At 31.5% G+C, this 72,089-nt stretch overlaps 4 protein-coding genes and 1 pseudogene across 4 annotated transcripts in view; 1 reads left to right on the top strand and 4 right to left on the bottom strand.

The window, feature by feature from the left end:
- Positions 1 to 10,406, bottom strand: part of LOC110639786 (nuclear pore complex protein NUP85) — a 14,780-nt gene extending 4,374 nt beyond the window's left edge. The window contains exons 1-11 of the mRNA XM_021790863.2: positions 9,870 to 10,406; positions 9,604 to 9,706; positions 9,401 to 9,511; positions 9,216 to 9,299; positions 8,522 to 8,593; positions 8,334 to 8,390; positions 7,926 to 8,045; positions 7,607 to 7,807; positions 7,343 to 7,453; positions 7,205 to 7,242; positions 6,854 to 7,010 (exon numbers count right to left, since the gene is read on the bottom strand). Coding sequence (XP_021646555.2) covers positions 6,854 to 7,010; positions 7,205 to 7,242; positions 7,343 to 7,453; positions 7,607 to 7,807; positions 7,926 to 8,045; positions 8,334 to 8,390; positions 8,522 to 8,593; positions 9,216 to 9,299; positions 9,401 to 9,511; positions 9,604 to 9,706; positions 9,870 to 10,273 — 1,458 coding nt within the window. The 5' untranslated portion in view covers positions 10,274 to 10,406. The remainder of the gene's footprint in view (positions 1 to 6,853; positions 7,011 to 7,204; positions 7,243 to 7,342; positions 7,454 to 7,606; positions 7,808 to 7,925; positions 8,046 to 8,333; positions 8,391 to 8,521; positions 8,594 to 9,215; positions 9,300 to 9,400; positions 9,512 to 9,603; positions 9,707 to 9,869) is intronic.
- Positions 10,407 to 14,029: 3,623 nt separating this feature from the next.
- Positions 14,030 to 17,173, bottom strand: LOC110639787 (ultraviolet-B receptor UVR8). Its single transcript, XM_058142339.1, has 5 exons — positions 16,908 to 17,173; positions 16,644 to 16,820; positions 16,139 to 16,174; positions 15,855 to 15,979; positions 14,030 to 15,778 (listed from the first exon to the last, which is right to left on the bottom strand). The coding sequence occupies exons 1-5, from the start codon at positions 16,993 to 16,995 to the stop codon at positions 14,492 to 14,494; spliced, it is 1,713 nt and encodes a 570-aa protein (XP_057998322.1). The 5' UTR covers positions 16,996 to 17,173; the 3' UTR covers positions 14,030 to 14,491.
- Positions 17,174 to 30,315: 13,142 nt separating this feature from the next.
- Positions 30,316 to 33,595, bottom strand: LOC131177377 (probable glutathione S-transferase). Its single transcript, XM_058142340.1, has 2 exons — positions 33,217 to 33,595; positions 30,316 to 30,681 (listed from the first exon to the last, which is right to left on the bottom strand). The coding sequence occupies exons 1-2, from the start codon at positions 33,529 to 33,531 to the stop codon at positions 30,316 to 30,318; spliced, it is 681 nt and encodes a 226-aa protein (XP_057998323.1). The 5' UTR covers positions 33,532 to 33,595.
- Positions 33,596 to 51,344: 17,749 nt separating this feature from the next.
- Positions 51,345 to 52,169, bottom strand: LOC110646434 (iridoid oxidase-like). The gene is made up of 2 exons (XM_058142342.1): positions 51,726 to 52,169; positions 51,345 to 51,644 (listed from the first exon to the last, which is right to left on the bottom strand). Exons 1-2 carry the CDS (start codon positions 52,092 to 52,094, stop codon positions 51,345 to 51,347), a joined length of 669 nt encoding a protein of 222 aa, XP_057998325.1. The 5' UTR covers positions 52,095 to 52,169.
- A 4,578-nt stretch (positions 52,170 to 56,747) lies between these two features.
- LOC131177376 (E3 ubiquitin-protein ligase UPL5-like) lies at positions 56,748 to 59,636 on the top strand (annotated as a pseudogene).
- Positions 59,637 to 72,089: the final 12,453 nt, after the last annotated feature.

The following is a 72,089-nucleotide window of genomic DNA, read 5'->3' as shown; positions in this document are numbered from 1 at the left end:
ACCAAACCAAGTAGCTCTAGCATGGGCACAGAATAAAAGACAGTGTTCCACAGTCTCCACTTGGCTACTGCAGACTGGGCACAATGGGGAATCTGAACATTTTCTACTATACAAGTTGGCCTTTAAAGCATTATTGCAAGGCCTCCACAAGAACAGTTTCACCTTCTAGGGAATGAATAGAGACCATAATTTTTGCCAAAACTGAGGAAGGTGATCTCAGGAGGAAGAAGGATGGGCTGTTGAAATGCGATCTTGCTGATTAAATTTAAGTCTGTTATAAACGGCTTCGATAAAAGGGATGCCCATACAAGAATGATGCCAAATCATAACAGGATCTCTATGACAGCCTCCAAGGGGGATTTTAAGAATTTCCCGACATTCAGCAAGTGAAAAAGAAGGCCTAAGAATGTTAATATCCCACTAATTCCTTACTGTAATTAAATCAGCTATGTAAACAATAGGGTTATCCCGTGGTCGAGGACTTGCAATTTTAAAACCAGGGAGAGATGGAATCCAAGGCTCCTCCCACACAATAAGAAATGAGGAGATGAAACATGCCATCTCAGAAACCATCTCTGGCAGCTTCTCTTCCTTGGATAAGACTGGACCAACCCCACAATGGATGAGATCCTAGATTGGCACTCATAAAGTCCGTGAAGGGATAATAGATCCCTTTAATTACCTTAACTCAGAGCATCAGGATTTTTTAACATCCTCCAAGCTTGCTTGGCTAATAAAGCATCATTAAATAGCATCAAATCTCAAAAACCAATTCCACCATCCTTTTTTCTTCTGGATAACTTATGCCAGCCTAATCAGTGGATGTTGGATTTATCTAGAGAATGTTGCCACCAAAATTTAGAAGCCAACTGATGGAGGTCACGAATAACCACTGGGAAGCTTGAAAACTGACATGATGTAGGCTCGAATGGCATGTATTACAGCCTTAATGAGAATTTCTCGCCCTGCCATGGTTAGAAACTTAGCCTTCCAACAAAACAGCTTAGCTCTAACTCAATCCTTGAGAAAATTCAATGCTTGAGATTTTGACCGACCCCAGGAAAGAGGAATACCCAAATATTTGGAAAGCATACACGAATTAGGTATATGGAGAACAGATTCCACAGCTTGCTTCACTGAATCAGGCGTGTTACCACTGAAAGTAAAATCTGATTTTTAAAGATTAATACGCTACCCTGAACATTGACTATAATCATCCAAAATCCTCTTAAGATGTTAAGCTTCCGACCGAGAGGCACATCCAAAAAGGATCGTATCATCTACAAACAGCAAATGGGTCAAAGTTGGACATCTTCTATTGATCTTAAACCCTGAAATAACATTCCCATTAACTGCATGATCCAACATTCGAGATAACACATCCGAAACTAGAAGACAACGGTATGGTGATATACGATCACCTTGATGGATACCTCTGCCCAGATGGGAAAAACTAGAAATGTCTCCGTTGATCCGAATAGCATGCTCCACCGAAGATATACAATGATGAATACAAGAGACACTGTCGTACGCCTTATGGATGTCAACTTTGATAGCCATAGCACACTGGTTCCCTTTCTGATGCCTTCTCAACGCAACAAAAGCTTCGTGGGCCACCAAGATATTATCTTGAATGCTCCGATTAGGCACAAATGCAGACTGCAGAGGAGAAATAATGTCATTTAGCCAGGGCCTCAAACGATTAGCAAGGATTTTGGAAACCGCTTTGTAAGAAATTACACAGGCTTGTTGGTTGAAAATCAGCAAAAGATTGAGGATTCAAAGTTTTCGAAATTGACGTTATAATAATGGAGTTCAACCGTGGAGGAAAAAAATCATAATGGAAAAAATCCCTCAACATAGACACCACCTCATTTTTAACTATTCTCCAGTATTTTTGATAGAATACACCCTGATAACCGTCCAAACTTGAGGCTTTGTAAGCCCCTAAAAGAAAAAACTGCTTCTTTAACTTCATCCTCAGACACCAGTTTACATAATTCTTTATTCATATGCTTCGATAACAGAGAGGGAATAATATATAGGAATTTAGTTGAGAGAGATACCTGATCTGCTGAGAATAGAGAGGAAAAATACGAGCGAGCTTCTGCTTTAATCTCATCATCCCGATGCAACCAGACCCCATTAGCATTTTTAATTTTAATGATTTGATTTCTTTGCCTTCGACTAGAAACATGGGCATGATAGAAACGGGTGTTTTTATCACCAAACAACAACCAATCAACCCAAGCTTTTTGATACCATAAAATCTGTTCCAACTGACATTGCTGCTTCAACTAGGATTTTACAAAATCTCATCTTGAGATATTGACCCATTCACTGATGACTGAAGAGCATCAAGATGATTAGATAACTCATAAATTCTTTGTCTAGAATTCCCAAATTCTTGTTTGCTCCAATCCACTAACACCTATCAACATTGACTCAATTTTGCTTGTAAAGAACTTCCAGAAATAAAATCTGACTAGGCTCGACTGATAACATCTTCACAATTACTTGATGTCGGCCATCTTAAGTCAAAGACAAATTGCCTTGGAGGTTTCCTTGGGCTATCATGAAAAGTCAGGATTAAAGGCCTGTGATTAGAGGCAATTAATTTTTCATGGAACAACTGAGAGAAGAGAAACAGAGACCTCCATTCTGGACTAACCACTGCCTTGTCAATGCTCTCCATAATACAATTGTGACCATGCTGCTTATTGTACCAGGTAAATCTATTTCCATGAAAATCAAGTTCACCAAGGGCCTCTTTAAATAGAAGATCATGGAAAGCTTCTGCACTTGGATGGTGAATACTGTGCCATCCCCATTTATCTATAGAATTACTGCAGATATTAAAATCTCCTAGAATAAGCCATGGTTCTCCCCTATTTCTTCCCATACACTTCAACTCATTTATGAAGGCTACACGATCATTCACTTCAGGAGGACCACAAACAAAAGTTGCCAACCACATTGGGTTCTTATTAAAAGCAATATGAATCCAATTCTTCGTTGCATTTACAATTTGAAGAGGAACATTCCCATGCCACCACAAAGCCAGACCCCCTAATAGCCCAAACAGATCCACATAAAAGGAATGACTAAAACCATACCTGCTTCTCCACCTTTCCAAAAAGAGCTTCCTTTTTTTTTTGTTTCCATTAAGAAAACTACTTTGGGATTATTCTTGGAGATTAAATCTCTCAATGTTCTCATTGTCAAGGGTTGCCCGGCTCCCTGACAATTCCAGCTTAATAGAGTCATGGCTTCTCTGGTGGCTGAAGGCCAGCCACCGACGCCTTAGAAATTGAAAACCCACTATTGTTGTCACCATCTCCACTATTGTCTTCCATTGTTTTAAAATTGAGAGCATCCTATACTACTTCCTGCTGCATGCTCATACTTTTTCTGCGAGCTAAGTATTTCAATTTAGGTATGAACATTTTCTTAGTCTTCATGCAAGAAGAACTACTAGGATTCTAATGAGAAGATACTTTTGGAACCGGTAAACTCTCTGATTCACTCTGGCCCACTATACAAGGACTTAAGAGGATTATGGCTTAACACTGGGTTGCTTTCAGACAGCTTTATGGGCTTGCCAATTATTTCAACCCAAGATAAGCTAGATAATGTTGGAATATAGGGTCATGGATTGGGTTTGTTAACTGCAATTTGACCCTCCTTTCCTTTTTTTGATGGGGATATAATTGATAGAGGATTTTTTTCAAAGATGCCGTTGAACCCTCTGCTATAGACCCAATCGAAGGTTGAGAAAAGATAAACTTACTAGTTGTCTCAGTTCTTTCCAGAGTAAGAATGCTTGGAGAGAACTTTTATGTTGGGTTTGGTGAATCATAACCTGATGTGAGACGGTCTCCTTGTGCAGCGAAATTGATAGGATTTGTATAATTGGCGGTTATGTTCATGGGCTCGATGTGGGGAATAGAACATGTGATAAGACTTGATTGACTAACTGATTGTGCTTGTCCATCCTTCGAAAAAGAGAGAGATGTTGGGGAGTGATCAACACGCACTTCCTGATTTGAAACTTCACCAGGTCTCCCTGCCCCCTCATCCCACTTGGAAGCGTATCCCCATCGGCTTTGGCGACGATGATCGAAATGCCATATCTCCGCCCTCATCCATAGGCCATATTCTTGACGCTTTCCTCTATTTCCGACCAGGCCACTTTTGCCACATTAGGACAAAATTGAATCTGATGCCTCAATAATTACACATATAACAAACATCAGGAGGTCTCTCGTACCGAAAGCGAACTCTCTCCAATAAACCATTACTCTTCTTGGCAATAAAACTTCCCACAAGAGGTTTATTCACATCAAGCTCTACTCGAATACGCAAATGGACACTTCTTGATCCACTGCAAAGTCCACTTCTGACAGCTTATTAAAAATCTTCCCAATCTGAAAAACATTCTATTGTGTCATTTGGTTAAGAGACAAACCATGGATTTGTACCCAAAAAGGGAATGTTGAGAAATCTAGTTCCTCAATCTTCTACTCTGGAGACCATTGTTGCAAAATAAGAAGTTAATGCTCATAGACCATAGAACCCCTTTCAAAACCCTAATTTTATCTCTCTTATGAGCAAAAGTAAATAAGAAAGTGTTACGAGATGCGAGAATGGGTTTTACTTTGAAATCAAATGTCAAGTTCCATACTTTATTCAAGACATTTTTTATATGGGTAACTTGAACTGATTTTTTTGATAAGAGTTTCCCTACTAATTTTATACTAGCTACAACACTAGCTATTGGTCATCATCATTTAACTCTAGAGTGACATCCTCCCAGGACATACGATTAGTTTTATTACACAACTCATTAATGCAATTTGATAGCTGTTCCATCAGAGCACACTGAAAAGAAAAACACTAACCGTAAAGGCTCTTCTACCAACCTCGCCCTTATAACTTAAGAACTCTAAAATCGAAATGGAGAGAAGCAAAAGATTCAGACTCAAGGACTTCACTAAGAAAAAACCTCCAACCATCACCTGTAAAACATGATACTCAGGATACTTGATGAGAGACTAAGAAAAACTTTAGGTAGACAGAGAAAACACGCTACCACTTTTGGGGCAACATAAACCATATCATCTTCAATGCTTCATATCTAAGAAAATAACACCTTTTCAATGTGCAAGAAAGAATTTCAGAAATCCTATCACAGGCAATAGACGGTAGACTCTGAAATGGAGCATTTCCTAGTACAAAGGACATTATGAAAAGAAGAGCATTTGACTTTCTTTGTTATTTAAAAAGTCAATTCTTATTTTGTATAAAATCAATAAACTGCCATGGTGTTCTATCATGATTGATGGCTCCCAAAACATCAGTATCTATTTGCAATCCAGCCTCTTCTACAATAACCTAATTCACTAAAATAAATAACTAAAAATTACCATTTGAAATGTCAAAACAATCACTACTTATTTTTTCTCTACTTGAAGTTCAAACCTAAATAGTATTAATCTTGTTTAATAAGGCTTCTCTTTTAAATAAGACTAAGACTAATATGTCAAACATACAATATATTATTTTTGTCAATACAAATGTCAAGTTGTGTTATGGAAAGTCGATCACTATATTATTTCTCTGTATATTCTATATTCTGTATTCCTATTTAGAATTTCTTATTTAGAATTTCTTCCTAATTAGTAGAACACAATTATAGGAATCAATTGTATATATATACCCATGTACAGACTAATTGAAATCAAGGAGAATCATCTTTTTCTACATGGTATTGAAGTTATGAGAAGTAAGAAGGATATTTTCTTATCTCAAAGAAAATATGTCCTCGATTTATTGACAGAGATAGGGAAATTAGGTGTTAAACCTTGCAGTGCACCAATGACTCCAAATTTACAACTGTTAGCAGGGGATAGTGAGTTGTTTGAAGATCCAAAGATATACAGGAGATTGGTAGGAAAATTGAACTACCTTACAGTCACTCGTCCTGATATTGCTTATGTCGTTAGTGTGGTAAGTCAGTTTATGTCTTTCCCAACTATTGCTTATTGGGAAGCCTTGGAACAAATCTTGTGTTATCTGAAGAGCGCTCCAGGAAGAGGTTTGTTACCTGATAATCATAGGCATTTGAATGTTTTTCAGATACTGACTGAGCTGAATCTAAGGTTGACAGGAGATCAACTACTAGATATTGCATTTTTGTTGGAGGAAATTTGGTATCTTAGAGAAGCAAGAAACAAAGTATAGTTTCTCGATCTAGTGCTGAATCGGAATATAGAGCCATGGCACAATCAGTATGTGAGGCAATGTGGATACTTCAATTACTAAATGAGATAGGTTTTAAGAACTCCCTACCTGTGAAATTGTGGTGTGATAATCAAGCTGCTCTCCATATTACTTCTAATCCTGTGTTTCATGAGCGGACCAAACATATTGAGATTGATTGTCACTTTATTCGTGAAAAGATTCAACAATAGATCATTTCAACAGGACAAATCAAAACTGGAGAGCAGTTAAGAGATATTTTCACAAAAGCTCTGAATATATTATTTCTCTGTATATTCTGTATTCTGTATTCCTATTTAGGATTTCTTCCTAATTAGTAGAATACAATTATAGAAATCAATTGTATATATATATACTCATGTACAGATTAATTGAAATCAAGGAGAATCATCTCTTTCTACAAGTTGAATAACCAACATAAGCTAAAATATGAAAAAAAAAAATTATATATATACATACACACACACACGCACACACAATAAACCTGATAATAATTCCAACTCTAAAATGATCTACCATCTTTGAAATGAAGTTACTATTATAAATCTTTATTCAAGGAATTTGGACTTACTTGCCAAGTCAAGATATGAGAAGATAGAACTTGAGCATAAATAAGTCGATGGAGTTCCTCTATGTTGATTCCCCCCAAGTTATCACGCTCCTCATGTAAAAGAACTTCCGCTTGATCACTCCCAGCAGTCAAAAACTCTATGGCATGAGCTGCCATCCTGCAAAGTCATAAAAAGTTACACTCCATACACACACAGCCCAAAAAAAAAGGCATTTCCTAGCTTTACTCGGCCTACCAATTTCTTATTTTCTAGATTTAAAAGAGTTCTCTAGTGGGATTTTTTAAATAAAAAGATCAAGAACCTGAATTCAATTTAAAATGAGGTTAGAACAAGATAATAAAACAGCTTACCAAGTGCCAAAATCTCTTGAGCATTCTGCTAATATAACCTGCAGCATTTGAAAAATCCCAATGAGTTATATTGAGGGAAAAATTAAAGAGTAAAATAATAGGGAATTTGCACTGCAGTGTCTGAGCCACATAGCACACCTCTGTATTTTCCCCAAGAATTCCTACAATAAGCCGCATCAACTTATGTGGAATGGTCATTGGTTTCAACTGAATGCATTTCTGAGCTAGGCTGTACATGCTTTCTAAACCCTGAACCCAGAAAAGCCATTAAATGGGAATTTCAGTTTCACTAACACATTTTTTTTATAACATAAAACTGCAAAACCAAGAACTCAATGTTACAAAAATTACTAATCTCAAGTAAATCTGAAAATCCATCAAGGAGACTAGTTAGGCACTTACAACAGTGAATGGCCTTATGTATAGAATGTGAGATATATACAGCTCCATCCAATTACAGGTTGCAGTTGAGAGAATGCTAGCATTTCCCAACATGATCTGAAGCATATTTTTCAAGCCCTCTCGAGTCTGAAGGTGATCACACTGAAGCCAGAATGCACTGGACTCCAACTTAGTTACTTGTGCTCGCCATCTCTCCCATGCCTAGGTTATTGAAAGAATGGTGCACAAAAGTATAAAAGCAGAAAGTTCAAGGAAAAACACAAAGACAAAATGATTATAGGAATTCTATGACCACTTTTTATCCAAAGATTCAAAGTACCTTCATAAAATCGGGCTTGGTTTTGAAGCATTCACCCAATTTTCCAGCTCCTAATTCTGGACGCAAGCGTGGCATCTTTGAAATAAGAACTGCAACAGCCTCTACAAGGCCATTCTCTGTCTGTTCAAGAACACAGAAAACAAACAAGATGTAAGATTCAATGCAGCAAACATGGCCACATAATGTCGAGTAAATGCATGCCAAGTAAATTTAATCAAGAAGAGAGGTTTCTATCAAGTTGCCAACTTGCACAATTATACAAGCCAAACATAGGTTTAGTACTACAACATCCATTACAATGTGATAGTCTAAAAAGCATACAAATAAGTTGCACACTAACAAGTAAAAGAATTTTTTTCTTAACTGTATCACATATATTCAATTTTTTGTTATTTAATTCCTACTAACCTCTCTACTGCCAAGCTGATCCAATTGATAAGATCCATGCAATCGCAACATTTTCACCTACAAGTGAAAATTATTGAGTTCAATTTAATTGTATGCATTCCAAAATAAGCATTTCTCAATTTTTCATCATTGAAAATGTAATGTAACACTCAATATCTACAGCAAAGTCCAGACCGAAAACTACTTACAGCAATCTCTAGCCAACCAACTGCTAAGGCTGAAGATATCACCTCCCAGTATCTAGAATCATCCTCAATGACCTTCATTTAACAAATTAAAAGTTCCACAATCATAAAGAACTCCAAACAATATTTATGGATAAGGATAATAACTTAATGACCAGAAACATTAATAAACAGGAAAATGGTCATTAATGCCATAAAATGACAAAAAAAAATCTCTATTAACCCATAAATAGCACATTAATCGCAAAAAACACAAATTTAGGAAACGATGGGATTTTATCATTCTGGCCAAATTTCAACAAGACCAACTTTTTAATGCAGAAACTCAAACATGCACCCGAAAAGCCAACATTTCCAGATAACTGACAGAAACCAACTAAATATTAGATAATCAAAACAGCAAAGACAAGGAAAAGTTCATTCAATCCAGATTCCAGAGTCCAGAAAAAAAAAAATTACACTTAGAAATATACAATTCATCACCTTACTCATAATATGACATAAAAATCAATTATAAAGCATAAAGAAAACAGGAATTTAACTGTTATAGTAGCAGCTTTATCATAAACTTCAGCAGGCAAGTCAAAAAAGTCAGGCCATCTAGCTGAAAGATGGTTAAACTTTCGTTTTCTCTTTTGTTTCTAATAAAAAGGTGCATATAGACACCAGAATTTAAAAAAGCAGGACATAGTCAAACCAGTAATGTGACCAGTCGTCCTTGAAACTCCATGAGTTTCAAATAGACAGTTGCCTGTGTATCTGATAGGAGGCTATCATAATCCTGCAGTTAAGAAAAACCATAAGAATAACAGAAGTATTAGGAGGGGTCCCAGAAAATATAATTGCCAGAATTGAGCAAATAAAAGATATGAAAATCATTACAGCCAACCAATCGACGAGACGCTCAGGCAGCCATGCTTGGGACAGCTTGTCTGCATAAAACATCTCCATCAGATCCCATGCAGCCTTTAAACAAGTTGGTTCCTCAACTTTCTACATAAAATAATTTACATAGTTATACAGGAACTGATTTTAAACTAGAAAAAGAACCTTGCTTCAGGAAAACATTTGAATCATATATTAACCTTTAAAACTTCCTTTGGATCTTCAATCACTGGACCGGCAGAAGACTTTGGATTACCAAGAAGCGAACTTACGTCCTTGCTGTACTCACTTACGTACTCCCACCTGATTTTCCACATTTTAACCGATAGAAAAAAAATAAAATACAAAACTCAATTGTTACATAATTAGTATCATGATCTCATGCGAGTTTTGCTTAAGCAACAAAAGTAATTCTACAGTGCAAAGCGAAATTTTTAAATTATAAAAAAAATTACAAATCAATTACCACTCAAGATGATATGGGGATGGACTTAATCCCATTTTGGACACGCTCAAAGCCGAGTTCCTGCGACTCTGCAGAAGCGCGAAAGGAGAGACGGAACCGTAAGCGACCCTCCGCCATTGCGCGTCACTGAGCTGTCCATCTACGTTGCCGCCTGGCCTCACCTCCATCACTTTTCCCCCAACATCTTCATCGGAGTCGGATTCTGCGGGCGATGACCGAAAAACTGAGACTCGTAAGGTGTTACCTCGAGCCCAAGAGATAGATACACGGGAAATTGGGGGCTTTAGGCCGTGAAGAAGCGGGTAAACTACAGCATCCTGAGAGTCCGGCAAAAAGGGGACCAACGCACCGGTGATTGAATCTGACGCGCCACCTCCGCCAGAGCCGGACGCGACACGGGGCATTGCGAGGGGAAGGGTTAGAGTGCCGGTTACTGATTTTGAGAAGCTTGTGTTAGGGTTTTGGAGGGGTTTTTGAAGAAATTAGGAGAAACTGAGTTCGACCACTGGGTAAGGAGATAGGCTAATTTACGCGCAAAACGCACCGTTTCTGCTCTTCCCGCTATAAATTTGATTGTGGGCAAAGCAAACGCGAGAAATTATTGGCATTTTTAGGGGCAACCGTCAAAAAGTGCCAAATGCTCTCTTAATTTACGTTTGTATTTATAATCCCTAATTTTGAACGAGCAAAGGGAATTGTATTCGAAAAGTTAATGGTAAATTATAATATAATATTTAAAATTTTATTAAATTTATAAATAAAAATTTTAAATATAATTATAATTTAATATAAATATTTAATATTTTTAAATTATTAATTAAATTTTTTATTTAAAAATAAATTTTATTTTATATTTATTTTTAATTAAAATTTTATATAAGAATTTTATTAATTTTAATTAATAAAATTATTTTTTGAATTAAATTAAATAAATTTATGTATATGAATATAAAATATAAAAATAAATTTATATATTTTTATAAAAAAATTTTTAAAAAAATATATTATACATGAATTATAGCGTTTATTAATATGCATTTTATATTTAGTTATATTTTATTTGATGTATACTATATTTTATGATAAATTAAGCTTAAATTTTATGAAAAATTCATATATTTTATTTATTTATTTTCACAACATTTATAATATAAAAATTTACTTAAATTATATAAAATTTATGTTTCAATATTATATATTATATTTTTTTATCTACATGATAAATCTAGTCTATATTTTTTTTTTCAATTATTATTATATATATTATTAAAACAAACATTTTACTATTCCTACGAAACAGTAAAAGTACAAATTTATCCCTTTTTGTGTAACTAAATTAGCTGACAATTTTGTCATTCTTACCATTTTGCTCTTCCTTTGCTTCGATTGAATGATCCAGTGATGACATCTGCTAGACACTGCAGTCAGAGGGACATGCAATTTTCTTTTCTTATTCAACTCCTTTAAATAGTTTTCAAGCATATAATGACAGGTTTACCCTTCTCAATCTATGGAATATGGCCCATCAAGGAGGATAATCTCGACCTTTTATGTATTATGTATTATTATTATATTATTATTAAAAGAGCAATTAAAAAAAAATAAAATTATCTTTTTTTCCTTTAACCTAAAATAAACTTCCTCTCTTATTGTATGTTCATACACAAAAAAAAATCTTCCATTTATTAGCTTAAAAAATAAAATATAATTTTTAAAAATATATAATCTATTTGTTTAATACATTTATTATATTTTTATCAATTATTTATGAAAAAATAAAGCTTTTTTATTGACCTTACTTTAATTTATTTAAATGTATAATTTTTATTTTACTAATTTAATAAAAAAATTATTTTATATTATTTATAAATTATAATTTTTTATTTTATAAGACATGTATGTTATCGCACACTAATAAAAAGTGTTAATTCATTTCAAAATGACTTTATTTTATGATAAAATGAATTATATTCTATATTAACATTAAATTAATGAAAAATCAAAGTTTCATCTCGTTATAAGAAAAGTATAATAATAAATTATTAATCTATTTTAATAATATTTCTTGATTTTTTTATTTTACTTTTATTATAAATACTATTTTATAATAGAGCGATTTTGATCATCATTATTGTTATCTAAAAATATTAAAAATAATATCTATTGATTTCTTATAATATATATTTATAGATTAATTTATTAAAGTGTACAAGCAACAAATAATTAAGTTAGTTATACCCTTATTAGTTATACCTTAAATTTTGATGTAATTAAAATATATTTAATTTATTTTTTAATGATTAAAAAATATTTTAAAGCCATGCGCATATACATTAATTTTATATATTAAATCTATTATTATGAGAAAAATATTAATTTTTTTAGATGCGTTGATGAATTTTTTTTTTATTATTATTTTATAATTAGACTCTAAAATTAAATTTTTTATTATTAAATTATATTTCAATGTATTATAAATTTATAATAAGTAAATAATGAATATTATATTGTTTTAAAAAAATATTATACTATTAGCATTAGTTGATTTTAAACAAAATTATATATATGTAACTAATATGCAATATAATTTTGTTAGTAGATAATAATTTTATTTATAAAATGTAGATATAATACTTCATATTATTATAAAATAAAATTAAAAATAATTTTTAATTTATTAATTATATTCTCATAATACATATATAAAAAGATAAAATTAGCGATGTTATGCAGCATTTAAGCTTGTTACTTATTAAAACTCCGTTTATTTTGTAAAAAATAACTTATATATAAAAAACATTTTGTATGATAAATGTTTTCAAAAAAATATATTCCATAAAAATATTTATTGTTATTTGATTATAGTGTAAAATTAATAATATGTATTTATATAATATATGTATAAGCGTTTTTGCAATTCAATAAGATTATCAAAATTTAGAATATAGAAAATGACTTTCCCTTCCTTAACAGTAACTTAGTTTTTCATTCAATCAGAAAAATATTTTTTGTTAACTCATTTTCTGCAAAAACAAATAGAGTCTAATTCTTTAAAAAACTCACCAATGAATTTGAATTTTAATTTAAAAGAAAAAAAAAACTTAATGTAATAATATTCATGATTTTATACTTCTCTTCACAAGGAAAAACAATAAGTGCACAAAATTTATATTTCAAACTTATTTATCATAAATTATAGCATCCATTATATAAAATACACATGCTAATTAAAGTAAATTATATATAAAATACGCATTTTATTTAATGGATACTACAATTTGTATTTTCAATTATATATTCTTTTCAAAATTGTTTGTAAAAATTTAAGAACTTATTTTTATATTTTATATTCGAATACATGGGTTTATCTTACTTGATTCAAAAGACAACAACGTTAATTAAAATTAATAAAAATATTTTTAGTATAAAATTTCAATTAAAATAAATATAAAATAAAATTTATTTTTAAATATAAAAATTTTATTAATGGACTAAAAATGTCAAACATTTATATTAAATCACGATTATATCTAAAACTTTTATTTGTTAATCAAATAAAATTTTATGTACTATATTGTAATTTATTATAAACTTTTCAAATTTAATTTCACTTTATTAAATACAATGGTGAAAAATCTTAAAAGTGTGGCTATTTTACACAAAATTAGAAGTTGAAACATGAAAATTTTATTCAGGCAAAATGTTTAACTTAGCCCTTATTGAGAAAGTTAGGCAAAATGTTTAACTTAGCCCTTACAATTATTGAGAGAGTTCAATTTATCTCATTTTCAATTTTTTTATCTAAATTAGCCTATAAATTTTAATTTAAATTCAATTTAGTTTAAAAATTAACATTTATGAGATAAATTTATTGATTTAAATAAAAAAATTTAATTTCTTAATTCTAGGACTAATATTTTTATTTTTTTGATTTGAATCTAAAAATTTAAAAATTTAATTCCTTAATTTTCTTTTTTTTTTTAGTTAAATTGAATTTAAAATAAAATTTCTAGAATAAATTAGATAAAAAAAATTAAAAATGAGTTAAATTGAATTTTTTAAATTGAATTTTAAGTTATTTTGCTTACTAAGATTTAACTTGAACACCATTAAAAAAATTTAAAAAAAAAATAAAAAAAGCACCATTTTCTTAAAAAAAAAAAAAAAAAAAAAAACTTTTTTCATTTTCTTCTATGAAATTGGTGCCAATCCAAGTACCACCAGTGATTTTACAATCAATTTAAACGCTATTGCTGGAGACAACTGCAGACTCTTCTTTTTAATTGATGGAACTTTCAAAATCATGTAATTCTTACCTGCTGGGTAAGGAACAAAGTTTGACTTTGCAAACTATTGCTTCTGCAATAACAATGCTGACGCACATATATTCCTTTCCTCCATTAGAATACATAGAAGGGAATTAATTATTGCCTTTCGTGAAGCAGCTTCCATTGTTCTAGTGCACCTTTCCATGGGTATAGGTATATATTACGTTGTTACAAGAACTAGTCAATCTTCTGGGATCACACAGGAACAAGATTCAGATGAAACACAGCATAATGATAAGGTGTAGCAGATGATTCATCCATTTTATACAAAAAACCATTCCACTTCTTATTGCACTAATTTTCGGTGGTTGAAGAAGGGATAAACTCCTTTATGATCTCTTGGATCCTTCTTTTCATCTGCTTATCTTTGACACCTGCAAGCATGTTTCGGTAGAAAAGTTCCAACCTAATAAGCTTACTGCGATCTGCTGATTCTAACATGTCCTCCCATTCTTTGGCAATGTCAAAAGTATCTGAGTTTCTCAACGAGTTTGGAATATCTTCCTCTGTAAAAGGTTTACCAAAAATTGAACTATGAAGTATGCCAGCATATTTTTCCATTATAGAAAGTTTTGATTGGAGGAGCTTCATTTCCTCCATTGCCAAAGACAATCTTTTTTCCGTTCCTGCAGCTTCTTCAGATCCCTTGTTTTCGAGATTATCCTCCTCAGTATCTTTGTTCAATTCTCGGTCTTTGAAATCATCTGTTAATGGAGGCCACAGCACAACAGTGGGAGCAACAAAATCAATCGTCTTCCCAGTTCCAAGGACCCCACTTCTTCCCCTTCCCCAGGACCAAAGCTTATATCCATCACTTGCAACAAGAACAGTATGGGCTGCCCCACAAACAATTTGAATTGGATCATGAAATCTAGGTTCTTGCAGCCCTCTTATTCGCAGGGGTGACATAGCATCCCCTGCATCTGTTCCGGTAAAAGTAGCATCTGGGCAGAGGCCAAGCCCTTTCACCATTCCCCATGACCACAAATCTCCAGCTGATGAAACAACACTAGTATGAAATAAACCACAATCAACAGAGATCAGGTATGCATCCTGGGGCAATTCATTTACACGTTCAGGTTTCAATGCACTTTGAGTGGTTCCATGACCAAGCTGTCCATTTTCACCCAGGCCAAATGTCCAGCATGTATTTTCTAATTTGTCATTGGGTCTCTTTTTGCGAGTGAGCAAAGCAGTATGAAATGCACCACATGCCACCTCATAAACAGCCCAGGGAGAGTCCTGGTTAAATGTTTCAACAATTTCAGGATGAATTCTGTTCTCTTTATCGCCCAAACCCAACTGGCCATGGTCATTTTTTCCCCAAGTGTAGCATACTAGATGTTCACCTTTATGTGTTTCTCCAACACTAACCAACGCTACAACATGTTCATTTCCACATGCCACTTTCACAACAGCGTGGCCATGGAAATCCCAAACAGGAATTGGAGTGAAACTGCTCACTAGGGAGAAACCACTCTCACAACTGCCGCTTTGCTGTGGGCAATTGCCCCACATCCATAGCATCCCAAGATTGTCAATTGCCAGAGACATCATTCCTCCAGCTTTAACAGAACAAACCTGTGGTACATAAAGAAAAAAAGTTAACAAACAAAGCTATTACTTAGGCAAAATTAGTGAACAAATCATTCCATACCTTTAATGGCACTTTCCTCTTTGTTTCCGACTCATTTGTTACAGAATCAAAACTGCTTGGACTTAGAAACTGCTCCATCAAGTGAGGCACCACAGCATTCTCTCCATTCATACCAAGTTGGCCATCCATGCAAAGGTTAAGGTTGCAGAGGAAACACAGTTACAAACAAATTAATGAGCGCGTTGCCATAGATAACAAAATTATGAAATGGCATAGAATACACACACACACACACACACACACACACACACACACACACACAAAACTCCTGGGATGAAGGATACAGGTGTTATAACCCCAGCACCAAACTGATCCATCATCTGCCATTACATATACATAAAAGAAATTAGAGGCTTAAAATCATCACAAACTACTAATGGTACAACTTATACCAGTCAGAAATCAGAATGTGGCCTTAGCTAGTACTTAACCCCAAATGTTATTTAACATCCAACAGTTTTACAAATACCATATGTCACTAAAATCACACAAGCAACCAGTGATATAAAAAAGAGAATAAATCTGTGGAGTGCAGCAGTAAAGTGTGCAAAAAATTTCCACCATAGAATCAGCAGATGTTACATTAAGCAGGAAATAAACCTTGCCTTTGCCTCATGAAAAGCATAGACAAAGCTTAATCCTAGTTTTCAAAATTTAACCATACCAGCCACACAAAACCTCACCAGACAACTTTATAAGCATCAACAGCACTAACATTTTCCATTTCTAACCCAAAAACAAAAGAGAGGGAAAACAAAGGTTGGGAATTGAACAGAGGGGTAAACTAACCTGCAAGAGCCATACTGTGATAAGCACCAGCAGCAATTCCCACAAACTTGAGCCTTTTCTCTTCAGATTCATTGCAAGTTTCACACTTGACTCGAACTGGGGAAAGCTCATCCGATTCCGAACCGGTCCCGAGTCGCCCAAACATTCCTCTTCCCCACGAATACACGTACCCATCTCCTGCAATCCAGCAAGTATCAGCCTTTTGCCATTATTTTACATGCATACAACCGAATTTTAACATATATATCTTCATATATAAACTACCTGTTAGGGCAAGAGTGTGAGCTTCGCCGGCGGCCACGGAGATGACCTTGCGGGACAAGTTGCCGGAACTGCGAAGGGAATCCTCCATTTTATCCGGCGAGTGAAAGGTTAGAATGTCAAGTTTAGGATAGGATAGCCGCAAAAGGGAATGACGGAGCCTTTGGTCTGGTCTGCTCCACTTTGTTTGGGAGAGTGGAAAATATGTGGAGGTAAGGAAGACAAGAAAAGGAAAAGAATACTCTTGTTTGGGAGGCGGAAGGAAGACAAGGGGGAAGAAAGAAAATAAACACCAATTTATAAAGCTTAATAATTTATCATAATTATTTACTAAAAACTAATTTATTATAATCATTGATGCCATACGCTCAAGATTCAAGTCAAACAGCCAGACTAATGTCTAGCGCGACAATAAAAGAGACAGATTTATTCAGTCTGGCAGTTAAAGTTAGAAAATGTTTAGAAGGTCAAGAGGACAAATAAGCTGAAGAAAAGGTCAATCGCATAAATCTTCGTGCGCTCAACAGGGCCAAGAAAAGTTATACCGAGCAAATAGCTGTATCGAAAAATAAGTAAGAAGTTTATATTTCACGGATTTGAGTAATAATCACATTAATAATTAAATAAAAAATAAATTTTATAAAGATAATTTTAAAAATTTAGTTAAAATTATTGTCATAAATAAAGTAGTGATTATTTTCTTACAAATTTTATAAATATAAATTTAAGAATAAGAAAAAGATGCACATATTTATTTTTTATAATTTTTTTAACCTTAAATATTTTTTTAAAATATATTTTTAATTTGAGAGTAATCTTTTAAAAAGTAATTTACCTTACTTTTTTTTTTAATTACAGGCTTATGTGATATTTAAAGTAGATCGTAGACCATTGATAGTATCAATTATATTTAATTTTTCATCTGAGGTTATAACGTTTATTTTTATATTAACATTTTTTCAGAGAAAGAATTTTTATTGATTTATTTATGCTCACCTGATTTGAATTTCTCCAAAGAGAAAATGACAAGAGAACTTTTTAATTTTTCTTTTTTTTTTACAGAATTTTAAACTTTTATGAAATTCTTAAAGATTTTTCAAATTTTTAGAATAGTAAAAAGGAAATATCCAATGAATTTAGAAATAATAAATAAATAAATAAATAAATATTAATTACAGTATTTAAAAAAAAAAATTTTTATCAATATTATTTTCATAAAATAACAATAAAACGGGAAGGTTTATGCCGAATTAATTTATGAGAATCAACACATAAAACGTGAAATATGGTTGGTTACCAATCTCAATAACTGACAAAGTAGTTATGTAAAGGGTGCCCAGAAAGGCAATTAGGCTCTATCCATCTCGTGTAATGGCTAAAACAAATAGAAAAGTTTAAAAAAATTTTACTGTTCACCCCACAAGCTTAAAGGAGTATAAATTTTGATGATACCAAAACTCAACTAGAATCAAACTAATATTATTTTAAGTGTTGTACATCTCAAAGAAAAAGGGACAATGATTTCATGATAGATTCGTGCTTCTGAAGAAAGGATGACATTCTAAGGATAACACAAGACGAATCAAAGGAGATAAAAGAAGAAAATGTTACCTTCTAAGGCTGTATTGAAAATCAGAATTGAAGGTACACATAGTATAGAAGTTAGTTTTATTTTTAGGATTGCTTGTGAAAAGAATTGAGGAGTAGAAGTCAATGATTCTTATTTTCAATCCCTCAAAAGATTTTTCTTTTAAATATCATTATTGGCCTAAAAAGTATTTGACTATGATTTGGTGTAAAGTTTTATAGTTTTAAAAGTTATGCAGAAAAGTTTTCCTGATATGCTAACTGGTTTGCTACTTATTTTAGTATGCTAACTGGTTTGCTATTTCTTCAAGTATGCTAACTGTCTCCACTCTGCACAACATCGCAGAAAAAGACAAAATAACGACTATTTTCTTGAAATTCGTAACTGTAACATTCAAATGAGTTCTCCAACGGTAAAAAACGTTCCAAAGCTATAAAAACACCTACCTTTGGCCATTTTGCACTTAATGAAAGACTCTCCACTGTTCAAAATCATAAAAGCTTTCATTCAAAGTGCTCAAAGTGTTTTTATTGCTCATCATTGGCTTATTTACTCAACTCTTCTTTATAGATTCTGTTGTATTGAGTGAGAGTGAGTTTTAAACACATTATTATCATTTATGAGAGGTCATTCAAGCACCTATTGAAGCTTGATTGTGAAAAGTGTTTGGGATAACACTTGGTAGAAGTGTGAAGCTACTTGTAAAAGCTTTGGTGAGAAGATTTGTAAAGGGCTTTTGTCTCTTGCCTTTAAAAGAGAAGAATAGTGAAGTGAATACTCAAAGTGGGATCTTTGAGAGAGTGGATGTAGGCAAGTTGAGCCGAACCACTATAAAAATTTCAGTGTTCATTTTCTCAACCCTTGCTCTTTACATTTATGCATTTTAACTTTATGATTGATATGCTTTTGCTGATTTGAAAGTTGAGGCCATTTGCTGATTAACCTTGCTGCAAACTGAGAAAATTAGTTTATTGCTAAATCTGCTGATATCTGATATAATTTGCTTGTTATCTGATTTGCTGTCAGTTAGGATATCTGGTATTCTGCTCTGGTTACTGTGTTAAAAATTTATCCAGACATCGATATCTTTCTTGAATCTTGATATAATTTGTTAGAAACGATTATCACGATTGCATATAGCCTAACTTTGAATCAACTTGTCAATAGAAATTTGTATTGTTCATATTTCACATTAGTCAATTGAGTTGAACCTAGCTGCAATTTTCAAAGGTTTTGAGCAAGAACCGAAATTTGTTTTTAAAGTCCAATTCACCCCCCTCTTGGACATATTTTGGGATATCAATTTGGTATCAGAGCTTGTCTCTCTTGCTTGAGGATTAAACCCCTTAGAGTGATCCATACACATGGCTAGTTCATCCAGAAATTACTGTGGTATACACCGCCCCTTAGTGAAGGTTATTCCATCACTAGACCACCACTTTTTAATGGCACAAATTACTCCTTTTGGAAAACTAGAATGAGAAATTTTATACAATCTGTTGACATTGATGCTTGGAGAATAATTAAAGATGGTCCTTATATTCCTTATAAAACCAGTGAAGGAACGGTACAAATTCCTAAAGATGAAATTGAATTTGATGATAATGATTGGAAGAAAATTTCTACAAATACCAAGGCTATTAACATTCTTCATTGTGCTCTTGATATTAATGAGTATAATCGTATTTCAGGATGTCAAACTGCAAAAGAAATATGGGACAAACTAGAAGTCACATATGAAGGAACTGATGTGGTGAAAGAGTCAAAGGCAAACCTCCTCATCCGTGATTATGAGTTGATTGAGATGAAACACGTGAAACTATTCTGAGATGAGTACAGTTCTGAGATCTTGTCAATCTACTTAAAGCTCTTGGAAAGAGATTTGAGGAACAAGAACTTGTAAAGAAAATTCTGAGGTCTCTTCCAAAGTCATGGGAAGAAAGACTACTGTTATTCAAGACACCAAGGATTTCAGAAAATACACCTATGATGAGCTAATTGGTTCTCTCATTGCACATGAGATGATCTATAAGAAAGATGAGAAAGAAGGTGACCAAAAGAAAAAGAAAGGTATAGCTTTCATATCCGAAAAGGTAGATGAGAAAAAGAAAAGTGTTGTACTTAAAGCTAGTTCAAGTGATGATTCAAGTGCTTCAAGCGATGATGATGAAGATATGGCTATGATAGTCAAAAGATTCAAAAGAGCATTTAGAAAAGGTGGAAGCAAATACAAGAAGTTCACAAAAAAATATGCTCCAAAGACTCCAAATCATTCAAGTGAAATAGTTTGTTATGAGTGTAACAAACCAAGTCACATTAAGCCAAAATGTCCTACATTGAAGAAGAAAAACAAGTTTAGAAAGGATAAAAGCAAAAAGCCAATGGCAGCAACATGGAGTGATAGTGACTCTTCATCAAATGATGAAACAAGTGACAAAAAAGCTGCAAACACTTGTATGATGGCAATTGAAGAAAAAGGTGAAAGCTCACACATCAAAGATAGTGAAAATGAGGTAAATCTTGAACTTTCTAATGTTGATGAATTAGAACTTGCATTTGTGAAGACATATGATAAATATAGAACTTTTAAAAAGAAATGCAAAATTTTGGTTCATGAAAATTGTGCTTTAAGATCAGAAAATATTTCCTTGAGTATGGCTTCAAAAGAAAATGAATTTTACAAATCTCAAATGAAATTATTTAAGGAAGTTAATGATGAGCTTCAAAGATCAAAAGAAGTGTGTGAACAACTTCTTGAGAAAAATAGAATTCTTGAAGCAAAAGTTGAATCTTTGACAAGAGACTTAACTAAATTTACAAAATGAAAAGAAACACTTGATATACTTCTTGGGAATCAAAGATCTACAAATGAAAAATCTGGAATTGGTTATGATGGATTTATGAAATATGGAAAATACAAATAATTTTTTATTAAAGCTACATCCTTTTCTCAACCAAGTATTACATGCTTTTATTGTAATCATAAAGGTCATATGATTAATGCTTGTCCTATTAGGAAAGGAACCTTTAAGGCAAAGAAAGTATGGGTGCCTAAAGGAACTTTACCTAATATTACTAACACATAAGGACCCAAAGTTGCTTGGGTACCTAAGAACGATTAAGCGATTTCAGTGTGCCTAAGGAGTATCTTTGGAAACAGAACATTGGTACATTGATAGTGACTGCTCTAGGCACATGACAGGAAATAAAGGCAAGTTTTCCTCTCTTACTTTGAAAGAAGAAGGTTATGTCAAATTTGGTGATAAAAGTAAAGCTAAAATTATTGGATGTGGAACTATTGGTAAAAATCCTTACATTGAGAATGTTGCATTAGTACAAGGATTAAAGTATAATCTTTTAAGTGTTAGTCAATTATGTGATAATAGTTTTAAAGTTATTTTTACTTCTACACATTGTGAAATTCATGGAAATAATGTTATGTTTGCTGGTGCTAGAATAGATAATATTTACCTACTTGATTTAACAAGTCTTGAAGAAAATTGTGAAACATGCTTTATGACTTAGATGATAGTGCATGGTTATGGCATAGAAAATTAGGACATGCTAGCATGAGTACACTTGCTAAACTCTCTAGAAGGAACCTTGTTAGAGGACTTTCAAAGTTAAGATTTGAAAAAGAATTTCAATGCAAAGCTTGTGCACTTGGTAAGCATTCAAAATCATCTTTTAAATAAAAAAATGTTGTAACTACGTTTAGACCATTGGAATTATTACATCTTGATCTTTTTGGTCCAATCACACCTAGAAGTCTAGGAGGCAAGACATATACATTTGTAATTGTTGATGATTTTTCAAGATTCACATGGACTTTCTTTCTTGCTCATAAAGATGAAACCTTTGATATATTTGAAGCTTTTTGCAAAAGAACTCAAAATGAAAAAGGATATTGCATTACATCTTTGAGGAGTGATCATGGAAAAGAATTTGAAAATAATTTGTTTGAAAATTTCTGCTCTCAAAATGGTATTTATCATACATTTTCAGCTCCTAGAACTCCACAACAAAATGGAGTTGTTGAAAGGAAAAATAGATCTTTGCAAGAAATGGCAAGAACAATGCTGAATGAAAACAGTTTGCCAAAATATTTAGGCGGAAGCTGTAATCTGACATGCTACATTTTGAACAGAGTTTCTATTAGAGCTATTTTAAAGAAAACTCCTTATGAACTATGGAAAGGAAGAAAACCCAATATTGCATATTTTCATGTCTTTGGCTGCAAATGTTATATTTTGAATAACAAAGACAGCAATCTCACGAAATTTGATGCTAAATCTTGTGAAGGAATATTTCTAGGCTATTCAACAAATAGCAAAGCATATAGGATTTTCAATAGAAAAACATTGACCATGGAAGAATCAATGCATATACTTTTTGATGATGCTAACACTTCCTTGCAAAGGAAAGATTTTTGTGATGATGAAATTGAGCAGATTCTAAATTCAAAGAATTCAAATAAAGATGAGCTTGATTCAAAAGAACCAGTGGAGGATGATAAAAATGACAAAGAAGAAGAACTTCCTTGCTCCACAAATGTTGAAATTCAAGAAGACTCCCAACCAAATGTGGAAGAACTACAAATTGAGGAACCTCAACATCAAGATATTCCACAAGAATGGAGGTACCATAAAAATCATTTCAAAGATGACATTCTTGATAGTCCATCACAAAGAATGATGACAAGAGCTCAACTTAGAAGGTATTTTGGTAAACTACAAATTGAGGAACCTCAACATCAAGATATTCCACAAGAATGGAGGTACCATAAAAATCATTTCAAAGATGACATTCTTGATAGTCCATCACAAAGAATGATGACAAGAGCTCAACTTAGAAGGTATTTTGGTAATGTTGCTTTTGTTTCTCAATTTGAACCCAAAACATATGATGATGCTCAAAATGATGAAAATTGGCTTTTTGCTATGCAAGAGGAATTAAATCAATTTGAAAGAAATAAAGTGTGGAAACTTGTTCCTAAACCTAAAAAGCACTCTGTTATTGGAACTGAATGGGTATTTAGGAATAAGATGGATGAAAAAGGACATGTAATTAGAAATAAAGCTAGACTAGTAGCTCAAGGATACAACCAAGAGGAAGGTATTGATTTTGATGAAACGTTTGCTCCGGTTGCTAGAATTGAAGTTATTAGAATGCTGTGTGCATTTGCATGTTTTAAGAATTTCATGCTTTATCAAATGATGTTAAAAGTGCATTCTTAAATGGATACATTGATGAAGAAGTTTATGTAGCTCAACCTCCTGGTTTTGAAGACCCCCATTTTCCAAATCATGTTTATAAGCTTACTAAAGCTCTCTATGGTTTAAAGCAAGCTCCTAGAGCATGGTATGAGAGACTTAGTAAATTCTTACTTCAAAATGATTTTAAAAGAGGAAAAGTGGATACTACTCTTTTCATTAAGAAACTAGGAAAAGACATGCTTATTGTGCAAATTTATGTTGATGATATCATTTTTGGTGCTACTAACCATTCTCTTTGTAAGAAATTTTCCAACATGATGAAAAGTGAATTTGAAATGAGTATGATGGGTGAACTTACTTTCTTCCTTGGATTGCAAATTAAGCAAATGAAAGTTGGAATTTTTATAAATCAATCCAAGTATATAAAGGACATGCTAAAGAAGTTCAAAATGGAGGATATGAAAAGTATCGGAACTCCCATGAGCTCAACAATTAAATTGGAGAAAGATGAAAAAGGTAAAGAGGTAGATAACAAACTTTATAGAGGTATGATTGGTTCTTTACTCTACTTGACAGCATCTAGGCCAGAATTCATTTTAGTGTATGTTTATGTGCAAGATTTCAATCATGTCCAAAAGAATCACATCTTGTAGCAGTTAAGAGAATTTTTAAGTACCTCATTGGCACTCACAATATTGGCTTATGGTATCCAAAATGTGAATCATTTGATCTTATTGGTTATAGTGATTGATTTTCTTTGGTAGTAGGACTGGAAAAAGCATACGGAACTTGTCAATTTCTAGGTCATGCATTAGTTTCATGGCACAGTAAATAGCAAACTTCTGTTGCACTTTCTACTGTAGAAGCTGAATATATTGCAGCTGGAAGTTGTGTTGCACAAATTTTGTGGATGAAACAACAGCTTGAAGACTTTGAAATTAAATTTGATCACATTCCCATAAGATATGACAATACTAGTGCTATAAACCTATCAAAAAATCCTGTTCAACACTCTAGAAGCAAGCATATTGAAATTAGACATCATTTTATTAGGGATCATGTTCAAAATGGTGATATTCAAATTGAATTTGTCCTTCGAAAAAGCGACTTTTGACATTTTTACAAAGCCACTTAATGAGGAAATTTTCTGCAAAATAAGAAGAGAACTTGGTATGATTGATGCTCTTGATTAAGTTTTGATGCATTCTCATGTTTCTATATAAAAATGAAGTGATATATGTTGGTTTGTAGTGTTAAAAATGCATTCTGATATTTTTAGTGCAATTTGAAAAATTCTGGGTCTTATCAGATATGAACAGTATTCTGCAGAATTTGATCATAGTGGCATACTAATCTGTTTGCTAATTTTCTTGTTTGCTAAATGCTTTACCACTGCTCCTACTTTTTTGTTGGCAAACTGGAAGTCAAGTCTGATTGCACTAAAACTCCAAAATTATTTTTTTTTCGAGCGCCTATTCTGCATGTTTAAAGCCCATATTACTTAATTACCCCTCTATTTAGAGCATTGCATCTTTATGTGATTTTTTAACATACAAACTAACGCGGGACTCAAATTTTTTCTGAACCATCAATCTTCTCACTGCTTCTCCTCTGCTACACGCTACCCATTCTCTGCAAATGTCTACAGTTGTGTCTTTTCAGTTTTAAAATTCAAAACTCCTTCTCTTTCCGTCGCTTCGTCTCCCAAAACCCGAACGAACGCGTCTTCGCTCCATCTGCAAACCCATTCCATTCGCAACCTTCCAAACCATCGTCTCCCTTCATTGCTCTTAAATATTTCCGAAACCCATTGGCTGTGAATCGATTAAATCGATTGTTTCAAGTTAGAAAATCCCCAAATTCTTCATTTCTGTTATTTCTCTAAATCTGTCGAAAGAAATCATTTCCTGTTGGATTTTTTTTTTTGCGCTTGATATCGATTCGCACTCTCTGTCTCTGCAAATCTCAGGTATAAAATCTAAAACTTTAATGGAATCTTGTTTTACATTTTGTTTGTGCTTGTTTCGTTTGTTTTGATTTCACAATGTGCTGTTGGATTTTTTTTTGGGATTAACATTTCGTAAAAATGTAATATATAACAAAATTATGAATCGGTTGCCATTGATTCTTAAGAACCCGAGTATCTCTTACTGTCTGTTCCTTTTTTTTTAACATTGTGCTAAGTTGTGCTAGAAATATATTGATGTGCTTTGAATAGTTATATATATTGGCTGCTCACATTATTAAGTTTGTGAACCCAGTTTTCACTGTCCTTACGGCCTAATTTTCTTCTGGAATTGGTCATGGCGCGGGAAAAAGGAAAAGGCAAAGCAAAAATCCCTACATATTCATCATCGGACTCCACTGACGCAAGTGTTCCTGCGTCTCCTTCTCCACAAAAAGATGCTCCTCTGGTAATTGAAAAATCAAAAGAAACACCCAAGAAAAGAACCAGTGAGCCTGTCCAAGAAAAAGGAACCAAAAAGAAAAAGACTTCAAAAGCTCCAGTTATGCATATGGAGAGGGCCATTCATGAGCCAAGGTATATCCACTGGCCTATTTTTATTGAAGTTTCTGTTTCTTTACAATCCTTGTTTGAATATCAAAAATGGGATAAATTGTGCTCTGACACTGAAGGAGTATATGTGGACTTAGTTCAAGAATTCTATAAGAATTTAAGGGTTGATGATTCTGACAAAGATGAATCCTTTAAGGTGAAAATGAAAGGGAAAGTCTATGAAGTAACGGTTGATAGATTAGCCAAAGCCCTAGGAATCCCAAACAGTGGGAATAAAATTTGTTCTCACAAAGATGTTTTTGCTGTTGGTGGATTCAATAAAAGAGATTTTGAGGCTGAAGTTTTTAAAGGGGAAGTAAAGGATAAGACTAGCATTACCCATGCTCATAAACACATCAAAATTCTTCATAGTTTTATCATCTATGTGTTGAATCCTAGAACTGGCAGTCCAAACTATTTGAGTACCCTTGATCTCTGCATAATTTGGCATATTGTGAACCAAATTGAATTTAATCTTGCCTATTTTATGCTGAAGCAAATCATGAAATGGAAACCACCTTACAAGCTACCTTATGCCCATCTTCTTAATGGTCTGTTTAGAGACTTTGGGATACCTTTGGAAACCGAGAAACTTAGGACCAATATGATCCCAATTATAAGTTTGCAAAAAGATGATGATGGCAGAAAACTTAGATTTGAACAAGGTGCTAGTTCCAAAGATAGTGCAAGCGGTACTGTTAATGTTGAAGGAATTTTGGAGGAAGTAAACAACTTGAGGGAATTTGTTGAAATGGAACTTGGAGAGCTACAGAAATTTAGAGGTTTTCAAACTGTTCTTATGAATGCTCTTGATTCTAAAGTTGATGGCACTTTGATGTTGATGTACAAAATTATGGAAGAATTATTTAAAATCAAAGTTCATATGGGTATTTCAACCATCGAAATTTGGAGAAACCAAGATGCACTCTGGTTACATTCCTCAAACAGAGAAAGAAAAAGAAAAAGAGGAAGAGAAAGAAGAAGAGGAAGACCAGGAAACAGAAGAGGAAGAAGAAGAAGAAACAGAAGAAGAGGAAGAAGAAGAAACAGAAGAGGAAGAAAAAGAATCAGAAGAAGAAGAAGAGAAAGAGGAAGAAAAGGAAGAAGATGAAACTGAAAAAGATGATTCTGATGATGGAAATGGTAATGGAGGCAGCAAAGAAGGAAGTGGGAAGGATATGAGTGACTCAGAATCTGAGACAGAACCTCAGACTCCTGCTCCTGCTGCTTCTGGAAAAGGAAAGGGAAAAACAGCTCCAAAGGAACAAAGCAGTAAGCAGAAAGAGCAAACTGGTAAACCATCTGGCAAAAAGGCTAAAACTGGCAAAAAGGCTAAAACTGGCAAAAAGTCTACAGCAGAATCTGGTACTACTGCTGCAACTGAGTTAGCAGCTGGGCCTATTATTCCCTTGACACCAGGAACTGAAATGGCTGCTGAAATTCTTCAAACCTTGAGTGATAAACCTGTCAAGCCAAAAAAGTTGAAAATGGCTGCTCCAAAACCAATCAGAAGAAGCTCTAGGCTGAAAGGATAAACTACCATTCTGCATGTTTAATGCTTGAATTTTGTCTAACAGTTTGTCTGTTAATTTGCTACTTAGTTTGTTACTTTTAGTTTTTCTGAACTTTAAATTAGTTTGCTATATCGATTCTTGTTTTTATTTGTTTATTCTTCGCACTTAAACTGAATTTTGATTTATACACATGTGCATGATTTCTCCCATGTTCTTTTGATGCTGACAAAAAGGGGGAGAAAAGTAATGAATGTGTAATCTTGATGATATATCTTGTGAATGATAAAATTTGTGAATAGTATATTGTTGATAACTTTATAGTGTGCATATTATTGATATAATTTTGTGAATGATATACAATTTGTGATTAGTGTGCATATTGTGCATATTTAGTTAGTATCTTTAGTCACACTTGACTCCTTAAGAAAATGCTTATGAATATTTCATTGAAATTATTAAGGGGGAGTTATTTGTGATTAATTGTTGATATAAGCACATACATAGGGGGAGTTATTCTCACATATACTTTCATACACATACTCACAGTTGTTAACATTTACATGGTGATTTAATTAAGTTTTGTCATCATCAAAAAGGGGGAGATTGTTGACCCCACAAGCTCAAAGGAGCATAGATTTTGATGATACCAAAACTCAACTAGAATCAAACTAACATTATTTTAAGTGTTGTGCATCTCAAAGAAAAAGAGACAAGGATTTCATGATGGATTCGTGCTTCTGAAGAAAGATGACATTCTAAGGATAACACAGGACGAATCAAAGGAGATAAAAGAAGAAAATGTTACCTTCTAAGGCTGCATTGAAAATCAGAATTGAAGGTACACATAGTATAGAAGTTAGTTTTATTTTTAGGATTGCTTGTGAAATGAATTGAGGAGTAGAAGTCAATGATGCTTATTTTCAATCCCTCAAAAGATTTTTCTTTTAAATATCATTATTGGCCTAAAAAGTATTTGACTATAATTTGGTGTAAAGTTTTATAGTTTTGAAAGTTATGCAGAAAAGTTTTCCTGGTATGCTAACTGGTTTGCTACTTATTTTAGTATGCTAACTGGTTTGCTATTTCTTCAAGTATGCTAACTGTCTCAACTCTGCACAACATCGCAGAAAAAGACAAAATAACGACTATTTTCTTGAAATTCGTAACTGTAACATTCAAATGAGTTTTCCAACAGTAAAAAACGTTCCAAAGCTATAAAAACACCTACCTTTGGCCATTTTGCACTTAATGAAAGACTCTCCACTGTTCAAAATCATAAAAGCTTTCATTCAAAGTGCTCAAAGTGTTTTTATTGCTCATCATTGGCTTATTTACTCAACTCTTCTTTATAGATTCTGTTGTATTGAGTGAGAGTGAGTTTTAAACACATTATTATCATTTATGAGAGGTCATTCAAGCACCTATTGAAGCTTGATTGTGAAAAGTGTTTGGGATAACACTTGGTAGAAGTGTGAAGCTACTTGTAAAAGCTTTGGTGAGAAGATTTGTAAAGGGCTTTTGTCTCTTGCCTTTAAAAGAGAAGAATAGTGAAGTGAAGACTCAAAGTGGGATCTTTGAGAGAGTGGATGTAGGCTAGTTGAGCCGAACCACTATAAAAATTTCAGTGTTCATTTTCTCAACCCTTGCTCTTTACATTTATGCATTTTAACTTTGTGATTGATATGCTTTGGCTGATTTGAAAGTTGAGGCCATTTGCTGATTAACCTTGCTGCAAACTGAGAAAATTAGTTTACTGCTAAATCTGCTGATATCTGATATAATTTACTTATTATCTGATTTGCTGTCAGTTAGGATATTTGGTATTCTGCTCTGGTTGCTGTGTTAAAAATTTATCCAGATTACTGATATCTTTACTGAATGCTGATATAATTTGTTAGAACAGTATACTGATTGCATATAGCCTAACTTTGAATCAACTTGTCAATAGAGCTGTATTGTTCATATTTCACATTAGTCAATTGAGTTGAACCTAGCTGCAATTTTCAAAGGTTTTGAGCAAGAACCGAAAATTATTTTTAAAGTCCAATTCACCCCCCTCTTGGACATATTTTGGGACATCAAGGCCGAAAGCCCACTTTAACTTAGGCTCATTCAGAGAATTCTTACGTTACGATAGAAAGAGGCGTTCACTGTGAGTACTCTGTCACCCACAAAAGTATGAATTTTTTATGAAAAATAGAGAAAAAATCTTATATAATTATGAGTGAGGATATATTTACATTGAATATATTAAATAATAATTTGATTTTATCTATTAATTAAAGGCATATCACTAGTTTAGTTTAGCAGAGTCAAATTTAATTTTAATTTATATAAATTAATTTAAAAATATTATTAACTATGAATATTAAGAAAATGAAAATTTCCCCTTTTATTAGTTCAAAACAATGAGAAATCCTTAACCAGATCACAATCCATTGCAATAAACAAACATCAGAAGTGGGTCTGTTTATTCTTGATAAAACTTGCATGAAATTAATACAACTCCATGATAATTTTCGCAAATGATATGGGCTCATTTTGGTGTGTGCTCTCCAAGGGCAGCCTTACGGAAGCTAGCATACCGATCAAAGAGTTTGTCTCTTGGAGGCCAACTCTCTTGGATTGTTGGGATATTTGAGAATTCTTGCATCCATGCCACTAATAATGGGAATTTTTGTTGTTCTATCAATTTCACACCAATTATCTCCTCAACCACGTTGAAGTGGCAAGCAAGCCAACCCAATGCAATATCTACTAGTCCAATGGTCTCTCCTCCAAAGAATTTCTTTCCCTTTAGCTCTTCTTCCAAATATTTCAAGTTCTCTATGGTTGAAACTATTGCTTCTTCTTGTTCTTTTCCTTGCTTTAAGAGAATACCCATTCTCATTGTTTGTAACACCTACTCAAGAAAATAAAAAACATAATGGATTCGTTTGAAATAAATTATTGTAAGAAAAGAATTCAAAAGAATTCTTATACCATCATGTATAAATTCTATTTTTTTAAAATAATAATTTTTTGATTTAATAAAAAATTAAATTCTTTCATTCTAAATATGAAAATTAATAAAAAAAATTAATTAAATTAAATTCTTTTAAAATTCTACATTTCAAACAAAAGAATTGAAATTTATTAAAGTATATTTAATTAGCAACATATTAATTATTCTTAATTATATGATCTATCATAGTATTATATTATTATTATTGTTGAAAAAATGATTTTGCAAATGCATATTTAATTTGATTGTAAAAATTTTAAAATAACTACAAAAAACAAAACTAATAATGCTTGTTTATTCATTGTTTATTTTAGTTATACACAATAAAAATTGATAGTTTAATTTAAATTTAATTTGACCAAATTCAAAACATGAATCACACACATGCACACTTTACATTTAATATGGGATCCTGAACTCAAAACATGAATCACACATATTCTCACTTTACATTCAATATGAAATCCTGAAAAATCAGTCCCTATCCTTTATTTTCAAAAAAGCTCCTTTCTTTTTTTGTCAATGGATAAAACACGCATACAAATAGGGCTGAGCAGAATTCGGTTCAAACCGAAAAACCGAACCGAACCGAACCAAGTCAATTCGGTTCAATCAGTTCGGCTTTAAATTATAAAAATTTCGATTATTTCAGTTCGGTTCAGTTTTGAGGAGAAAAAAATCGGTTAAACCGAACCGAACGAATAGTAATTTATATAGTCAAATCAAATTAAATTGAACCGAATCGATTTTTGAATTGATTTATTTTTATGAAAAACTTATGAATTATATTTAATTTTATATATATTAATTGTTTAATTTCATTGATTAATGGTTATTAGGTTCAAACCAAAGTCAAAATTAGACCAAATAACTTAAAAATCAAGTCTAAATTAAAAAATAAATCAAAAATCAAAACTGATCGATTTAAACCGAATCGAACCGAAATAGAACGGTTCGGTTGGATTCAATTTTCACTCATTTCAGTTCGGTTCGGTTTCTAAAATTCACGGTTCAGTTTTGTAATTTAATTCGGTTCGTTCGGTTGGTTCTGGTTTGAACCGAATGCTCACCCCTACATACAAAAGTTAGTGACAGAAATGAACCACCTTTAAAATTATGATAATTTTAACAAAGTGATTATTCCTATGTAACCCATACACATGCACATCTCACATCCGATATGAGATTTTGAAGGACCATACTTCAATCATTAAGTGAAGTTACACGTTAGGTATAATATGATGTTTAATTTACTTTTATATTTGTTGGATAAGTTTAATTTTATTTTATATAATTAAATAAATAATTTAATAAAATATTATTTTTATATTTTTATGTAATTATATTTAAACTAAAATTAATTATATTTAAAAATATAAAAAAAATTATTCTATATTGTCATATTAATTAAATTAGAATATTATATTTTTAATAATAAAAAATATTTCAAGTGATTTTATTTTCTATTAATTAAAATTAAAATAAATTAAACATACGAAAGAAAATTAAAAATTAATTCTAATATAAATCAGTGCTCAATATTTTATAATTCTCATTTATATAAAAAAATGTAAATTGAGGTTAAATTAAAATTTTAAATAATCGAGACTAAAAATAAAAAATACAGTAAATTAGACTTTAAAACATTCAATGTTTTTGGAGAGCCAGTCGTCACTCTCCACGCCTTTGATGATAGGAAGAGTTTTGGACCCACCCACCCACTAAACAAGTGGTGGTCATAAGCTCCCAGAATTAAGAATAATATCCTATGAATTATTAATCATTTTCCTCCTCGAAGAACAGAGGTTCTGGAAGTAGAAAATGTTATTTTAACAGAAGTTTGGATTTGAGCTAAAAGTTGGAAGGATTGTATCTAAGAGGAAAACTCAGAGAATACCATATACTATTTGATTGAAAGACCTGCATCAACAGAAATTTTTAGTTTCAATCACTTTTAAGTTCTTGGGTTTTGTCAAATATATATATATATATATATATATATATATATATATATATATATATATATATATATATATATATATACTCCTAATTTTAAAAAATTAATAATTTTATCTTCATATTTTAAATTTATTAAATTGATAGTAAATTAAGGATAACAATGGGTAAGATATCTATAAAAATCATCAAAATCTAAACTCTCAATACCTGAACCTATTCCAAATCCAATTAAAATTTATCATTAATTAATTAAATTCATCCTAAATCTAATTATTATTATTATCTAAAAAATCCTCAGACCTATTTAATTTTACATTTTTTAATTAATAATCTAAATAAGAAAAATCAATAATTTATATTTAAAAGTTTAGAGAAAAGAAAAAATTTAACCTTAAAGATAACTTCTAACTTCGAGAAAAAAAAAGGCTAAAAGAAAAAGCAACTAATACTCATCAAAGTAGGAAGCAATAATACCTTATCATCACCAAACTTAGCCCAAAAGCGAGCCTTGGCTCTCTCATGAGGATCTTGAGGCAACAATGGAAATTGTTTCCATCTCTCATCCACATATTCAAGAATGACAAGAGATTCACAGATGGGTTTTCCATTGTGCAGAAGCACAGGAACCTTCTTATGAACAGGGTTGTATTGCAGAAGCAAAGGACTCTTGTTGGAGAGATCTTCATACACTGTATCAAACTCAACCCCCTTCAGCTTTAGTGCCCATATCACTCTTAAAGGAAATGGACTTGACCATGTCCTGAAAACCTTTACTTCTTCTTCTGCCATAGCCACTTTGTTTTGTAATCTCTTACAATTCTAGATCACAAAGTCTGCTATTTATATAAAAACTTTTTAGTTCCATTCTTCTGCTATTCTCTGCACTTGGTCTTTATTTTATTTTAAAAAAATTAAATATTTTTTTAATCCACAATCATAGTTTTTTATTAAATTTTCACCCCCAACCCCCTTGTTTTCTTTTTTTGTCCTTTTTGGATAGTGGCTCAATTTTACCAAACTAAATTTTTTGGTAATATAAAAAAAAATTCTTTGAAAAAAAAGAACTATTAAGATTTATTTAAATATTAATATTTGATCATTGATTGGCTAGATTAGTAATAATAAATAAACTATTAAAATTTTTAATACTTCCTCCATCGTCTTCTTTTTGTTATTTTTTAGAAATCTTCTTGTCCAAAATTAGGTCATTTTGATATGATTAAAAAATATTAATTAATATTTTTTTAACTTTATATCAATATCTCTACTAAATAGACGAGATAAATAGTAATTTAATCAAAGAGTATTTTATTTTAATTTAAATAATTTAATTATTTTCTTAATTACTGTATAAAAATTGATAAAATGGAAAGAGAGTACTTATTATTTGTTAACTCTTTTTTTCTTTGATTTCAAAAAAAAAAAAATGATAACGATCCTCACTTTACTTGTTAATAAACTTAATATAAGTAGCAAATCTTTCATGCTGGGGAAGAACTAGGAAAAACGAAAAGTTGAAAGACTATATGATAATTTGATTATTGCACCACAACAAATTAAAAAAAAAAAATGTCAGTACGCAAGGGATGACGAACGTTTAGTCCAAAGTGTGGTCTATTTTGACGGCTTTGTATAAAAATTGAAGACTTTAGTTAGTTGACTAATAGGCCAAAAGCCTACTTTAAATTAGGCCATTTAGAAAATTCTTGCATTACGATAAAAAGAGATGTTCATTGTGAGTATGAGTACTCTATCACTGTTTGCTGGTTTTTTAACTCTCTAAATATATGGATCGCTAATAAGTAATAAAGTAGTGAGTAAAGTATTATCCCACAAGGAATTTAATTTATAAGTAGCAAGGTACATAGTAATTTTAACTGTCTAGGCTACTGAATAAAATGGGAGAGTGAATCTGATATATTTTAAATACTAAAGACTAGAAGGATAATGAATTTAAAATGAAACAATCTATTTAAAATAATTTTAAAATAAAGATTTCACACTTTAACCTTTTTATGGATGTAATCATGTCTATTCATTAGATTGAGGATCGTTGCTTTAATGGGAATTAATCCTAAGGTATCTTAGGTCCTCTCTTAAGGCAGCTAAAGTGTATTTCAATCAAAACTAAACCCTACTTTCGTTGACGATTAGTCCTAATAAAATCCCTTTAAGGTCTTTGATTAATTATGAAATTCCACAAAGGTCATCAGCCTATCTCCAGGTCAGATTTTCTAGATTTAATATTCTGATTTTTCAATATCAATCTTCACCTTTCAGTTATTCAATTAGTATCTTCTGTCATATCTAAGTGGGTACCAACACATAGTATGCATTAAGAACACAAAATATTGAATCAAAGAATAAAACTCAAATACAATAGATGAAACTCAATATTTGTCCATAATAATGATTACAAGTATTACTCTCTTAATTCTAAAATATAGAAATTACTCACTCATTGTGAGTTTAGCAAACATAATAAAAATGAAATTAAAGAACATAAAAATAGCTTAGAGAAATAGAACAAAAGAACCGAAGAGAATCTATAGTTTTGATCTTGTGGAACTTCGGCTGAGGACTCCTCCTTGATGCTAATGCACTATTCTTCTAGACGGCTTGGAGAGAATAATGAAGATATTAATGTCCGACTTTTTGATTCTGAACCCCCCTTCTCTGTTTACTGTTGCTTCTATTTATATTCAATGTCTAGGGTTAGATTTTTATAATTTTTTTTACCTATTATTTTCTTAATATTACTTACAAAAAGCTTATCAATGATAATTAGAGACGAAAAATTTTACGAGGTATTTTTCTTAAATTTTCATAGAATTTGCTCGTGGATAGACTTTATTGAACCATTAGAATACGCATCAATCTCTATAGCTCTACCTTCCGAATTCATCATTTTCACGAATAATTTGACGGGTTTAATTTCAAAAAACTCCATCTTCTCTGGATGAGAGGTCTTCAATTGCTTTTCAGCACAATGGTAACACACAAAGTTTGCAAATCCCTGTTCTCTTGAACGTAAGCAGAAATATAAATTATTCAGTAAGTTGGGACTAACATTAGAAGGGAATTCCTATCTAGACCCATTTTACAACACGAGATTTATTTAATAAGTAAATTTCATATTTGATATAAGTAAGTTTACACAAGAAAAATCCTAGAAATATAATTATAAAAACATAAAATGCAGACAACGAAGAATAATTAATGATGAACATAAAATTAAGATTTTGACATGTACTGTTCTAATAATCCAGGAGTTTAGATTTCGCTAGAGAAAAGAAAGGAAACAAAATGAAAAATAATGATAGAGCAATTTACAATTTTCAAGTACAGGTCAATAGCTGCTCCCAACTACTGAAAAGAGCTTGAAAAAGACACAGGTTCTTCCATTGGAGGATATGGATTAATTAAGACCTAGTAATACAATTGATTTATTAAAGCAGCTTTAAGGAAATTTCTATGGTAAGGGCACCAAGTCAAAGCAAATTTTTAGGGTTAATTTTATTCATAATCTCTCAACTTAATTTGTTATATCAGTAATGTCCTTTAACTTTAATTTGTATTATAAAAATTCTTAAATTTCAATTTGAATATCATTAAAATCTTTGTGACCTGCTATTACAAGTTTTCATGCTAAATTTTACTTACCGTCTCTCAACTTTAATAAATATACCATACACATCTCTTAATTTTAATTTATCTCAAAAAAATTTTAAACTTTCATTTAATATATTATTAAAAAAATTTTAATACAAAAATGTACTAAATAATAATTAAGATTGATATATTGTCTTGCTAATTTGAAAAATAAGGACAAAAAAAGTGTATACAATATCAACCTATATAAAAAAAATATAATATCATTCATATTTAATTAGGTTTAAATATTTCCAAAATAAAGTAAAATAATTATAGGTTATTAATTTTTTTTCTTATACTAAAATAAAATCAAAGGAATTAAGATAAATTAGATATAAATCTTTTAGGTATTAACCTAAAATCAAATTGAAAAATAATATAGGTAAAAATAATATTTTTATATGATAAATTAAATAATTAATTGTAAATATTTATAAAAGTATTAAAATATTTCTAAAAATATAAATTTATTTTAAATAAATTAAAAATAAATAAAGATTTAAATTTTAGACTAATTATAAAATTAATGAATGACTATAATAAACTTATTTAAATGGAAGGATGATAAATGAAAATCAATAATAAGTTAATAAAAAAAATTATAATAACAAATCAGATGAATGAATTTTAGCGATATTCAAATTGATCCTATGTAAGTTGAAATTATCAAGAATCAATGGGTAGCTTTTTCCATTATTTTTTAAAATTAAATGCTATAAAAGTGAGAAACTGAGGTAGTACTTCCGCTTCTTCTAGAATTAATTTAATCTTTTTTTTAAAAAAAAAAAAAAAACAAAGTCAACAAATATAGATTAGGTTTCGTGCATTCATATGAATAAGCCTGGACAAGTAATTAAACTTGTTTGGTTAATCGAACATTAAAAGAACTCAGTTAGGTAACATGCACTCATTATGGCTTGTCGTAAAAATATATATAAATTAAAAGGTATTAAAAATTAATTAATATTAAATTTAATATATATTATTTTATTATTTTATAGTTAAAGTATATTAAATTTAATATTAATTAATATATATATATATATATATATATATATATATATATATATATATATATATATATATATATATATATATATATATATATATATATATACCCAGTGTTATAAATAGCTTGTATGTTAGATAGTATAGAGAGAAAGAATTCTTATATTGTTAAAATATAAGAAAGTGAAGGAATGGCAAGAGTGAAATATGTATAGAATTATATATATATAATTCAATATATATTATTCTATTATGGCACTTGACAAGTATATGTGTGAAATAAAATAATTATCATATTGTAATTTTTGTAAATAAATTACGAACATATGTGTTTATTAACAAGTAGATGTGTCTGTTAATAGACAGACATATCAATTCTATACAAACAGTCACAACTGTTTGTATAGGTGTCTGTTAATAAACAGACATGTCTATTCTATACAAAAAGTCATAACTATTTGTATAGGTGTCTGTTAATAAACAGATATGTCTATTTGTATAGGTATCTTTTAATAAACAGACATGTCTATTACGTAAACAGTTGTATCTATTGGAGATAGACAGATGTGTCTATCTAGTAAAGTTGCCATGACTTTTCATTCTTTATAAATATGGTTGAGTTTTTTCAATCCAGACATACTACTTCTACTTCTTCTTCTTTTCTTCTAATCTCTCTAAATTCAGTTCATATAAAGAGTTCTTAAGGGAAATCTTCAGGAGTTGCTGTCTGCAGATTTCAGGCTTTATTGTATCTTGGAGGTATATTGCCATAACCTTACAGCAATCTAGTGGGGGCAATTAATACCTTAAAGATAGTGATTCATCACGCCTCAAAGCCTATTCTACACCCACTGCCTCAACAATTTTAAGGTATTAATCGCAATGGAGTCCAAGGCTGTTTCCGTGATGAATCAAGAGTTTGTGAAACTTGATAGTTTTGATGGGACAAACTATGTTCGCTGGAAAGACAAGATGCTATTCTTACTCACCACATTGAAGATTTCTTATATACTTGATCCAAGTCTGCCTGCTATTTCACCACCAACTCCAGAAGATTCTGAACAAGTGAAAGTAGATCGAGACAAACGTGAAGAAGATGAATTGCTATGCAGAGGTCATATTCTTAACAACTTGTCAGATAGACTATATGATCTATTTACTTCTGTCAAGTCTCCAATGGAAATCTGGAAATCACTGGAGTTCAAATACAACTCAGATAAATTTCTCATCATGAAATATTTTGAATTCCAAATGGTTGATAATATATCTGTTATGGATCAAGTCCATGAGTTACATGTCCTTGTTTCAAAACTTAAAGATTTGAAAGTGATAGTTCCTGAATCGTTGCAAGTAGGAGGAATAATAGCAAAACTTCCTCCTAGTTGGAATGATTATAGGAAGAAATTACTGCATACCACAGAAGATTTTTCTCTCGAACAGATTCAGAAACACTTGCGCATTGAAGAAGAGACAAGAAATCGTGATAAGAAATTTGTTTCTGAATCTACTACAAAAGTTAATTTTGTGCAAGGAAGTCAGAATTTTCAAAAGAAAAATTCTGGAAGTAAGAGAAAGTTTTCTGAAGCAGCAGGCAACAGTACTAGTTATGGCAGCAACAGCAAATCAAAGAAAGGAAGAACTTGTTACAATTGTGGCAAGAAAGGGCACTACAAACGTGAATGCAGGTTTCTAAAGAAACATAAGAAAGAAGATACGAATAATAGTGCTCAGAATTCCAATAAAGCAAATATAGTTGAACAAACTACTGAATTGATTGCAATGATATCAGATTTGCATATTGGAATGGTAACAGAACTCAATATGGCTACAACAACCAAATCCAATGATTGGTGGTATGATTCTGGAGCTACTGTTCATGTTTGCAATGATAAGACTCAATTTAAAAATTATGAAGAAGTTGTAAATGGGCAGAAAGTTCTAATGGGCAATCATGATTCCACTAAAGTGGTGGGAAAAGGAAGTGTTGAATTAAACTTCACTTCTGGAAAGAAGCTATTATTAGTAAATGTGTTGTATGTGCCAGAAATAAGAAAAAATCTTGTGTCTGCTAGTCTATTGTGTAAGAAAGGTTATAAGGTTGTTCTGGAGTCTGATAAAATAATTGTGTCCATAAATGGACTATTTGTGGGAAAAGGTTACTCATGTGATGGAATGTTTAAACTCAGTATTAATAATAATATGAATATTTCTGTTTATACTGTTGAGTCATCTTTATCTTTATGGCATGATCGTTTAGCACATATTAGTTTTAAATCTTTAAAATTTATGGCTAAACATGGTTTAATTTCATATATAGATGATAATAAAAAATCTTGTGAAATCTGTGTACAAGCAAAATGATTAAGAAATCTTTTCAAAAGTTGAAAGATCTTCTAAGTTATTAGAACTTGTGCATTCTGATATTTTGAATTAAATGGAATATTGACTAAAGGAGGAAATAGATATTTTATAACTTTCATAGATGATTTCTCCAAATATACTTATGTTTATTTAATGAAAAATAAAGATCAAGCATTCCAAATGTTTTAGATTTATAAATCTGAAGTTGAGAATCAAAAAGAAAAAAAAAATCAAAATTTTGAGAAGTGACAGAGGTGGTGAGTATTTTTCCATTGAATTTTCTTTATTTTGTGAAGAAAATGGAATTATACATCAAATAAGTGCACCTTATACACCACAACAAAATGGGTTGGCAGAAAGAAAGAATAGAACCTTAGTGGATATGCTTAATTCTATGCTTGTGAAATCTAATTTGCCAACAAATTATGGGGAGAAGCTTTACTTCGCTTGTCACTTACATAATAGAATTCCTTCTAGAAAATTTAAGATTTCTCCATATGAATTATGGAAAAATAGAAAACCTAACTTGAACTATCTAAGAGTATGGGGCTGTTTAGCATATTATAGAGTTTCAGATCCTAAAAGGATTAAATTAGGTCCTAGAGCTTTGAAAGGAGTTTTTGTTGGTTATGCCGAAAATTCCAAAGCTTATAGAATTTTAAATTTAGACTTAAATGTAATTGTAGAATCTAGGGATGTTGAATTTATTGAAAATAAATTTCATAATGACCCTATACATGAGCCCATGAGTAGTTCAAGTCAAAGCAATGGTTCTAGTATTGATATTAATTTTGAATCGACGTCTAGTAACAAAAGAAAGTTAGATTTTTCTAATAAAATTAGAAGAAGTCAACGTATTAGAAAAGAAAAGAATTTACATCCAGATTTTATATCTTCTCAGGCTATTGTTTTTCTAGTAGAAGGCAATAGGTCAGTTGTACTTAACAAAATACCAATTTTGTTAAATGTAGAAGATGATCCTAAAATGTTTCAAGAGGCAATGACTACAAGGGATGTGGCCTTTTGGAAAGAGGCAATCAATGATGAAATGGATTCATTATTATTTAATAATACATGGATTCTAGTTGATTTGCCACCTGGTTCCAAACCAATTGGATGTAAATGGGCTTTCAGAAGAAAATATAACACAGATGGATCGATTCAAACTTTTAAAGCTAGATTGGTTGCAAAGGGTTTTAAACAAAAAGAGGGAATTGACTACTTTGATACATATGCACCAGTGACTAGAATAACATCTATTAGAGTACTTTTATCTTTAGCTTCAATATATAATTTATATGTACATCAAATGGATATTAAGACAGCCTTTCTAAATGGTGACTTAGAAGAAGAAGTTTATATGGAGCAACCAGAAGGATTTGTTTTACCAGGGAATGAAAGAAAAGTTTGTAAATTAATTAAATCTTTATATGGTTTAAAACAAGCACCGAAACTATGGCATGAGAAATTTGATTCTGCAATTTTGGAATATGGCTTTAAACATAATAGTGCTGATAAATGTATTTATTCCAAATTTACAGATCATTTTGGTGTGATAATTTGTCTTTATGTTGATGATATGCTTATAATTGGAACAAATATGGAAGGTGTGAATGATACAAAAAAGTATCTAACCTCAAAATTTAAAATGAAAGATTTAAAAGAGGTAGATACAATCTTAGGTATCAAAGTAAAAAAACATAGTGGGGGTTTTGCTCTTTGCCAATCTCATTATATTGAGAAAATATTAAATAAATTTAATCATTTAAAAGTCAAAGAAGCAAAAACTCCATATGATGTTTCTTCTAAATTAATCAAAATTCAGCAGGCGCTTGCTCAAATTGAGTATGTTAGTGCAATTGGTAGCTTAATGTATACTATGCATTGCACTAGATCTGATATTGCTTTTGCAGTATGTAAATTATCAAGATACACTAGTAAGCCTAGTATTGAACATTGGAAAGCAATTTCAAGAGTTCTTGGTTATTTAAAAAGAACTATAAACTTTGGTTTATTTTATAATAAATTTCCAATTATGTTAGAAGGTTATACAGATGCTAGTTGGATAACTAGTATTAATGATAATCAATCAACTTCCGGTTGGGTTTTTACCTTAGGAGGATGTGCTATTTCTTGGGCATCAAAGAAACAAACTTGTATAACCCATTCTACAATGGAATCAGAATTTATAGCTCTAGCAGCAGCTGGTAAGGAGGCAGAATGGCTGAGAAATTTTTTATTAGATATCAAGTTGTGGCCACAACCGATGCCTGCTGTTTCCTTACATTGTGATAGTCAAGCAACAATGTCTAGAGCTTATAATAAAATTTATAATAGAAAGTCTAGACATATTAGCTTAAGGCATGAGTATGTGAGACAATTAATCTCTGATGAAATTATTACTATTACTTATGTGAAGTCTTGTAATAATCTAGCAGATCCGTTTACAAAAGGGCTCTTGAGAGATATGATAAAAAATACATGTGCTGGATTAGGATTAAAAATATTCCATTAAATTTACTAATGATGGGAACCCTACTTTATAGTATTATTACTAAATAAAGTTTAAAGGGTAACAATAAGTCATTAGTAAATGTTGTAATTAAGTACTTAGTGTATTAAGTTAATGGAATGAGGATGAGTATTTATACTCTTAATGAAGTTTAATATTATTACAAAGGAAACTTCACCCATATGAACATAGGAAGTGGTACCACTTCAACAAAAGTGAGAATAATTTTTGTAAATATTTATGAAAATAGGAGGCAGTACAAGGCCATATTCGTGCTAAAATTTTGGTAAATTTTTTAAGTCGAACTAATTGATTCGTGTGTGTAGTATTTTCGGTTCTATTTAATAGGAATATAGGTTTAAGCTAAGACTACCATGATTTTTTTAGAACTTTGAAATACTTACACTAAGGAAAAGTTTAAATCGAAAGATACTTTTCATTATGCATGAAACAATGGGATCTAACAATACAAGCTAAGTGGGGGATTGTTATAAATAGCTTGTATGTTAGATAGTATAGAGAGAAAGAATTCCTATATTGTTAAAATATAAGAAAGTGAAGGAATGGCAAGAGTGAAATATGTATAGAATTATATATATATAATTCAATATATATTATTCTATTATGGCACTTGACAAGTATATGTGTAAAATAAAATAATTATTATATTGTAATTTTCGTAAATAAATTACGAACAGATGTGTTTATTAACAAGTAGATGTGTCTGCTAATAGACAGACATATCAATTCTATACAAACAGTAACAACTGTTTGTATAGGTATCTGTTAATAAACAGACATACCTATTCTATACAAAAAGTCATAACTATTTGTATAGGTGTCTGTTAATAAACAGATATGTCTATTTGTATAGGTATCTTTTAATAAACAGACATGTCTATTACGTAAACAGTTGTATTTATTGGAGATAGACAGATGTGTCTATCTAGTAAAGGTGCCATGACTTTTCATTCTTTATAAATATTATTGAGTTTTTTCAATCCAGACATACTACTTCTATTTCTTCTTCTTTTCTTCTAATCTCTCTAAATTCAGTTCATATAAAGAGTTCTTAAGGGAAATCTTCAGGAGTTGCTGTCTGCAGATTTTAGGCTTTATTGTATCCTGGAGGTATATTGCCATAACCTAGTGGGGGCAATTAATACCTTAAAGATAGTAATTCATCACGCCTCAAAGTCTATTCTACACCCACTGCCTCAACAATATATATATATATATATATATATATATATATATATATATATATATATTAAAAAAAAAGAAAGAAGCGCTTTTCTGGCCAGAATCCAAATGACAAACACGGCCTAAGCTCGAGCACAGGAGCAGCCAGTGACGGTGTGGCTTTCTTGGCTAGTTCTAATATCTATTTGATGGTTTTTTTTTTTTTAATTTTTATACAATGCCAGACGCATGCACTCATGAACAAGTATGATAAGTTGCAAGCAAATCTCTCATCTTACTTCACAAAACACAGGCTCTCCAGAAACTTCTGGTAAGTAATAATATTTAAAGTTTGGATATTATCATTAATTTTTTATTTCCAATATTTATAAATAATAAATAAAAAATATTTTATAAATGAGCAGTTTCACTTTGTTTTGACCAAGGGAAGTTGTCTTTATTAGTCCACATACATCAGTATACCAATTCCAATTTCTCACTTGCCCTCCAGGTTGCATTTCCAGAGGATGACTGCCTGTGAAGCTTTTCCAAACTGACACTATCACACACATTCTCACTAAGAACGATTTCAATTAAATCTCTAACCATCTCATTACCATATCAATTGAATCTCAATTCAAAGGAAAGCTATTTCCCACCATTTTTACTTTTACAGTCCCTTATTATAATATAATGTGTGTGTTTTATTATCAATATACCTTATAGACTTTCATATTAATTATAATATTCAACGAATAATGTGTGATTATCTATTTATTTTATAAACCAAGCTGAAATTAGCACAATTGTTCTATATTGGAAGTTGATCTGTTTACAAATTGGATGCTCTAAAAGCTTAGCAGCAGAGGGACCTTCTTTCTGATCAACTTGCATGCATTGCTGGATACATATATGTAGTTTTTCTGGTTAACATCTCCAACACATTCCATAGGCTCCTTATATCAGCTTCGAAGCTTATACCCTTCTGCTCTCTTTCAATTAAAAACTTCAGGAGCCATTCAGTATGGAGTCAACTTGCTGGACTCAATAAAAGCACTAAATAAGGTGACTTGTCAATCCAAAATCAGCAATTTTCACACATCCATTCTCATCCACTAATACATATGTTAGCACATTTGACATATGTTAGCACATTTGACTTCCCTGTGAACAACATTTCTCTCATGGAGATAATTTAAACCTTTCGATATCTGTTTTGCATACATAGACACAAATCTTTTTACAAGGAAGCCTGCCTTGCTCAAGGAAAACAAGTTGGAAGGCTACTCCCTCTCACTTTATTCGTCAAAATTAATCTAATCACCCTGCCAGAAAATTTCAAACTCCAAATGAGCATCTCCAAATGCTCTTTACTCTTTATCCAGAGAATATGCTTTCTTATTGAACTAAGGAGAATGATCAATCGTAAAAATTTACATCCTCATAGGTCCTGGTAAAAGAAATTTACGTTTCCTTACAAATTTCATGTGATGCCCCTTACCCATCTACCGTATAGCCGAGCAAGAAGTGCCACATTCAGTGCCGAAGCACCCTATCTTGTTTTATCATATCTATTGTAAACTTTTGATGTCATTTAAAACATGTATTCTACGTATAGAATTTTTTTTTTATATCTTATTTCTGTAGAGACCTGGACAGAGCCTCCCCTATTTTATTAGCATCCAAGAGTTCCACTAATCACCTGTTAACATGTCCATATTCATTTCACACATTTTCATATCATATTCTCTTGTATCATATCATTTACAATTATTTATGAGATCTAAAAATGAAGTATTATCTATTTCATTCATATAGAAATTCATAGATAATAAATTACAAGTTTTCATTTCAATCTCAAAGTTTAATTACAAGTCCAAAATGAAATACATCATGACTAGACATAATGAACCAAAATACTAGTCTATACATGGGTCCTACCAAAATACAAAAGACTGGTGAGGTGACTCTGGACAGTGGCAGATCTGGTCGAAACTCTGTCCGAACACTCTTGTGGCGGCACGCCGTGATGACGCCGATCTCTCCGATTACCTACGCGATAGAAAACCAACACGCTAAGCATAACGCTTAGTGGTGCATAATTTATAATAACAATAATTTAACATTTGAAATAATATCTGCAACTCATAATTTCTGGGTCTTTTATATTTTTGTTACTCTTTGAAAACAATTAACATTATCGGGATCTTTTATGATTACTTATTGTATTTTAAGTCTTAATTAATTTTTATCAGTGCCCAAGAAACCTATAACAAATTATAAAAGCTGGATGCACGGGTGTATACTGGTTAGACAGTCATATGTCTATCCAGTATACGTCTGTCAGGCACAAGGCCAGCTGTCGGGCATGAGACCTGCTGTCAGGCTTGTAAAGCCAGAAATAAAGTAGGCACAATGGCCATTAAGTAGGCATATAGCCTGTAGAACAATCATACCAGACATATATTATCAGTTCATGATTTTCTCGGTAGGCAGTACTGCTATCTGTAGTCCCTAATTGGTATACCAATTTATCCAACTAAATAAATAAGTCTAGGTATACTATGGGCAATTAAACATTTTTAATTAATTTAGCACTATTCACTGTTACTATTTTCTAGTACTATTCATTGGTACCATTAATTTCATATTAATAGGACATTAGTCCTAATTTACATATTCATATCATTTTTAATATTTAAATTTTCCTTATGAGTATTTTAATTATCATATATAGCATTTTTCCCATGAACCTTTCTTTAGGTTCATGTTGATGTGTTATCTTTATCTAGGAATTTGACTAGGTTAGGATGTCTATTTAGTCACACTTCCTTCATAACAATTGCTCCTCTATGTTTAAACTTGAATTTCAGTTTTTGAATCACTGAATTTGGGGTTATAGAACTCAAGTTATGGTCAAAATACCAAAGGAATAGTATTTTGGGACAATTTCTGGGTTGGTAGTTTTAGTAACCTAACTTGTGCTAACAATTTGAATTAGTTAAAGGCAAAACTGGATTAAATGGTCTTCATGAAAAGTGTAGCCCTATGTCTAAACTTCCCATTGATGAAATTTTAGGTCATTTGGAATGAACACGTACTGTTTATTTGGTCATTTTCTAGGTTGGCAGTTTTAGTAACCTAACTTGTGCTAACAATTTGAATTAGTTAAAGGCAAAACTGGATTAAATGGTCTTCATGAAAAGTGTAGCCCTATGTCTAAACTTCCCATTGATGAAATTTTAGGTCATTTGGACCAGTATAGAGAGAGTTATGACCAAATGAACACGTACTGTTCATTTGGTCATTTTCTGGGTTGGCAGTTTTAGTAACCTAAATTGTGCTAACAATTTGAATTGGTTAAAGGCAAAACTGGGTTAAATGGTCTTCATGAAAAGTGTAGCCCTATGTCTAAACTTCCCATTGATGAAATTTTAGGTCATTTGGACTAATATAGAGAGAGTTATGACCAAATGAACAGGTTGGTCATTTTCTGGGTTGGGTTGCAGGGTAATCCGGATTTAGGCAGTATTTAGGTCAAGTTTTGGACAGAATTTGTGCATGGTTTCGTCATAGAATATGGGCTATTTTGAGTCTAGTTTCACCTCCAATTGGCCTCACACCAATTGGAGCCACACAATTTCATTTATGGCCTAAAATGTATACTGCCCTCAACAAACACAACCTGCAGAAAATAGTACTTCCAATAATTCATTTCTCCTCCAACTTCCTTACTTCAATTTGACATTCAAGGCACTTCTAAATATCATCAACACATCTCAACAATCCCAATTGCATGGTATAATACAAAAATACCAAAGTTAGGTTAAACCCTAACTCACAATTTCAACCTCATAAAATCTCAATGTAAATCAACTTCTAATACTTATAAATGCATCAACCAACATCATTAAATCACTTTATATACATCATAGTCATCAAAAACCATCACTCACCATGGGTACCAAAAATTCACTCCCCTCATAACTCACCTATTTTTTTTAGTTTCTTACAAATTTCACTTCATTTTAACCTTAACTCAAGGTTTAATAAAGGAAGAAAGGAAGATTAGGCACTAACCTCTTGGGTAACTTGTTAAACTTCAACTTTTCTTCTTCTTTTCACTGTCACTGGCTTCCTTATGGAGTGGGCTAACTTTTTAATGAAGGGGACTATGGGTTTTGTGAGGAGAAAGCTTGGAAAATCAAGCTTTAAGGAAAACAAAAATGGAGGGAGAGAGCTCCCACGGTGGACGGCTCAAAGAGAGGGAGAGAGAGAAGAGGGAGGAAGAAGATGGAGGCTTGGGGTTGGTGGGATTTTGTCTCTTATCTCATATATATATACATATATGTACTTTAAATTTTAAATTGTCATAAGCTCTTTATTTTCTTTTCTTTCCCTTTTCTTTTCTCTTCTTCTTTTTCCTAATTCGAATTCATAAACTTGTAATTTTAATTTATGTTAATTATTTAATTCTCTAAATTTTAAATTTGACATTTAGGTCAAAATTCACTTCTGGGGGGTGAAATGAACCAAATGCCCTTCATGGTGCATATCGAGTTATTTTTATTATTTTTGTACCAAACAAATAAATTCTCTAAATTTTTTCTTTATTTCCTCTAAATTTTTCCAATATTTTCTTAACATTTATTCCTTCAATTTATGCCTCCTTATTATCATTTAAGTGTAGTTCTAGACATTCTGACTGTTCGAACAGACATTAATAGTCGGAACAGTAAAATGTACGGACTACCTACGGTGAGGGCGTTACATTTCAATCACAAAAAACTAGTCCAAGATGGTTCAGATGATGAAAGGAAATATGGTCGATTCATGTTTTGTAGAGTTATTTCTTAATTCTTAAAGAGACTAAGAAGATAACACAAGAAGATTTGGAACCTTCACAGTCATTATCAGCAAGCAGATTTGACTTAGTTCATATAAAGTCCTAAAAAACTAAGATTTCCTTTTCGTACCATTTGCACTTTAGCCTATTTTTTCCCCTTCTTTTTTCCTGTTGTTGTACTTACTCTAAAGAGACTTCGGCTTCGTGTGTAATGAACAAATGTTCTTCCATTGTAAATTCGTACTGTGTAACCCACAAATTCAGGTATAATAACAGAACGATATGACCAAATTTTCTTGTTAGCAAGTAGAACTTTTTCCTTCTTCATCTTTAAGAGGAATGCATCAATGAAAGGAAGCCTTGTTGCAACATGCCTTTTTAGCTGCAATAACACAAGTGGCAAATTTGAAAGTAGCATTAGTGATACATATATTTTGCATAGTCATTGAGGTTTAATTTCATGGCTATTTTATTTGATTGTTAGTCACTTTTAGCTAATTTCATTAGTTATTTAGATAGTTTTTCATGATTGCCAATTTATGGATTAATTTATAATTTTACTTTGTTTTGTAGGAAAAATGGTGTTTTTGAAGGACTAAAAAAGAAAATTTGCCATTAAGGAGTGATTTCTATAGCCTAAGATGTTAAAAACAAGTTTCAAAGTTGAAGTATGCATTGGCCAAATTGCGCATAACTTGCCGCATAAGTTGTGCAGTTCTGCACAAGGAGAAGAAACAATGTCCCAAACCTGCCGAAATCTGCATAAGTTGCCTCATAACTTATGCAGATTCGTGCCTTGCTTATGTGACCTGACGGAAAACTGCATAACTTATGCAGTCTTACACCCTGCTCATGCAGCTTCGCACAGAGAGTCTCGGAACCAGCCGAAAACTGCATAAGGGATTGCATAACTTATGCAGTCCCAAAAAGTCTTCATAATGAGCTGGCAGAAGATTCCCTCATAAAAACACACCTCAAACACACCATTTTAGGGCTACTTATCAGAGAAAAAGATATAAATAGGCCCTTATCCCATTTTAGAAAGGAGGAGGAAAAACAAAAGAAAAGGAGCAGCAGCTGAAGAGTCAAAAAGGGGGAGCAAAAACGTCACCCCTCAATTTTTAGACAGATTTGGAGTTTTCTTTCCTTTCTTGCATATTTCCTACAGAGGGGGGCGCAGAGAGGCAAAGAGCCGAAGACCTAGTTCACCTGAAGGATCAAACCCGTGTACACTTTGATGGTTTCTCGAGGCCCATTCAATAGACGAAAATAGAAATTCTTAATGTTGAGGTTTTTAGCATTTTCTCAATGAACGGTGGGCCGTATTTGCTGCCTGCTTTAAATGAAAGCTTTCTTTCATGAGCAAAAATAACAAAAATATAAAATAAAAATGCTATTAATCTTTATTTATTAGAGACCTATAATTTAATTTCTAAGATTTAAGAAAAATTTTATCTAAATTTAATTCATCATTGATAAATGAGGTTTTTTTATTTTATATGTGAATTTCATTATATATAATAATTCATATTAGATTAAATTTAGATAGAAATTTCTGTTTTAATTATTATAGTTTATTGACTAATTTCTTTATTTAAATAATATATATTAACCTTTTAAAAATTAAAAAAAATTATATTAGTCTCTCTCCACTTCCCATGTCGACATTGACACTACCATTAATTGCACTTCTTTATCGTAAGTATAATAGTGTCACCCACTTACCTAGCGAACGATCACTGATGTAACTTAAATTTTGAATATATCTTTTTATGAAATAGAATTTTAATTCAATTTTAAAATTTTGTGCTGCAATTCAATTTAAATAAAAAAGTGAGGCCTATAGTGATAGCGGATTGAAATAAATATAATAATATTTTATTTTTTATAATAGATTAGTAAGATATTAAAAAACACACTAAATTAGAAATTTGAAAGTATTATATTTTGCTTTCATAATAATGAATGGATCTTTTTTCCTTATAATTATAGACTTTATGATCGAACTATGTAAATCTTATATATTATGTAACTTTATGATAATGTGTGCTTCAAATTTACATACTTATTATAACACGCATAAATAAAAGCTTCAAAGCCTCAAGTCCTATTGCTATTATCCATCTATCCCACCTAGCTTTGTTTGCATCACCGTCAGTGTCCTGGTACTCCGACTTGCTCTATCGCTGCCAAAATCACAGTTATGGCCCTTGGAAGCTAGCTCTCTCTCTCTAACTTCACTATTTCTGCTACTTCCTCAATCTGCGTTCAAGCTTGGCCCCACTCGACCTTCCACCATCTTCATTTTTCTTCTTCCACCAAATCAATTTTAACTTCTTCGAGTTTTTTTTTTTTTCACAAATTTGGTGGATGTAATAAACACTTAATAATTTAAATTAAAAATTTTAAAATCTTAGATTTTTTTAATTGAATTGAGCTTTTTTCAGTATTATACTCATGTGCCTTTCCATGTATTAGTATGATAGAAATATGTAGAGTGATCTAACTCTATCATAAAAATTCAACAACAATATCAAGAATTTGAGTGTAATGATATTAAACTCAAACTACATCATAGTTATTTTAATCCATACAATACATCACACAACCATATAGTATCTAGAAAGATTTTTTAAAAAACAAAATAAAATTTAAATTTAAGACTTCATCTAAATTGAAAAGTGAACTTACCACACTGATTAAGTTGAGAGTATTATTAGTCAGCCATCATCTTCGGACGTCTCTTGGGTATCACATTCAGAGGTACAAGTTTTTTCACACTCATTCCAATCTTTTCTCTCATATCTAAGATCTCAGGGGTTGAATCCTTGTCAAGTTCCCAATCAAAACAGTGAATTAAAGATGCTAGACTAAGGAGAAGTACTCGTTGTGCCAATAACATACCTATACAAATCCTCCGCCCTGATCCAAATGGAATCAACTCAAAATTTTGCCCTTGTAGTCAATGTTTGAACCTAAAAACCTCTCAGGCTTAAAGGTCAAAGGATCTTCCCAAGAATCTGGGTCTCTTCCTATTGCTCAAGCATTCACAAAAACTTGAGTATCTTTGGCTATATGGTACCCCATGAAATTTGTATCTTGCATTGTGTTTCTTGGAACGAGTAAAGGAACTGAGGGATGTAACCGAAGTGCTTCCTTTACAACAGCTTGCAAATATGGCAATTTCTCTATGTCACTCTCTTCAACATTTCTATTCTCTCCAACAACCTCATTGAGTTCTTCTTTAACCTTTCTCATGGCTTCAGGTTTACGAAGTAACTCTGCCATAGCCCATTCTGTTGCTGCACTTGTAGTCTCTGACCCAGCAAAAAACATTTCCTTTAAACATCAAACACACAAACAATTAGTTAATTAATTATGTAATCTAAAATGCATTTAATTAATCAAGTAAATGCTTACCAATATGATTATAATGATTCTTTCATATGGGATCTTCTCATGCCAATCTTTACCATCACCTTCAAATTCCAACAAAGTGTCTAGGAAGTCCTTATTATTCTTCTCCTCATTCCCTAATTTGTATTCCTCAAGCCTCTCTTTCACAAACCCTTCAACAATCTTCAAAGCTCTTGCCATATCTCTCGACATGTTCCTCCTTAACCCCTGTGGATCAAACCATTTCAAGAATGGTAGAAAATCTGCTACATTTGGCGTCCCTGCCCACATTGCAGCCATTCCTGTGGCTTGAAAAAATTCATACCCTTCTTTGCACTGTGAATCCAAAAGGTCTCTTGAGAGCATGAGGTTACCAATTACGTTGAATGCCATTAGAAAGAGATAGTGGGGTAAATTCACTACCCCTGACTCTCCCCTTGCATTTGCAGCTGCTGTATCATCTTCAATATTCCTATTGAAACAATTTTATATATATGAATTGCTATGATATAATTAATAAATTCAATAAAAACCACAACATCAACAACAATGATATAGCATATGCAATATTTGAATCTAATTTCAACATTTAATTATATGTTAAATCGATATACTAATTTCTAACATGATATCTGAACTTGAATTGAAGATATTGTGAAAGACTTGTTATTAATCAATTGACACAAGCTAATTTCAACATTTAATTAAATGTTGGACCTTCTCACTAATCTCTAATACCATTTCCTAATACACATAATGAAGAGTGTAAAATTTACTATAATACCATATTAAAAGTTCAAACTTAATTTCAAGCGTTTAAGTTGGGGATTTTTAAAGTTTCATTTATTTCACGAACAATATTTTTCTGTAAAATAATTTTTATATTTTTTGTTGTTTGGGAATAAAAAAATAAAAATTATTTAATTATATATTAAATTGATATATTAATCTCTAATATAATCTCTGAACTCAAATTAAAAATATTGTGAAAGACTCATTATTAATTGATTGACACAAGCTAATTTCAACATTTAATTATATGTTAAATCATCTGAGTAATCTCTAATACCATTTCCTAATATGCATAATAAAGAGTGTAGAATTTACTTTAAAACCATATTAAAAATTCAAACTCAATTTCAAGTGTTTAAATTAGAGATTTTTAAAGCTGTATTTTAGAAAAGTGCTTTTCTGAAAAATATTTTTCATATTTTTTTATTGTTTGAGAATAAAAAAAATAAAACACTGTAAGAAAATCATTTTCTCTAAATATGCTCTTCAAACTTGGAAATAACTTCTTGTTTCAAGATTAAGAAGTCATATTAAATACTGACATAAAATTACGGTTGTATTATGCAACATCTCCTTAAATTTATGATAAACTGAGTGTAAATAAGAAAGACCATATCTTTAGCATAATTAACTTTTTAATAAGAATGATGAAGTTTTAAATTTATAAAAATCGACTCTAATAAAGTATTTTAACAAAAAGTTTGGATTAAGTGACATTCAAATATTTTTAAGCCGGCGACATATGGAAATCGAAAAATGGGACAAAAGAAAGATATCAAAAGCCTAGAAGTTACAATTGAATATTGTGACCTCTCAAGTACTCAAACATATTTTATTAGGTGAGTACAAAAAATAAAAAAATTCACAGAAACTGCACGACCAATAAAAAACAAATTTGTGAACATTTGGTTGAAATCGAACTAAATCAAATTATATTGTTAAAATCGAATTAATTGAATTACTATATTTTAAAAATCAAATCAGGTTGAAATGCACAAAAAATCGAACCATCGTAATTTAGTTTAGTTCGAATCGATTGATTTTTTAGTTTTAATTGATTTTTTAGTTTTAATTGATTTTTTATTTAGACTTGATTTTTAAGCTATTGGTATGTGTCTAAGATAAGAGCTGCATAGATGAGAATGTTAAGGTATCCGAGTGACCATACTAAACTAGATAAAGTCAGTAATGAGAGTATTAGAGAAAAGGTAGGAGTGGTGCCAATTGAGGATAAGTTGAGAAAATGGAGATTGAGATGGTTTGGACATGTGAAGCGTAAACATATGGATGCTCCAGTTAGACATGTAACGCCCACACCGTAGGTTGTCCGTACATTTTACTGTTCCGACAACTAATGTCTGTTCGAACAGTTAAAATGTCTGGAACTATACTTAAACTATAGTGAGGAGGCATAAATTAATGAAATAAATATTAAAAAAAATAAATATAGGAAAAATTTTGAGAAATAAAATAAAATTTAGAGAATTTATTAATTGGTATAAAAAAATAAAAAAATTTTTTATTTATGAACAATAAAACAAAAAAATTAAATTGAACTAAATTAAATTGTCAAAATCGAATTAATTAAATTACTATATTTTAAAAATCAAATCAAATTGAAATGCACAAAAAATCAAACCACTCTAATTTGGTTTAGTTCGAATCGATTGATTTTTTTAGTTTTAATTGGTTTTTTATTTAGACTTGATTTTTAAGTTGTTGGTATGATTTTGACCTTGAATTGAACATAATAACCATTAATCAAGGAAATTAAACAATTTATATGTATAAAAATACATATAATACATAAATTTTTTATAAAAATAAATTAATTTAAAAATTAATAAAGTAATTCAATTTAATTTGATTCGATTCAATCAATTTTTTCTCTTTAAAATTAAACCGATTTTAAATAACCGATCAAACCAAACTTAATAAACTTAAAATTGAACCAAATTAACGAATTAAGATGATTCGATTTAATTTATTTAGTTTAAATAAAATAATACTTACCCCTAAATATGATTATATTTTGTTAATAATTACCAATAAAATTTTAATTATTGTATGGAAACTTAAAAAACGAATAAAAATAATGAAATAAATATATATTAATTAAATTTTGATTTAATTTTAGTTAAATATTAAATTTTTAAATACTCTATTTTCACCTACTCTATCACCGGCCGGATTCAAAATCCTTTAAAAAAAAAAAAAAGTTTTGAGACGCAGTATGATCACATAGGATTAATCGTGCTTATTACTTTTAGCTAGAAAATTAGGTATATTTCGTTTTAAGATATTTTATAACTTGATTATTAAAATGTCAAAAATTATCATTTATTTTTTTATTTTTAAGATAAAAAAAATTAATTTTTTTAATTAATAAAATAATTATTTTATTAAAATTAATTATTATTTTAATTTTATTAAAAATTTATAATTTTAACAATTGTATTTAATTTTTTTTTTATTAATTCACAATCACACATGAGGTCCTACCTTAACCACACCACAATCACCAACACCTTTCAATTTTTATTTTAATACTCACAATAAATCAAATAAAACTTTTACATATTATAAGTGTGAAAATAAAATCTGAATAAATATATATTAGTTGAAAAATAGATTTGAATATTTTGTTTGGGAAAAACTGGATATTATATGATTCTTTTAGCAAAAAAAAAAAGAAGTTTACAGGAGGGGAGATTCATTTAATTTTAGAGAGTGTTTGGTTTAACTTATAAATCAATTAAACCTGCTTATAAGTAAAAAGTTATAGGTACATTGTGTTTGATCATGCTTATAAATTATAAAAAACTATTTAAAATAAATCAAAAGTCATAAATAAGTTAACTTTATTTATGACTTATCTATTTATTTTAAAATTATATTTTAACTGAATAAAAAATTATATTATTCTAATAATTTTTAAAAACATCAATACCATCTTCATCTTAATAACCACAACATTCAATGATATATTATTTTTTATCATTTGACATATTAAATTTCTTTTAAACACTTTTTAACTAAATAATTAAATTATTTAAAAATTAATTTTAAATAACTTTATCAACTATTAATTACTTATTTTTAAATTAGCTTATAAGTTAAAAAATATTATTTAAATCAAAAAGTTAAAAACAATTAACCAAACCTAACACTTTCTTAATAAGTAATCTTACTAAAAAAATTACTGTAAAGTTTATAATTCATTTACTCAAAAATATCGATAAGAATCCAAACTAATAGCCTTTTATCATTGGGCCTAATTTAATCATCGAGTTCTCTTACCCCGTGTTTGGACACGAGGAAAGTGAGAGGGAAGAAAAATAAGTTGTGAAAAATAAGAAAGTATTCTCATTTTTCTTTGTTAAAATAGTACGGGGAAGGAAAATAACAAGTATTTTATTCTATTTATTTTCTCTTCAATTTACAAAGAAAATAATAAAAATAGAAAAATTGTGCATTAAAATTTATGCAATTATATATATATAGCATTTCTTTAATTTTTTTTATTTGTGTCTTTATTAAGTAAAATGGTAAATATACTTTATAAAGTAAGGATAAAGTAGTAATTTTAATTTTTTTGCTTCACTCATTTTTTTCTCAAACAAGAAAAAATAAATTTATTTTCCTTTCATCCAAACACAAAAGGACAAAATAAATGAGAAAATAGAATATTTTTCTATATGTTATTTTCCTTTCCCTCTTATAAATTATCCAAATAGAGTGTCAAGGACGCAGCTTCTTAGCATTTGATTGGGAAAAAATAAATAAATAAGTCTAGTGATAAATAAATTTAAAATTTATTTTTGAGCTGAATAAGGAAATAATTTTTTAATTAAAGTTAAATAGGATTAATATTTAGCAAACAATATTAAAGTATTATTTTTTTAATTTTTTAATAATAATATATTAAAAATAATAATTTTAATATTACATAATTTTTTATTTTATAATAATTTTGTTTTAATTAAAAATAACAAATAAAAAAAAACTATTTTATTTATAAAAAAATAATATTTTGTCAGCCAAAGATTTATTTCACTTTAGCTAGTTAGCAAGTTCCTCGCAACTTAATTTTGCACCGGCAACCACGGAAAATGGCAACGCCAGTCCAACACCTTCGAGAAACTGGGAAATCATATCCGCTACCGGCTAGTATGCCTGGTCGGCTAGATCTACTCATACAGGTCAAAATGAGGTCACTCCTCCTAACGAATTCACTATAATAATGTCATCTACGTCTCTGCAAATTTGCTTTCATTTTGCTGGAAAATGGACTGGAAATTCAGTTCACGTCGTACAGCCCAGTGCATGTTTATCAGCAATTTGATCTCTCGTGATGAAACCCAAGAAATTCAAAAGAAATGGACCGATACTATGAATTCTCTTAATCAGAAAATCCAAGCCATAATCAGAATTCCATCTATCAGATTAAGGTTATTTCGTATTGGGAAGCAGCTAGAATGGGAGAAGATGATCATGGATGGTTCAATTCAAAACACTAGACGCCTTCACTTGGTAAGCCCAACGCATCTACGGCCTTGGCAAATTGTTGATGAAATGATTTCAGTGATTTATCGCTGCTTTTACAGGAAATACGTGCCTTCATCGTATACCCAGATCGAGAATTGCATGAATGAGTTCTTCTCAATGATCCCAACAGAGAACAAATGTTATTTAGAGGTAATTCGGCTGTCCTTTCTTCCAGAACTGTTGTTCTCGCTTTATTTGTCACCATATCAAGTGGACAAAGTCTTTGCTTTTGGAATGATTATGCATATTCTGAAGTTGAGTAGAATAGTATTGGCGAAAGATTGGCGTAACGAATGTGCATGTTTGGTGTTAGAGTTTTGTAAGTTGCTCAGAAGGGTGTCTCATGAGGATTCCCTGTATCTCTCTTGCCGGAGTACTCTTGGGTTGTTGCTGAAAAACATGGATATTGCTAGTTGGTTGTTGTATGGGGAGGATACTAAGGGAGCCAGCTGTTTGATAAAGGAGATTTTCTCTTTTGTTGGTGAGCTGGGGAATAGATTAGGTGAAGATTTGGTTTCCAGTACAGAATCTCCCTGGAGTTCAGGGCCCTTTTTTGGTGATGTTTGTGACTTCAAGGCATTTTTGCTCCCTTTGTTTACTGTCATTAAGAGAGGTCCAAGTTCTGATCCCATTCTCAACAGGGATTATGTGGAAGCATTTGGGTTTCTTTATGCTACATTTAATAAATTGTTGAGAAAGATGGATGAATGCCTTCTTAAGATGCAGAGCTGTTTTCCTTTAAACACAACATGGGAAGATGTTACAGTCTGGAATGGATGGTTTCAGCATCCTGCCATTTTGGAAGAATTGCACAAAATCAGTGAACTTTATGACGTCGCTGAAGAAGAATTGTGGATGTCTTTATGGCAGACAGAGTTTTCACTATGTGTGCTGCTTGTTAAATATTTTAAGCCAAGAGATGATATTAGGTGTCTTCTAGAGCATAAGAATGATTATGGCTTTGAATTTAGGAGGCATTTGGCCAGGTAGATGATTCCCAAGGCAAATGAAGATTTCCAAAGATCGCTCAAGATAGTAATTGACAAGTTCCTCAACATGGAAGCTCATGTTGAAGGCCATCAGGTGCCGCCTAATGATTTGTTTTCACAACTCAGGGTACAAGAAGAGAGTGCAGCAGGACTGAGTTATTTCACGGTGAAGTGGTTTCTCTCAATGTACCAGGCTATATTCAATCCACAAAATGCTCTTTTTATTGCATGTCCAAATGATCCTGCACGACTCTATCCTAATCCTGGTAAGCTTTCCGCTGAATGTAATGCATGTTTCCTTCAACAGGATCTTATTGCTGTGTGTCATGATCCTTTCCTGATAGAAACGATTTGTTATCCCCTATCTTGCATTAATAAAGCGTCAGTTTTCCCAGCTTATTTAGAATTTGCTAAGATTTATATTTATAACATTGGTCCCTGAAATTGTGAGAGATAATCATGCTGTGACATAATTAGAAATAAAGTTTACAGACAAATTAAAAGCTTAATGTTGAATTGGAAAAAAGTGAAGTTTCATTCATAATATTGAAATAGAGTTCTGATAGAAATGAATGCTTTTTAAATTGAAGGTCTGGGTTATGTATGTGATTCTCTCCTCTGATATCTCTTTATTCCTTTATGTAGTTGACATACAATTATGTTTTTGGTTCAATTAATATGATTAGAATTGGATATTTTTTATTCCTACAGAAAGGATTTAGTACTCATACACTTCTAATATGTGCAGCAATTAAGCTGGAGAACTTTCACCTTCAGTATTTCCGGTTAGCTGGTAAGCTGATAGCATTAGCTTTGATTCATCAAGTGCGAGTAGGTGTTGTCTTTGATCGTGTTTTTTTCTTACAATTGGCTGGAAAGAGTATTTCATTAGAAGATACACGGGATGCAGATCCATGCTTGTATAGTAACTGCAAGCAGATAATGGAGATGGTTTCCAAACCCATTGTTTCTGATGCTTTAGAACTGAGGTTTATTGGAGGTGCAGAGTACAAAAGGAGTGCAGAACTTTGCCCTGATGGAAAGAGCATAGTTGTGAATAGCAAAAATTGGAAAATGTTTGCTGATCTTATCATTCAACATCACTTTGTTACATCAATCTCTAAACAGGTTTCTTATTTTGCTCAAGGTCTTGCCGATGTTTTTGGTAACATACGCCTCCAGAAGTTCTTTTTCCATTGTTTAGATCTTGAAGATCTTGATTACATGATGCAAGGAATTGGAAGCAGTGTTTCTCCTTATGATTTGAAGGCAAATGCAGCAAGCTATGGATATTATGTAAGTGATTCTCTTCCAGTTTGCTTATGCTATGAGCTTGCAGAATTTTCTCATATCAACTCTGTTTGAAATTATCTCTAAACTAAAGTCTACTTTTCCTTTATACTTTCTTCTATTATATTACAGCTTACAAGTAGCTTAGAGATTTTCTTCTAACAATTTTCGGACAATCAATATGAATATTTGGCAGAGTGACAGAAGGAGACATGTTATTACAAATTGGGAAAAGCGTAGGCTTTTGGGACGCGGGTCATTTGGATCAGTGTATGAAGGATATGCAGTCAGGGGTTTCTTTTTTGCTGTGGAGGAAGTTGTCACGACCCAAAATTCTGAACCGTGACTGAAGCATAATTTAAGTATTCTTAAATCATACAAGCCTTACCAGAGTATCTTGAATGAATATATTGTCACTTACTAATAAAAAAAAAAAAAGGCAAAATCCAAATAAACAAAATGCTGAATAAACATCATAAATATCCCATAAGTAATAAACTGCGGAGTGTAGACCCTTATTTTGTGATGAGTATGTGCATTGAGCCCGTGGGAAACCCGATGATGAAAAATTATATGACTGTAAGATGTAATTGGAGGCATGGAGCTGAATTATTAATTCTGTGGCATGATCTTGAAAAAAATAAAAATAATAATAAAGTTTTGGAGAAATTAATTTAATTAAATTTAAATAAAATTTTATTTTATTTAAATTTAATATGGGTAGTTCTTAAATGAATCTAACTAAGTTTAATTGGGCTCCATGGGCCTAAGAAAGACTATTTAGGAATTTTAAATAGGATCTATTTAATTATTTTCTAAAAATTAAAATAACAAAATATCTCTCTCCTCCTTACTCCCTATTGATGCCTTTCATTTTTTTTCTGTCTTCTTATTGGTTGAAACACCTCACCCATATTCCAGTCTCATTCGAATTTTGTAATCGTAGTTGTTTAAGTCATCCAAACTTTATCACCCTAAGACTCCAAACCCTATCACACCTCTTTCCCAAACCCCTATAAATACCCCATTGATAAAAAAAAAATAAAAAAAAGGGGGGAAAAAGAGAAAAAAAAAAAGAAAAGAAAAGAGGAGGATGGGAGGAAACAGGAAGAGAAAATTCAGAACTATATGAAATTTAGAGATATTCAAGACTCTTTGAGTTCTTCTTTATTTTTTCTTTTCTTCAAGAAGATTTTCATACAAGATTTCTGGACGGTCAGTTTTTATTATTTTCTTTTCAAGATCTATGACACACAATATTTTAATTATATGCTCCTTGTCTTCAATTTATTTTATATGTTCATATTCATCATGTAATCATGTTTAATTTGAGGGGATACACAACTCTGCACATGTTTAGTTTCTGTCTCTCGTATTTTTATTATTTTTCTTTATTTTCTGAATCTGTAAAAAATTTGTAAAAATTATATTCATATTCTACACGAAATTCCATTAATTTTAGGCTCAAGAATCACTAAAAAAGCTTTAATATTTTGTAAGTTATGGCTGTTTAAATTTAGGGTTCCTGTAAAATCTGATTTGCAGGATATCCGACTTGTGGAGCCCATATCTCCCTTGTTCCTTAATATTTTTGTGCAAATCTAGTGTCTAAAATTAACTTCAGAATCATATGAATCTTTTCCAATTGGCTTTGCATTCATATCTGTTGTGGTTAATGAGTTATGAATTTTACAAAAAAATAGTACAATTATGTCACTTAGAAAAGTTACGATTTATGTAGACCATTCGGCTAAGGTTTTGTTTGATTTATAAATTTTATGATCTTTTATGATATGTAGGCTATCTTTTGTAATTTTTTTATGATTTTTAGGCATGTATAACTATTTTTAAAAAATCGGATTTCTTGCTACCGTTAATCTGCCAGAATTTAGAAATTGTATATTTATGCATGTTCTTGTATTTTCTTAGGTTTTAATTGATATTTGATCTATTTTTTTGTGTTCTTTTAATTCAAGAAGTGTTATGAAGTGTTTGGATCATGTTAGAAGACTTAGACTATTAGGTAGTTGTAACTAATTAGGAGTCTTAACCCTTTAGGAGACTAGAGTTAGAATCCAATGTAAATTGTTATTAATATTTTCTTTATTTCTTTTATTTTATTTAGTTTCTTTATTTTTTATTACAAACAAAATTGGTAAGTAGCCCTAAGGTAAGTACCAAAGAGGGCATTTGCGTGGAGCTTATATGGAGCTAAACGGGAGTAAGCCAGGGATATCATTGCCATACTAGAAGAGAAGACCCTTTTTTAAGTGTAGCTTGCCCCAATGGCAACTGCATTTACCAACAGGTAAGTAGCTCTAAACTTCTCGAATAACCATTGGCATGAAATTGTAGTAATAATAGAACTTTTATTTGGTAAATTAAAATTAACTTTATTTTTAATTTAACTGACTTTTGCATGTAATTAATTTAAATAAATACTTTGTAAATTAAAATTAATCTTGTTTGTAAATTAAACTAACATTGGCATGTAAATAAATTTAATTTAATACTTGGTAATTATAAAATAAATTTGCATGTTAGAAATCTTTATTAGGTTGTGATTGTTTGGGCCTTATGTGATATTAGAATAAATTACAAATGTACATAATTAACTTAGTTTAATTATCCTTAGGGTAACTTGGTGAAAATTAATTAATTATGTTAAATAGAAACGTAGGGTTATTTGAAATTGAATTTGTTTGTAAATTAAATTCTCAATAATAAATTAATTTTAGTTATCTGGTAAATATCATTTAAATAATTAGCAACCCCATAGATAGGAATTACTTGTGCATGAAAATTGTGTGTAAACAACAATCCTTTTGTGAATTACTTGCGTGTGTAGGATTAGAATTGCATTTTGAGGATAAAGTTTAATAAAGGAATAATAAATAAGACTTCTAGAAACATTAGTAGATGACTGACACTCGAATTAACGAGGTTAGACCAGGCGTAAGGGGCGCCTAACACCTTCCCCTTATGTACCCACTATCCCGAACCTAGAAATTGGGCTATGGTAATGACGGTTGTGGAAACTCTGCAAGGAGTAAGTTGTCATCCATGACCCTCGGAAGAAACACTGAATATGTCCCGGTTATCATCCGGGTGGCGACTCCTGTCTATCTATGCCTTCGTTTCATAAATCCTTAGTACCGTGGTAGTGTTATGGGAAGACGGTACTTACCAGTGGTTTGATTCTATTAGGATTGTATGAAGTGCATGTCTAGGAAATGCAGTCTAAGGAGGTAGTACTTAAGTGAGACCATTGTGACTCCACCATCTTTCCTGGGCATTACCTGGTGCATTTTATATAATTTTAATGGATGATATTTCGCCTCACACCCCCCCCCCCACCCTTACAGTTTGGCGACTCTACTGGGGACTAAATGGATAGTTACTCCAACATGTTTCATTAGTCTAATATTATTCCTTTGTTAAACTTTTTGCATTGCACTACACTATCACACGGATCACCCTTACCCTTTTAGCCTTGTTAGTACTAGCCAAGGAGACCATGGTTCTACTCGAGCTATGACGAATTGGTGAATGCTAGCACCCCATGCCCGTACCTTTGAGTATACAAAAGAGCCACAGCTCCGGCCGTTGTGCTTAATGGACAAGGTCTCGCATGGGTGACACTTTTCCTACCCAATAAAGCCCATGAGCCATAGATTTCAACCCTAGGTACCCCGTAGATTTTTGTTGTGCTGGATTCGTATCCTTACTATTCAAACCATAAGTTTTAGTGGTAGTTGAGATGAACCTAGGCCTATGCATAAACCCAATGTGTGTATAGGCCCAAGTCCATTTAAAAACCCATGTTAAGCAAGAGGATGCTTACTTATGGTTAAACTTTAAGGATATAAATCCTTTGTTTATGAGGGAAGGATCGTCCTGGACCACTCCCTATTGGTGTGTCTAGTGTACCATAGCCTAGGATAGATTTTTTTCTTACCCTGCACGTGAGAGTTGAAGGTATAAGGGGGCGAAAGTTCAGTTCTTGAGATTTTTTTTTTGTTTTGATTCAGTCTTTGGTCCGATTTTAGTTCAGTTTATATAGTCTGGTTTTGGTTCAGTTTTGGTTCTATTGGTATGGTTCGGTTTTGGTTTTATAAAAGTAAAGGCAAAAAAAAAAAAAAAGAAAAAGAGAAAAAAATGGTCCATTCATGCATTGCATTCATGTACATAGCATGCTTAGGTTAACCCTTAAATCCTATTTTTTTGAGCAAACATAGCCTCAAAACACACCAAAGAGACTTCCAATCAGGTCACTTGGGTTAGGGAAAGGAAGAGACTAGTAAGGATTTTACTTGCACTACTTAAGATGGAAGAAACTATGGCCATGCTTGATGAAATATTGAACGCTAAGATGTTTGAGCTAAGAACAGAAAATTGTGATCAACTTTAGAAAGAGGCCCTGAGATAGGCCAATTAAGTGGCATTAAAGTTATTGAGGTTCAAATTGTGTCTCGCACCTCAAGGAGATTTTTCCAATTCAGCCAACCCTTATCTGAAGTTTTGGAGTGTCTCAAAGTTCAAGACCTCCTATAGCTCTTAGCACCCAGACCACTACCAAATCCACTCCCACCTAGCTATGATATCAACCAATGTTGCTGGTTCTACCAAGCCCACAATCATGACACCGACTGATGCTTTCAACTTAAGCATGATATCTAAGACCTAATTGATGCCAAAAGGATAATTGACCCAGAAAATCAACCCAAAAGCCCCATGCCTAGCCAAAATTTCCTCTTACACTAGGTCCCTACATGATCTCCATCACCCCAGATAACCCTAACAGAATTATTGACTTTATCCAACCCATCCAAAAGCCCAATGAACTTATCCAACCCATCCAAAAGCCCAGTGAACCTATCCAACCCATCCAAAAGCCCAATGAACCTCAGTCTATAATGGTTGTTGACATTTGTGATAATTCTAGCTATGATGAGGGTCCTTTAGAAGTTTTGATCAATTTTGATGAGGAGGTAGTTGCATTACAACTAGATGGTTCAATTCCACTAGTGTTTGATTTTCAAGTTGTTGGGATCTATAAAAACTAGATGGATCTAAAGGTGGCTACTATGAAGAAAGAGATGAAGTTTTTTTCTAGCACAGGCGTAGGAGAAAGTATAGATGGTCTGGTGACTTTTATTGAGATGAAGGGGTAGATCACAATGTATGGTTTGGGCTATGAGCCAACTAAAGAGGAAAAAGAGTCAAAACCTCATAAGTTCTTACAAGAGGGGGGCAATTACCTTAACATATGATTAGGGGTTACCACATGTGAAAGAATTAGAGCAGAAAATCAGCACCATTGATCTAAAAACTGCATGGAAGCCAAGAACTTAAAGTTACACTTTTAAGTTTGAGTTTATCTTTTGTAATGCTCACAGTAGTGATACTGATGTTTTTATTTCTGATGTACTTAATGAAGAATTCGAGGCAAAAATTACTAATATGACTAGTCTTTTGCTTACTTATTTGATATTTATACTAATAGGCATATGCATGGCATTCATAATCATTTAGAATTAGTTTCTATTAATGCATCAAAATCGATCTCTATTAATTTGGGTACACCAAATAATCCTAACGACATTAAGTTAGCTGAAGATTTAATCCAAGAAGAAAGAGATAAATTTATAGCCTTGTTAATAAAGTACCAAGAAGCCTATGCCTCAAGCTTAAAATTAGATGGCCGATTCCCAAGCCAAGCTAGTGTCCCCATAGGAAAAAAATGATCAAAAATTGACTTAGCTAGTTATCCTAATGAGGAGTAAAATTTCATGCTATGAAGGATTAATAGTAGCACATGTGGATCTAGAGGGAGAAGGAGAATGATATGAAGACATAAGGAGGTCTCTGAAAGTGAGAGAATACTCGCAATAAGCCTACAAAAGAGATAGGGAAACAATTCATATATTAGCCACTCAACTTACTGTAGCTGGGGGGCAATTCTACAAACTCTTATGTGTGATAGAAAAATAGGCTGAGCAAATAATGAAAAAAGTACATGCAGGAATGTGTGGTCCCCATATGAATGGAAAGGTTTTAGTTGGAAAAAAAATATTCGAAACATATAAGGATTAGCCTGAAAAACTCCTTTATGTTCTTTAAAGTTATTGTAGTACTACAAGGACATCCACGAGGGCAACCTCATTCTCTTTAGTGTATGGGACTAAAGTAGTGCTATCCATTAAGCAAGAGGTCAAATCCTTAAGAGTAATGCTAGAAGCTAAGATCCTAGAAAATGAGTGGGCCTAGAAGAGATATGAAGAACTAGCTTTGATTGATGAAAAGAGGATGTGAGCCTTGTATCATATGCAGGCTTATCAGAGGAAGATAGCTATAGCCTTTAATAAAAAGGTGAAGCCAAGAAAGATCAAAGAGGGATGCATGATTTTGAAATATGCTCGGCCCATCCCTTTTGATTTAAGAGGAAAGTTTACCCAAGCTAGGATGGTCCATACATAGTCAAAAAGATCTTACCACAGTAAGAATATTAGACTTGGATGGGAATGAATTTTAAGAACCAGTCAATTTAGACAGGCTCAAATGGTACTTTGTGTGAGATAGGCCCGCTAGGCTGAAAACTTACAAAAGAAGGTCTAGGCAAAAGTAAGGGTCAAAGAAGAAAAGAAAAGAAAAGAAAAAAATGCTAGATTGAAAATCTGCAAAAGGCAGTCTAGACAAAAGGAGAGATGAGAAAAGATCTGGATGAAAAACCTGAAAAGGCCATTCGGCAGGTTATAAAGCTTATTTCTAACTTTGGAAGGTTAGAAATTTAGCAAAACTAAATGTAAGAGGGAGTAATGGTGTACCTGAATAAATAAAGAAGTTTTTATTGCACTAACTAGGAATGGATTTTATTTAATTATGATCGCAAATATTTGTGTCTTGAGAGATTCATCAAATGATTAAGTAATTAAACTGTATTGTTTTGATTTAACCTATTGTTTTTTGAGCATGACAGAATAGGTGCTTGATATGAATGCCCTGGTGATTGTCTAATTTCAAAAAAAAAAGAGAAAAAAGAATGAGAAAAAGAAAAGAAAAAAAGAGAGCTCGCTAAGTGGAAAACCCAAAAGGGCCGCTTAGGCAAAAGTTAGAGCAAGCCCGCTGAGATGAAAACCTAAAAGGGCATTTCAGGCAAAAGTTAGGGCACAAAGAATTGAGTTCATGTAAGAGAAAGGAGTCAAGGCAGAACAAGATTTTGAAATGGCTTTAGAATAATGAACCATGGGGGGAGAGAAGAAAAAAGAAAAATCAGAGGGAAATTGTATTGTGACCTTGAGGAAGTCTTTTTTGGTAAACAGTTCTTCTCAAAAATTTTGAGGTTATAAGAAAGTTTTTGCAAAAAGAGGTCCCCTAGATGACTAAGTTTTTTTAGAATCTCTAGTAAAATCAGCATGCCCATGATAGGAATTAGCATACAGGAAACATAAAAATCAGAGAGAATTTTGAGACCCAGTCATCCCAATTTTTTCAAATCATAAATTAGATATTTTTTTATAAGTCCTTAGACATTGTTTAGGGCACATGACATAGTTGTGTAAGGCATAGAAGAACATGCATCAACATGTCACCTGTAGGTGTGTAAGGCATAGCATAACATGCATCACCACAGTTTCAAGTGTCAAACTACGAGGGGGTCTGATTCTTCCTCAGGATAGCGAGGGGGATACGTAGGTAGTTTAGGACCGCGGTCCTAAATACGAACCACAACATTTCATGACAGATATTTTTTGGTAAGTCCTTAGACATTGTTTAAGGCATATGGCATAGTTGTGTAAGGCGTAGAAGAACACGCATCAACATGTCACTTGTAGGTGTATAAGGCGTAGAAGAACATGCATCACCACAGTTTCAAGTGTCGAACTATGAGTGGGTCTGATTCTTCCTCAGGATAGCGAGGGGGATACATAGGTAGTTTAGGACTACGGTCCTAAATACGAATCCACAACATTTCAAATCGCATAGTTGCCATTGTCATGAGACCGTAGCTAGTCTCATGACACAGAGTGTATCGATAGAGCAAGATGCACTCAATTTTCACATGACACAGTTATCACTGTTATGAGACCGTAGCTAGTCTCATGACGCAGAGTGTATCGACAGAGCAAGATACACTCATTTTTCACATGACACAGTTATTACTGTTATGAGACCGTAGCTAGTCTCATAACATAGAGTATGTCGACCGAATAAGATATACTTGATCCTCATAGCCAATGTTTCATAGTTATTAGAAATTTGCGTTTCACTTTGACGAAACTTGAGCAATGCTTTCGCATTGATTTCAACTTTCGCCAAAGTGGGGGGGCAAACTGTAGACCCTTATTTTGGGATGAGTATGTGCATTGAGGCCGTGGGAAACCCGATGATGAAAAATTATATGACTGTAAGATATAATTGGAGGCATGGAGCTGAATTATTAATTCCGTGGCATGATCTTGAAAAAAATAAAAATAATAACAAAGTTTTGGAGAAATTAATTTAATTAAATTTAAATAAAATTTTATTTTGTTTAAATTTAATATGGGTAGTTCTTAAATGATTCTAACTAAGTTTAATTGGGCTCCATGGGCCTAAGAAAGCCTAGTTAGGAATTTTAAATGGGACCCATTTAATTATTTTCTAAAAATTAAAATAACAAAATATCTCTCTCCTCCTTGGCCCCACTCTCTTCCTCACTCCCTATTGGTGCCTTCTATTTTTTTCTGTCTTCCTATTGGTTGAAACACCTCACCCATATCCCAGTCTCATTCGAATTCTGTAATCGTAGTTGTTTAAGTCATCCAAACTTTATCACCCTAAGACTCTAAACCCTATCACACCTCTTTCCCAAAACCCTATAAATACCCCCATTGATAAAAAAAATAAAAAAAAGGGGGAAAAAGAGAAAAAAAAAAAAAAGAAAAGAGGAGGATGGGAGGAAAGAGGAAGAGAAAATTCAGAGCTATAGGAAATTTAAAGATATTCAAGACTCTTTGAGTTCTTCTTTATTTTTTCTTTTCTTCAAGAAGATTTTCATACAAGATTTCTGGAAGGTCAGTTTTTATTATTTTCTTTTCAAGATCTATGACACACAATATTTTAATTCTATGCTCCTTGTCTTCAATTTATTTTATATGTTCATATTGATCATGTAATCATGTTTAATTTGAGGGGATACACAACTTTGCACATGTTTAGTTTCTGTCTCTAGTATTTTTATTATTTTTCTTTATTTTCTGAATCTGTAAAAAATTTGTAAAAATTATATTCATATTCTACACGAAATTCCATTAATTTTAGGCTCAAGAATCACTAAAAAAGCTTTAATATTTTGTAAGTTATGGCTGTTTGAATTTAGGGTTCCTGTAAAATCTGATTTGCAGGAAATCCGAATTTTGGAGCCCATATCTCCCTTGTTCCTTAATATTTTTGTGCAAATCTAGTGTCTAAAATTAACTTCAGAATCTTATGAATCTTTTCCAATTGTCTTTGCATTCATATCTGTTGTGGTTAATGAGGTATGAATTTTACAAGAAAATAGTACGATTCTGTCACTTAGAAAAGTTACGATTTATGTAGACCATTCGGCTAGGGTTTTGTTTGATTTATAAATTTTATGATCTTTTATGATATGTAGGCTGTCTTTTGTAATTGTTTTATGATTTTTAGGCATGTATAACTATTTTTAAAAAATCGGATTTCTTGCTACCATTAATCTGCCAGAATTTAGAAATTATATATTTATGCATGTTCTTATATTTTCTTAGGTTTTAATTGATATTTGATCTATTTTTTTGTGTTCTTTTAATTCAAGAAGTGTTATGAAGTGTTTGGATCATGTTAGAAGACTTAGACTATTAGGTAGTTGTAACTAATTAGGAGTCTTAACCCTTTAGGAGACTAGAGTTAGAATCCAATGTAAATTGTTATTAATATTTTCTTTATTTCTTTTATTTTATTTAGTTTCTTTATTTTTTATTACAAACAAAATTGGTAAGTAGCCCTAAGGTAAGTACCAAAGAGGGCATTGGCGTGGAGCTTATATGGAGCTAAACGGGAGTAAGCCAGGGATATCATTGCCATACTAGAAAAGAAGACCATTTTTTAAGAGTAGCTTGCCCCAATGGCAACTGCATTTACCAACAGGTAAGTAGCTCTAAACTTCTCGAATAACCATTGGCATGAAATTATAGTAATAATAGAATTTTTATTTGGTAAATTAAAATTAACTTTATTTTTAATTTAACTGACTTTTGCATGTAATTAATTTAAATAAATACTTTGTAAATTAAAATTAATCTTGTTTGTAAATTAAACTAACATTGGCATGTAAATAAATTTAATTTAATACTTGGTAATTGTAAAATAAATTTACATGTTAGAAATCTTTATTAGGTTGTGATTTTTTGGGCCTTATGTGATATTAGAATAAATTACAAATGTACATAATTAACTTAGTTTAATTATCCTTAGGGTAACTTGGTGAAAATTAATTAATTATGTTAAATAGAAACATATGGTTATTTGAAATTGAATTTGTTTGTAAATTAAATTCTCAATAATAAATTAATTTTAGTCATCTGGTAAATATCATTTAAATAATTAGCAACCCCATAGATTAGTATTACTTGTGTATGAAAATTGTGTGTAAACAACAATCCTTTTGTGAATTACTTGCGTGTGTAGGATTAGAATTGCATTTTTAGGATAAAGTTTAATAAAGGAATAATAAACAAGACTTCTAGAAACATTAGTAGAGGACTGACACTCGAATTAACGAGGTTAGACCAGGCGTAAGGGGTGCCTAACACCTTCCCCTTACGTACTCACTATCCCGAACCTAGACATTGGGCTATGGTAATGACGGTTGTGGAAACTCTGCAAGGAGTAAGTTGCCATCCATGACCCTCGGAAGAAACACTGAATATGTCCCAGTTATTACCCGGGTAGCGACTCCTTTCTATCTATGCCTTCGTGGCATAAATCCTTAGTACCGTGGTAGTGTTATGGGAAGACGGTACTTACCAGTGGTTTGATTCTGTTAGGATTGTATCAAGTGCATGTCTAGGAAATGTTGTCTAAGGAGGTGGTACTTAAGTGAGACCATTGTAACTCCACCATCTTTCCTGGGCATTACCTGGTGCATTTTATATAATTTTAATGGATGATATTTCGCCTCACGCCCCCCCCCCCCCCACCCTTACACGGAGTCTCTACATATTTCAAATAAAAACTTAAACTGTTCAATAAACTAAACTAATTATTAACCCGAGAAAACATGAATTCGGGCATACCATGAGAATAGATCAAAGATTATCCTCTCGTAAAATGGGTGAATATTTGGATTAGTCAGAGAATTCTACCGATCCAAACAGATAATGAAAGAGAAAATGTGGTTTGAGCTAAATGCTCAGTGAATGATAATTATAGCACACAACGGAATAGGAACAGGTAGACGCTTGATTAATTTCACAATAAATTTTCTGTTCAATAAAATCATGCTCATGTTGGCAAAATCATTAATAAAATAATTTCATAAAACATATATATAAAAGAATTTCATTCAATAAAAATTTTATGGTACAGTGCACCAGGGTGATGATATCCCATATCACCAAAGGTCAGATGGTAAGCGTGCTACTAGATATTAGATACCTTCTCCTCCTTCACAGATATCAATGCATATGATACTAATGCAAACCATAAACTGCAATGATGCATGACTTGACAATGTAACCTAATACCGTGATAGTCCACACGGTGGGGCCAGATAACAGAAACAGATACTGGGCACATGTACCAATTCAAAATAGAGTACCAATTCAAAATAGAAAATCAATTTGTACAAATCAATCAAAATCAATAAAAAATTTGATATAGCAAATAATAACTGATAGTGCAATTCCAATTGTTTATTTCAATAATTACAGAGAGTCAATAAGATCAAATCAATTTCAAATCAATTCAGTGTAACACATTGGTAAATTTTATAGTCAAATATCAATCAATATAAATACATGAAATGCCTGTTCCCGAAATCCTAATGGCTCTAATGCAGAGATAGTTGACAAAATCAATTATTTAATCAAAATCAAAATAAAATTCAATAATAAAATAAAACTCTAGAAAATCACATATAAAATAATTGTTAAAATATTGATTTAAAATTTTATTTAATAACAAACTTAATGCTAAGAAATTTTAAAAGGGACTAAAACGGTGTCATGTACTATAATTACCACTCACATGAAACCTCCAAAATAATAGCTAGATTCAATAAAACAGAGATAATTTCAGCTAACAGAATGAATATTTGAATATTCTACATACCCAAAATATAAAAGAAAAATATTAAATAATAATAAAATAAAATAACTTTAATATATATATAATCTAAATTGAAGTTTACTATCTCACAGTAATCATAATCAACCCAATTCAATACCAATGGTCGAAGAAAAAATAAATTTCTAGAGTAGTTGTAACAAATCAAGGAAAGAAAATAAAATCAAATTCACCAATTATTGAATAAAGAATGAGAATTTTTACCTTGAAAACAGAATTGACGGTGATGAATAGAGAAGTAAAAATTTAGGGATTCTCTGCGCACATCAAATTATAAATCGTAAATTTATATATATATATATATATATATATATATATATATATATATATATATATATATATATATATATATATATAACAATAATTTAAAAGATAATGAAAATGCCTATTGAGAGTATTTGGTAGAAAAAGGAGGTGACTA

Source organism: Hevea brasiliensis, unplaced genomic scaffold, assembly GCF_030052815.1.
Source record: "Hevea brasiliensis isolate MT/VB/25A 57/8 unplaced genomic scaffold, ASM3005281v1 Scaf43, whole genome shotgun sequence".
In the NCBI taxonomy this organism is placed as follows: domain Eukaryota; kingdom Viridiplantae; phylum Streptophyta; class Magnoliopsida; order Malpighiales; family Euphorbiaceae; genus Hevea; species Hevea brasiliensis.
The sequence above is the reverse complement of the archived record's forward strand: the minus strand, read 5'-3'. Positions and strand labels throughout refer to the sequence as shown.

What these genes read in the sequence shown, in the direction of transcription:
- LOC110639787 (XM_058142339.1), bottom strand. Translation starts at nt 16,995, where the DNA reads ATGGAGGATTCCCTTCGCAGTTCCGGCAACTTGTCCCGCAAGGTCATC. An exon ending in TCACACTCTTGCCCTAACAG is followed by an intron (nt 16,821 to 16,907) that starts GTAGTTTATATA and finishes GCTGGATTGCAG; the next exon opens with GAGATGGGTACGTGTATTCG. An exon ending in GTGCTGGGGTTATAACACCT is followed by an intron (nt 15,980 to 16,138) that starts GTATCCTTCATC and finishes ACCTTTGCATGG; the next exon opens with ATGGCCAACTTGGTATGAAT.
- LOC131177377 (XM_058142340.1), bottom strand. Translation starts at nt 33,531, where the DNA reads ATGGCAGAAGAAGAAGTAAAGGTTTTCAGGACATGGTCAAGTCCATTT. An exon ending in CTAAGTTTGGTGATGATAAG is followed by an intron (nt 30,682 to 33,216) that starts GTATTATTGCTT and finishes TTTCTTGAGTAG; the next exon opens with GTGTTACAAACAATGAGAAT.
- LOC110646434 (XM_058142342.1), bottom strand. Translation starts at nt 52,094, where the DNA reads ATGGCATTCAACGTAATTGGTAACCTCATGCTCTCAAGAGACCTTTTG. An exon ending in GAATCATTATAATCATATTG is followed by an intron (nt 51,645 to 51,725) that starts GTAAGCATTTAC and finishes TGATGTTTAAAG; the next exon opens with GAAATGTTTTTTGCTGGGTC.